The sequence below is a fragment of the Vigna unguiculata genome, chromosome 6 (assembly GCF_037176805.1).
Source record: "Vigna unguiculata cultivar grain cowpea cultivar isolate G323 ecotype 2 chromosome 6, ASM3717680v1, whole genome shotgun sequence".
Lineage (NCBI taxonomy): Eukaryota > Viridiplantae > Streptophyta > Magnoliopsida > Fabales > Fabaceae > Vigna > Vigna unguiculata.
The window spans coordinates 32462723-32534710 of record NC_140797.1 but is presented as its reverse complement, the minus strand read 5'-3'; the positions used below and the strand labels follow the sequence as shown (position 1 = coordinate 32534710).

General features: G+C 28.7%; 4 protein-coding genes across 6 annotated transcripts; 2 read left to right on the top strand and 2 right to left on the bottom strand.

The window, feature by feature from the left end:
* Positions 1 to 9843: 9843 nt before the first annotated feature.
* LOC114188824 (1-acyl-sn-glycerol-3-phosphate acyltransferase-like) lies at positions 9844 to 12551 on the top strand. 2 transcript variants are annotated; one of them, XM_028077471.2, is made up of 6 exons: positions 9844 to 10000; positions 10668 to 11006; positions 11319 to 11468; positions 11757 to 11855; positions 11952 to 12044; positions 12209 to 12551. In XM_028077471.2, exons 2-6 carry the CDS (start codon positions 10683 to 10685, stop codon positions 12455 to 12457), a joined length of 915 nt encoding a protein of 304 aa, XP_027933272.1. In that variant the 5' UTR covers positions 9844 to 10000; positions 10668 to 10682; the 3' UTR covers positions 12458 to 12551. The 2 variants fall into 2 exon arrangements, with proteins under 2 accessions (XP_027933272.1, XP_027933273.1); XM_028077472.2 differs by having other exon boundaries at positions 9844 to 10085.
* A 12280-nt stretch (positions 12552 to 24831) lies between these two features.
* LOC114188111 (AT hook motif-containing protein) lies at positions 24832 to 30075 on the top strand. 2 transcript variants are annotated; one of them, XM_028076639.2, is made up of 4 exons: positions 24832 to 24988; positions 25491 to 25524; positions 28284 to 29506; positions 29633 to 30075. In XM_028076639.2, the coding sequence occupies exons 3-4, from the start codon at positions 28304 to 28306 to the stop codon at positions 29768 to 29770; spliced, it is 1341 nt and encodes a 446-aa protein (XP_027932440.1). In that variant the 5' UTR covers positions 24832 to 24988; positions 25491 to 25524; positions 28284 to 28303; the 3' UTR covers positions 29771 to 30075. The 2 variants fall into 2 exon arrangements, with proteins under 2 accessions (XP_027932440.1, XP_027932441.1); XM_028076640.2 differs by having other exon boundaries at positions 24835 to 24988; positions 25477 to 25524.
* A 9727-nt stretch (positions 30076 to 39802) lies between these two features.
* On the bottom strand, positions 39803 to 47008 carry LOC114189137 (polyadenylate-binding protein interacting protein). The gene is made up of 11 exons (XM_028077843.2): positions 46624 to 47008; positions 45780 to 45901; positions 45538 to 45689; positions 43755 to 43836; positions 43634 to 43670; positions 42397 to 42641; positions 41702 to 41944; positions 41441 to 41542; positions 41254 to 41304; positions 40939 to 41023; positions 39803 to 40317 (listed from the first exon to the last, which is right to left on the bottom strand). The coding sequence occupies exons 1-11, from the start codon at positions 46802 to 46804 to the stop codon at positions 40148 to 40150; spliced, it is 1470 nt and encodes a 489-aa protein (XP_027933644.1). The 5' UTR covers positions 46805 to 47008; the 3' UTR covers positions 39803 to 40147.
* Positions 47009 to 55840: 8832 nt separating this feature from the next.
* LOC114186685 (uncharacterized) lies at positions 55841 to 59246 on the bottom strand. Its single transcript, XM_028074662.2, has 5 exons — positions 59199 to 59246; positions 58284 to 58401; positions 57577 to 57864; positions 56215 to 57480; positions 55841 to 55971 (listed from the first exon to the last, which is right to left on the bottom strand). Exons 1-4 carry the CDS (start codon positions 59216 to 59218, stop codon positions 57343 to 57345), a joined length of 564 nt encoding a protein of 187 aa, XP_027930463.2. The 5' UTR covers positions 59219 to 59246; the 3' UTR covers positions 55841 to 55971; positions 56215 to 57342.
* Between the last annotated feature and the right edge of the window lie 12742 nt (positions 59247 to 71988).

Below are 71988 nucleotides of genomic sequence, written 5' to 3'. Positions count from 1 at the left end.
TTTAAATTAGTTTTTAGAAAATATTTCAGTTTTAGAGATATGTGTCAGTTTTAGAAATTTGTTATTATTTTAGATTAGGAGTGAGATATTATAAATATTTTATACTTGATATTTGTTATATTTTGCTCTATATATAGAGTATATCAATAAAATACAAAAACATGTTCCTCCGTATAACATATCACATATATCTCTTATATCTCTCATATTATCAAAAGCCCTAAAATTCCCAACAACTGGTATCAGAGCCATTGTTCTTACTGCCGATAGAATGGAAGGAAATATGTCGCACGTCGCTATTCCACTCTTTGATGGTGAAAGCTATGATCTATGGGCGGTAAGGATGCAAACATATCTAGAGGGGCTAGATCTATGGGAAGTTGTGGAGGAAGATGATGTTCCCTTGTCTGAAAATCCCACCATGGCTCAAATGAAAGCGCATAAAGAAAAGAAAACGAGAAAGGCAAAGGCAAAATCATGCTTGTTCGCAGGTGTTTCACAAATGATTATGACCAGGATCATGACTTTAAAGTCTCCCAAAGAAATATGGGAATACTTGAAAGCAGAATATGAAGGGAACGAGAAGATTCGAGGCATGAAAGTTTTGAACTTGATAAGGGAGTTTGAGATGCAAAGAATGAAAGAGTCAGAGACGATTAAAGAATACTCAAACAAATTGTTGGGTATTGCCAACAAGATAAAATTGTTGGGAAAGGAGTTTTCAGATTCCAGACTCGTTGAGAAAATTCTGGTGACGGTGCCGGAAAGATATGAGGCATCTATTGCTTCCTTAGAAAACACAAAAGATTTGTCTACAATCACCTTTACAGAGGTGATACATGCCTTGCAAGCACAAGAACAACGAAGATTGATGAGAGAAGATCATGAGGCGGTTGAAGGTGATTTAAATTACACGGAAGATAATGCTCTCATAGTCAAGAAAAATATAAGGAGCAAATACAACAACACACAGGTTTTTCCATCTTGTCCCCATTGCAAGAGAAAAGGTCATCAACCCAATTGGTGTTGGTGGAGGCCAGATGTCAAATGTCACAAATGCGGTCAATTGGGACATGTGGAAAAGGTATGCAAATCTAAAGATTCTGAAGAAGATGTTCAAATTGTGGAGAATAAATCAGATGAGGATAAATCAGAGGAAGATCTACTTTTTACAACATCATGTGTCACAACCAACCAATCTTCAAAAGATTGGATTATAGATAGTGGTTGCACAAACCATATGACTCATGATAGAGAAATTTTCAAGGAGCTGAATAAATCAAATATTTCCAAGGTAAGAATTGGGAATGGAGAACAACTTGCTGTGAAAGGTACAGGAACAGTTTCAATTAAAACTCATTCAGGTATCAAATTAATTTTTGATGTCTTATATGTTCCTGAGATTACCCAGAATTTGTTAAGTGTTGCTCAATTGTTAGAGAAAGGTTATAAGGTCTCCTTTGAAAATAAAGTATGTGTGATCAAAAATGCAAACAACATAGAGGTATTTAAAGTCCACATGAAAGACAAAAGATTTGCGCTGGATTTTATGAAGGAGGAATTTGATACAAAGAAAGTGAACATGAAAGAAGGATCAAAATTAGAAGATAAATATCTTTGGAAGAAAGTAGATGTCCAAGTGAAGAAAGTAGATGGAGGTTCACATTTTAATATTCACAAAAGGTCCAATGCCACTCCAATGAAATCCACACCGAACAAAGAAAAAGAAGATGATGCTGATATAAGAAGAAATATGAAGGATGATGCCAAATTGAAGAAAGATGTGATGCCATGGAAGAAGGAGAAAAACAAATATTGCAAACACAAAAAGAGGAGAAAATCAAGCATCAAAAGATGGAGAATCAAATCTGAAGATATAAAATAAACAGATATTAAGCAAGGAGGAATGTTGAGAATATTACTTAATATCTTTTTTTATTTAAATTAGTTTTTAGAAAATATTTCAGTTTTAGAGATATGTGTCAGTTTTAGAAATTTGTTATTATTTTAGATTAGGAGTGAGATATTATAAATATTTTATACTTGATATTTGTTATATTTTGCTCTATATATAGAGTATATCAATAAAATACAAAAACATGTTCCTCCGTATAACATATCACATATATCTCTTATATCTCTCATATTATCAAAAGCCCTAAAATTCCCAACAATGTACTAATCTTATGTCTCTAACTCGAATTGATTTTAATATTTATTAAATATTTTGTATCTCTTTAATATATTCCAATAAGAGTGTTTAAATTCAAACTAGTCCAAAAATAATTGAAATCCAAAAGCTAAATGTTTTATTAAATACAATTCAACTCGTTTTCTTTGGTTTAATATCCGAACAGAATCAAATAAAAATATACTATTATGATTTGTTACATGCTTTACATAATGTTACCATTTATATCTATACTATTATACAATTATGATTTGTTACATGCTTCACATACTATTATACAATTATACTATTGTGATTTATTACATGTTTTACATAATGATACCATTTATATCTATATTATTATACAATGGATATTTATCTTTAATAATAATTTTTAGATTAAAATAGTTATTTTATCAATTTTATTTTTTAAATGATCGTTTTTATAAAATTTAACTATTACATAAGCAAACTCATATAGCATACAAATTATTGTATTCTGATTTGACACACTCTCTCGTCAACATAATAAATCATTAGGACTTAATGAGAAAAGAAAAATAGAAAGGAAAAGCACAAATATCCCATTATATATTAATCTTCTTTATCAGTGACATTGTTGCAAAGAAAATGATATAGTAATAATAATATAATAAAAATTATGATAATAATGATGGTGGATACACTACTTTTACAAATTTTAATAACCAATGTGAATGTAGAGATAATTGTTAAGATGAGGATGATAATATATTGGATGTCATACATGTTGTAGTATTTCATAAATACCATCATTTCAAAATAAATTCTATACATTTTTATATCCAAGATAAAACTTCACTCTATTGGAATATATTTAAATTAGTGTCGTGTATATGGGATGAAAACTCTCTTAGTCTTCAATTAGAGGATTTATTTTGGCACATATTATAGTTATAGGTCCTTAAGCATCAAAGTCAATAACAATTTAAATACATCATCCACCTTTAATCATTATGAGATGTATTTTAAGGACAAAACAATAACAAAAGTTCCAAACATCAAAGCAAACAAAACTTCGAATGCAATTATTGACCTTAACAATATTATCTTAAAGGACTTAAGTCCAAAGACAATAAATATAAAATCACAAATTAAATCAATATACCCTCCCAATGTCTAGTTTTTATCTAAGTTAAGAAATCACAAAAACTAATCAAATTTCCACACACAAGTTATATGGCGTACACTGTCCATTCATTATACTACTCAAAGTTATTAACACATTATTTCATAATCACATCAATCACCCACATTATTTTCAATATACATAATGATTTTCATAATTTTAATGGTAGTAGAAAATGATAAGTGCACCGGTCGCACATAACAAGTAATAAATATTGTTATTTCCACATGGACTTGTGCAACAGAACACAACTCTCAATCTATATCTCAAATAGACAACGAAGATCGCAAAAACACAAAGAAACTTTTTTGTATTTTTATTAAACAATTGGTGTGCAACAAAAAATAATAAAGATTATTTACGATTGTCAAGACTAAATTTCATTTACTTCAATCTCAGACATATACAAACATCTCAATTCCAATTTCATGTTAAAATCAACTTGTTATAATACTTATCCTATTCCTAGTGACTTTGAGCCTATGATAATTTATCAAGTTCCAATTCCTTGAATCTTGAACAAGCAACCATGCATTAAGTTCAATAGTTTTAAAATTACTAATGAATCATGTTCTATCCTATATACAAGTTTCATTAGGTATTTAGTTTTAGTTATAGGTTCAAAAGACCTTTTCCACACTTCAAGAACTAGCAATCAAGCTATGGGTGGCCAACTAAAACAAGCATTAAGCAAAATGACCAAATGCTAACATATATTTATTAATATTATAAAATACACAATAAATTTGTTCATTATATCTAATATCAACAAATGGGTATAACTCTCAATGGCGAAGAACCTAGGATTTACAAAATAAAAGAGACAAGGAAGAAATTGGAACCAAAGAGAAGTCCTTTTCCAAGGTACTAAGCTTCGAACTCCATTTACGCTCCCTATTTGCATCCATATCTCCTATTCATATGCCATCTTTCTCTCCAACCCCAATAGGAGAAAACCTCCATGGATGAAAGAAATGATCCAAGGAGGAGTGAGAGACTTCTCAACACCCCTAGTACCTCCAAGAAGCTCCCCAAGCACCTAAAGTGTTTCTCTATCATGCAAAATGAGAAATGCCCAAAACTTTCACAGAAAACATGTATAAATACCCTTTTTAGACATGTCAGCACTACTACTGCCTGACGCCATATCAGTATCGCCCAACGCCATATGAGTACCGTCCAACACAACCAAATAAAACATAGAATAATGACATTTGCAAAACCACCACCCAACGCCACTTATGTATCGCTCGACACTGCCAACTTCTCTTGTATGTGGCGCCCGACACCATGTATCCACCGCCCGACACTAGGCTTCCCTGCGATCACTTTAAAGTGAGTTAAAACATGTTTAAAAAAGCATGGCACTTAACAAATATCATCTTGCTTAAGTAATATTTTCCAATAAAGTAAAAATTGTTCTCATGTCTCTCATCGCTTTAGTTGTTGTTCGTCAATCAAGCTATGTGCTCTAACAACTTTTGATTCATGTATCATTTGATTAAAGATATTCTGCTTCAGTAAGAATTGCATAAACAACAAACATAAAAAATTCATAAATGATGCATGAAAGTACTTATATATTTTCTTAATCCCTCTAGCATGTTTTAAATGGGATAAAGAAATAATTTTACACTCATACTAACCATCATATCCACAATATTCACAATGAAATAAACTATTAAAAGTATATAACACCAACCAAAACTAACACTCTCCATTCATAAAAACATTGACCCATATTCGGTCTTAATCGATGCAATCATCCTAACAAGTTTAAATAAAGATTTAGATTCAACAAAAAAAAAACACAATTACTCCATATAAATAATAATACTCATTTTAACCTTTGAAAGTTATTCCCTAATTCAAAAGTCAATATAAATTCTCACACACATAACATTTCTAATTCTACACATTAATAATCAATTCAAAGATAATTCAATTCTACACCTTATTTATGTACTTTTTTTGTATCTTTAAGTCAATGTTTGATTGTTCTTTAATAATCTGAGGGGTTGTAATTTGGTTTGTTGGGTGAAAAATGGAGGTTTCTTAAAAGGTTTACCCTAGACTCCTTTTTACTCAAATGGAGTTTTTTCTTTTTTTATTAAATAAACTAGCATGAGACTCGTGCGTACGCACGGATCGTGTTTTTGTTTTTTAAAATTTTTGTTTAGAAAACAGATTTTAATATTATTATCAATAAATCGATAATTTAATTTAAAAGTTATAGATGTTTTAATTGTGAATTTAAAAATATTCAAACAATAAATTCATCTAACAATGATATAATTATATATTTACGTATAATTAATTATTGGTATGTATTATGTGTTATATGTTATGTATTTTTGAGTAATTTGGAATAATTTATTTGTGATGATATAGATTGTTATTTTGTTTGGATTAAGAAATGTCAGTATCATTTTTTTAGAAGTTTAATTACAAAACATTGTTTGTGATAATAAGTTTAGAGTTTTGGTCAAGATTAAAGAGTAAAAAGCAGATGTTAATTTATTTATTTTGGATTTTCTTGTCAGATTTAAAAGTTATTTTTTATAAACAAATTACTATTTATATTTACATGATTATAAAGAATATGTAATAATTATATTCCTTAAATAAATATAATTTTGATATAATTTCCTAGAATTAATTACAATTATATATTAGTGTTGTTATATTTGTAATATTATTCTCTTATTGATTTATTAATTTGACAATTAATTTGAATTTAAGGTCAATTTTGGTTAATTGTTTTATGTTTTGGTATTTTGGTTTCTTGTTTAACCTAACAGTACATTATTAAAGTGGTATGGTAAACGTTTTTACTACTAATTTAATATCATTAAAATAAATGTAATATTTCTATCAGAATACGAAAAGATGGCGGCAAAATCAACTTATTACATGTCTTGTCGTGGGGATATTTTTTTTGCACGTTGATTGGTTTCGTGGGCAAAATCAACTCATTACATGTTTTGTTCCTTTAAATGGTAAGTTGGATCAGTGTGCTTGTGTTTGGTCAGAACGAAGAAAGAAACCATCATCCCTGTGTTTGGTCAGAAACAAAGAAAGAAACCATTATCCCTGTCGCAGTTGCAGCAACCTCCAAACGTTAAAATGTCTTCATCAAGGGCCATCAGCTTCACAAACTTTTACCAGAACTCAGTGACGGTGATGGAGCCCGCAGAGGTTGGTGCATTATTTTGTTTCGTTTATTTAAAGTTTCATTTTTTGGATAGGAATACCTAGGTTCTGGCGTAAAGTTAATATTTTTTTGTACGATGGTGTTGTGGTTGAAGTGTTTGTACAATTTTGTGTTCAAAGTTTTCATTTTTATGAATGCTTCTGGTTTCGTATATGTTAGGAATGTTTGGAGTTCGAAGTTGGTTTTTATGAGCAATGGGGTAAAATGCTACTGTTTGGGACCAACTTCTTTAGTGATCCGAAAGGAAATACAATAAATATAGAGTTTGAGCACGTTCTTTTGGGTCAGAGACAGTTTCGTGGTGTTCAGAGTATTCGGTCTTTTTATAACCTCAACGATGTTTATTATGTGTGTACTGTTTACTATGGAGACCAGTATTTTCGTATAAGGCTTTTTGATTTGGACTGGACCGAGTTTGAGTACCTTGGTAAAGCAAAAAATTCTCTTGGATGTAACCCTTTGTCTTCAATAAGGTTTTTCTAAGCGTTTACGGTGCAGTTTATCCCAGCCACGGTATGCAATATTAATCCATTTTTATTACATTTACAATTGCATTTGTATGGCATTGATTCTAATATAGTTCATGTCTTGATTGTTGTCCTAGATGTTGATTACTGTCCCAGATTACTTCCAAATATTCTGTCGGGATAAACTTGTGTTTAATTACGCGGTCAAGTTGTATGACCCTCTGTCAAAGATGTTTGAAATATATGTCGATACAGATGAGTCTTTGAGGATGGTTCTGTTTGGTTTTAGTAGGTACATTCCATATTATGGGTTGACTGGTCCGTGTTACTTACATTTAAACTATGTAGGAAACAATGTATTTCTTCATAGGATATTCTCGGTCGAAGAAGTAGAAATGGATTATAACAGAGATTCGGGCAATGCTGCAAACAGCCAAGTTCCAGTTGCTACTCCTGATTTTGAGAAAGTATTAAGCAATTATGATGTTAAAGCATCTTCTTTGGTAAGACTGATATGTATAGTCCCGCTTTTATACTTGAATTCATATCTATGATGCCTTAACATGTTTTTTTCGAATGTAGTATTTGGATTCCAAATTTGCAAAAGAATGCTTGATCAAGGGACGCAAGAGCTACACACTGACGAATGACCAATCTCACACACATAACATTTCTAATTCTACACATTAATAATCAATTCAAAGATAACTCAATTCTACACTTTATTTATGTAATTTTTTTTGTATCTTTAAGTCAATGTTTGATTGTTCTTTAATAATTTGAGGGGTTGTAATTTGGTTTGTTGGGGTGAAAAATGGAGGTTTCTTACAAGGTTTACCCTAGACTCCTTTTTACTCAAATGAAGTTTTTTCTTTTTTTTATTAAATAAAAGAGGTGTTGATATAACCCAAAATGATGCAAATTTTGTTTCAGCAACGAAACTTATGCTCAAACAAAACTAAAGTAAATTACTTTACTCTTAAATCTATTTATGCTCAAAGATAATGTATCCCTCACTAAAGTTAAATAGAAAAAAAAAAAAAAACTGTCCCTAAGTTCCAAAAAAAGGCCATGTAAAGGGTGATAAAAGTCAAAGTATCAGAAGCAAAAGCCAAATCAGAAGACTTGTTGCCAATCCAACGTAGACAAAACAGCATTATTTTATATATATATATATATATATATATATATATATATATATATATATATATATATATATATATATATTAACGTATAGAAATAGTAATTTTAATATACGGTTTCTTTATTTTATTCCTTATATATAAGTTTTAAAGTTTATAATTTTAAACTGTTTGTTAATAATATAGTGAATGGTTTTCCAAAATGTTCTATCTTTTCTTAAATTTTTACACAATCACACATAATTTATATATTCTTTATTTTGAGATATTTTTTAATTTTAAATTAATAAACTATAAATAATATTTTTGATATATTTTGAAATTTTTAGATTAGTTTATTATTAAAAATTATTTATTTAAATAAATAAATATCTATATTTTTAATTTTAATTTACTTATCAAATTATTAAGTAAATATTATTATATGATTTTAATAATATATAAAATTATTCATTAAATTATTAATAAATCTGAAATTAAAATTTATATTATTTAAATTATATAATGATACTTTTTTGATTTAATTTTATTAATATATTAAAACTAAAAATATTTATTCTCCTATGAAAAAAATCTCATAATTACATCTTTCACGTTTAGTTTTATGATAACATCTTATTTTTAAAATTAATTTTAAAAAATAATTTCCCATCAAATAAAAAAATATTTTATCACCAAACTATACTATAAATCAATTTGTACTAAGCATTCAGAAATTAAATTAAATCTAATTTTTCATTCTTCTAAAGACTAAAATTTCATCACATATTTAAGGATTAACTTAATTATTTATTCTGATTTTAATTAATAAAATATAAACAAGTTATATTAAATTTTTCAAAATGAAAAAATATCCAATAAATTTTTAAATATATACTTAGCGGATACAGTGATATAGTTAATTAAGAAATTACAAAAAGTAATAAATATTTATTTTAAGAATTTGATAGTTTACATTATTAAGTAATTGGTATGATCAAAGTTATACCTTTTAACTGCTAACTTTGGTTAAAGAGGCGTTTATAAATATCTCTCTGATTAGCAAGAAAAGTATTAAATGAATAATAATAAAAACAGTTTTTACAAAGAATATACTTTTGGAATTTCTTTTTTATATTTTAGAGCATTTAAAATAATTATTTAATGCCACTTAATAAAAAAATTTAATGACATTTATTAACCCACTTTAATTAACACATTTTTTTATTAGTAATATAAATATGGGTAAATGATAATTTGGTCACTGAAAATATACATCAATATCAAACTTGTATATAAATAAAAAATTATTATTTAATATTTACATATTTTTGACTTTCTAAAAAAATATTATTATTTTAAAATAGTTGTATACTTTTTTATTTTATCAAATTTTCTTTTGATCTAATACAATAACTTTATGTATAAATTACTTAAAAGTTATTGTAAAGATAAGGTTTTAATAAAAAAATGATAAATATATAATTAAATTCTAAAAAGATAATTTTTTTAAAAATTTTGACAAATAAAGAATGAGAGAAAATATATTTTTATAGTTTTTAAGTATTTAAAATAATTATTAAATGTCACTTAATAAAAAAGTTTAATAGATGTGAGGAAAAGTATGTGGTTTTTGTCTGTATTCTGCCTTTTACAATTGTCATGTCTGTTATTCCCAATGACATACTGTCATTCATCAAAATCTTGGCACTGACCATTGTTCTGTCTTCACTCTGCTTCGTCTCTCATTTGCTACAATTCCCTAACATCCAAATCAGTGTTCAACTTTTCACTTCTCTTCCTCAATTTTCTTTCTCTCTGTTGTTTTTCCACACTTTCCCCCACAAAGTCACAAGCTTGGTAAGGATTAAGGAGTGTTTGGTTTGAGGGGTTTCTTGAAAACAAAAAACATGGTTTTGGTTTCTCTGTTTGCTCAGAAAACTGGGTAGGAAAAAGACAACACCTTTGCCTTCACACTGTCATAAATTAAAAAATAAAAATAAAAAAGTTGTAGTTTGAACCGCTTTTGACATTTGTTATTGTTTTTCTACTTCTGGGGATTGAAGATAAAAGTTTAAGGTTACCATCTTCTTCATTTAGTTTCCTGAGAAAAGAGAACATAACTTTATTTGTTTTTTGTGTTCTTTTCTTTCTGTCTCTCTCTCTGACTGTGTCTTTTTCTGTGATCATGGAGCTGATTGGGTGTGTACTTGCTTCCTACTGAGTTGAAAGGGACAAAGTCTTTTTGTATGATTGAACTATGTCGAGGTTGTTCAGGAAACTCAAGAAATAACAATGAAAATAAAAAATGTTTGGATCAAAGGTTATTTGGTTGCTTACAACAATCTAGTAGAACAAAGAAACGGATTTTAGTGTATGAAATGTGAAATAGTTGGTTTTTCTTGACCATGATCGATTATTCTTTTCCTATTGGGTAATTTTTGTCAGTGAGATTTTCCAAACAACCAAACAGAATGTGATACTTGAAGTGAATTTTTATCTGATCTGCTTTCTTTGCACTCTTCAGGGATTTTGAGCACTCATGGAGAATTCCAGGTTTGGTGCTTTTTTGAGGAGTAGAAGAATGGATAGCTTTTTTAGCACAAGTTCTGAGAAGAGGGTGGTAGATAATCCAAACGTTTCAATAAAAGATGAATCTGAAAGAGGGTCTAAGATGGGTGTTTTTGTTGATGATGATGATGGATGGGTTCCTGTGATCATATCTTGGATCAGAATTGTGACTTGTTTTGTTTCTATGATGATCACAACATTTATCTGGGCATTGATCATGCTTGTGCTTATACCATGGCCCTATGAGAGGATTAGGCAAGGAAACATATATGGCCATGTGACTGGCAGAATGCTGGTAAGCTGCATTCATTTTGGAAATTGTTTCAACTTTCTTGATGCTGCTGCATATTTTGGAGTGAATTGATGTTCTAATAATTTTCTTGAGTTTTTTTATGTTTACTTGTTGTTATATATGACTCACAATCACTATATAAAATGATTGAATCTTGTTTAATAATTTGTTTGGTTGTTTAGAATTTTAGGACAGATTGAACATTTGAATCTTCTGCAGCTTGAAAATACTATTTAAGTTAAGAGGTTTTAGTGATACTTCACTAATGTTTTAGGATTGTGCAAGTTGTGAATGATATTCAAAGCATTAATGCAGATGTGGATTCTTGGGAATCCTATAAAAATTGAAGGTGCTGAGTACTCCAACAAGAAGGCCATTTACATCAGCAACCATGCATCTCCAATTGACATATTTCTGATAATGTGGTTGACTCCTACAGGTACTGTAGGTATTGCAAAGAAAGAGGTATGTTGTAGTGCTTTGTGGTTAAGCATAACAATTTTCCTATGCATGACTTAAAACTACTCACATGCATTGGTGTCTTGCATTGCTTTGTGGGAAAATTTTCACCACACACTCAACTTTGTACTTGTTATTGTCAAAGCTTCTAAATAAAGATTTAGAAACTTATTTTTGTTAGAACTCGTATTAAGTATCACCATGTACTATGACATCTCATTTAAGCCGATTTCAGAGTAAACCAATCTTTTGCCATGACAGACTCAGAAAGTTGTTAACAACTCTTTCTTGCAGATCATATGGTATCCTCTATTTGGCCAACTTTATGTTTTGGCCAATCATCTTCGTATAGATCGGTCCAATCCAATGGCAGCAATTGAGTCCATGAAAAAGGTATTTAACATTTTCCCTTCTTCTTCTTCTTCATCATCATCATCATCAATGATGCACTAGTGTAAAATTGTGATCTGTGATGAATGTAATGCTTAGGCAGCTCATGCAGTTGTGAAGAACAATCTGTCACTGATAATTTTCCCAGAGGGCACAAGGTCTAAAAATGGACGACTTCTACCTTTCAAAAAAGTAATTTCCCACCTTCAGTTTCTTCTTTGCATATATATTCTAGTTTGTTTTCTCAATTGCACTTATAAGGATCAAATGTGCCATCAAAAAAACAAGTTAAAAAAATGTTTGTTTTCTCAATTGAAACTAATCTGTGAATCATTATTCCTTGATTTTCTGTGTAGGGTTTTGTTCATTTGGCTCTGCAAACCGGTCTTCCAATTGTTCCAATGGTGCTAACAGGTACTCATCTGGCATGGAGAAAAGGTAGCTTGCATGTCAGACCAGCACCACTTACTGTCAAGTATCTTCCTCCTATAACCACTCAAAATTGGACACTTTCCAACATTGATGACTATGTTAAAATGTTACATAATTTGTATGCACAAAACCTTCCCAAATCTCAGACACCTCTGCCTTCAAAGACTGAGTGATTCCATATTCTTAGTTGAGTTAGTCATGAATCTAGATTCTTTACTGAATTTTTATGTACCGTTCTTCTATTGTATTTTCAGAATACACGAATGATTACTAATTTTAAAATATCAAATAGTATAATTTTAATACTCAATAGAAAAAACAATACCAGTCAAATCTAATAAAAAAATTGAATTCATTAGTTATCCATTATATATATATATATATATATATATATATATATATATATATATATATATATATATATATATATATATATGATAACATAAGCAAAATTAAGAGCTTCAACATTATCAAATCATTTTTCTAGTTTAATAAATACATCATAATTGATGTGCTAGCATTTTAAGTACCATTCTAGATTTGATGTAAAATGTTGATAAAGTTTGTCCAATAATCCAGAAAAAATGTATAATATTAAAATGTAAAGGGTGAGAAATATAGAGGAGACTACATAAATTGTAAATAATTCAAACCTATGTTTTGCATTAGGGACCACCAATGGAATGATTTTGTCATCAACTTTTCATCACTTTTCCATGATTACAACACAACCAGCCTGACCAAGTCTTACTGAAAACTATGTTTAAAAGAAGCTTATCATTGAGAATATTTTATTATACCGTCATAAAGATGCTTTTATAATATGTATTTCGTTTTATTGGAAAAGACCTTTTGGAATAAATATTAAAAAACTAATAAAATTTAATGCAATTTTAGTGTGTAAAAATTGTGAAATTAGTTGTTTCATAAATAAAAAAGGAGATAATGATAACAATGAAAATGTGACATGCTAATGGTTACACACACGTGGACCCACATTAGACATTGCCTTATTATAGTAATCAATTATGTGTGAAGTGTCTAATTATTAGCATCTTAAAAGTTTACTAATAAAGAAAAATGTAGTATCAAGCTTTATTTTGTTGAGAGCAACATTTGTGGGTGAGGATTTTCAAGAAAGTAAATTTATTATTTATATTTTGTGTAATTTTTTATTATTATTTATTATACTTGCATTGTTTTTACATTATATATAAATTTAAGATTAAAAATTATAAAATACATTTTATTATTTTTTACTTTATATAAGGTAAGTTAAATTTTATGCATAATTCGTTTTGATCTATTTCTTACGAGAAATAAGAAAACTAAGGTTGGTCGACCTATTATTTCTCTAATTAGATGAAAGTTAGGATAGTCTCGTTTACTAAAAAAGAAATTATTTTAATAAAATTTTATGGTATATTCAATATTAGTACACTTAATTTATATGCAAAATCTTAAATTACATTGTAATATAAAGAAATAATATTTATTGCATTATAAGATCGCACCCCTTACGATAATTGAGGGGTTAGAGAACATTTTATCTTGTCAAATTTTTAAATAAAGTTCTTATTTATTCTAGAAATTCTTTATTTTCTCTTTTTCTTTTTATAATTTTATCATCAGTTTTGTTGGAATATTGTTTGGTTTTGGAAGTTTCTTTGAGAATAAAAGGTTCCAGGAGATTATTTATAATTTTGATATAACTAATGGATAACTTGGATGAAAAGGTAATTTGATCATTATATTCTGGGTTCTATGTAAGAATTCCGATTTGGTTGATAACTATTTAAACGTTAATATTTGAGTGTTGTTGAGGTTTGTATAACGATGATCGTTTTAAAATGTTTTCAATTAAATATTCTTATTAAAAAATTGATATATTGACTAAGTTACATATATAAGTTGAGGTTTAGAATTCATTTCTATAACTTTCTTTATGTCAGTTTGATGTGAATATAAATATTATACTAGAAATTTGAATGGTCAGAGTTAAATTAATGGATAATAATATTATAATTCTGTAAATTATTTTTATTTTTTATTTTTGACGTGATTTAAGATTATTGATTAATATATTATTATTTTTTATTTAAAAAAAATAAATAATATATATTAAATCGTGTTAAAAAGTAAATGATAAAAATAAAAAAATAGAAGTGAAAATATAATTTTTGTACGTATGGCATTATTTTTTATCGTACGGTGTTTGTATTTTACATTGTGTTTGCATATTACTATCGTCTGATTTTTTTTCTTGTTCATTGTTGTACATGCTTTCAAATGCTTCATTATTTTTACTGCTGTCCTTTACAACTTTTGTTTAATTATTTCTTTAATGCTTTTGTTTACAACTTTCTCTATTGCTTTTGTTTACACATTTCTTTACAACTTTTCTTCTGTTTTTCCTTTTAACGCTTTCATCTACAATTTTCTTTGAGACTTTAACATAGTGTTCCTTTTAACGAATTTTAAGAATCTATTGATTTGCACGAACGAATAATACATATTTTTCATGTTCTTTTTAACGATTTGAGAGTGAATAAATATACGGATTTGCAAATTCTATTAAATTTTTATCTCTCACGAATTGAGATTTGCGATGATATATAAGAATTTTACAAATTTAACCTCATTTGTCTTAAACTTTTACTTTTCTCATTATTATTTTGCTACCGTAACCGGTTAATATATATATATATATATAATATTTATATAATAATTATTAAATTAATAATATATTTATATAATTTTTATTATTAATAATTTATAATAAATGATATATAGTAATTAAATATAATAATAAATAATAAAATTAATATATATGATAATTAATAATAAATATATAAATTAATGATTATAGTTTTAAATTATTATTATTATGAAAATAATAATAATAATTTAATAAAATATAAATTTTATAATTTTTTATTAAATTTTATTAAATAAAAAATTTTAAAATTTAGTATTGTTATCTTATTTATTTCATAATATATATATATATATATATATATATATATGTATAATAATTAAAATATTATTAAATTTTAATGTTTTTATCTCCTTTAATAATTATTTTATTTTTATCATCAAGGTGTTTTGATAATCTTTAAATTTTATCTATTAAAATAATTTTTTTAATCTATCACATTACTCAAATTACTTACTAACTTCTATAAAATTTATCTTCAAATCCATTTATTTATCCTTTAAATCCACTAAAAAAAACACACATATTCATCAACTCAAATCCACACAAATTCATCTTTTCACTCTCTCCCAAATCTATTTTACGAAAGGAACACATCCTTAATTTTTTTTTTTTTTACATAGTCTACTTAACCCTTTTTTCATTATCTACCTTTCCATTATTAGAAATCCTATTTTTTATATTTTTGTGGATAATTATTTAAAATTGAAATTGGATTCTTTATTTTAAGTACTCAATCACAATATATTGTTTTAAAAAATGATATAAAATATGTTTTATTAAAAGTATATATAAATAAATTAAATACATTTTCAAAATATTATTATTTAATTTTGTAAAATATAACACTTATACTAAAATAACTACTTTATTTAAATTTCCTATGAATTGTTTAATTCTCTACCCACTTTAACAACATTAGTATAAAAGGGGTTAAAATCATTTTAATATACAACAAATATATTTTAAATAATGGATAGAGTATATATGAAGAGTTATAATTTATAACAATCAAATGTACCTATTATAAAACGATATACCGATAATACTTTTAAGAATTTGTAACGTTAAAATCATAATTCTAAAATAGTTTAACGGTAATAAAAAGATGTTTCTTTTCAAATTTTTTAAAATTAAAAATCTGTCACAAATCATGAATAAGAATGCATTTGATAATATATATATATATATATATATATATATATATATATATATATTAATATTAATTTGTAAATATTAACTTAAGAAGCATAGGATAATATTATCTGTAATGTTTTGGTGTTGAATTTGTTAATATTCAGATTAATGATAAAGTAGTTTTATTTATTGACGTAATATTTCATGTCAAGTTTCATATAATAATTTATTTAAGGTCAATACTTATAATATTTATAGTATAATTATGAGTTGTCTTGGTGTGACTTCATGTCAATACTTTTAACTTGACGATGGGAGCCATTTTTCTTTTTTTTTAAAAAAAATTCATATATATTTAAATTATTTATTTATATTATTTTTTTAAGTTTTTAAGTTTTTTTAAATATGATACATACTTTCTCTCTTCTTCTTTTTTTGTATTTTCATATCTTCTTTTTATCTTAATTTTTACTTTTAATATTACTTCTTTTTCAAAATAAAATTGTACCACAATAAAATTGATGAGTTAAAGAATATTTTAGATCAATTAATTTATTCTTTTAAATTGGTTTATTTTGTACCTTTTTTTAAGCATATGTTTTCCTTTTGCATGTGATAAATTTGTCTATTGTGTAATGTTAGATGGTGACAAATTCATATTTTTCTAAATAGGTGAGAGGTGGTAAATTTAGATTAGAAAAATTATGATAAAGAGTAAAATAATTGATTTTGTTTTCAGAAGACTTGTGATTCATGTACATTAATTAAACTTAAAAATTTGGGTTAAATATGTTTTTGGTCCCTTAACTTTCAGTGAATTTTGGAATTAGTCCATTTCGAAACGACCAATTTAGTCTATTATCTTTCGAAAAACGTGGATTTAATCCTTTTAATCAAATTTTGTGAAGTTTATTTGACATTTGGAACGTGTTTCATAATAGTATTTAACTTAACATTAAAGCAAATATGTGTTAAACAATATAAACAACTCAAATACAATCTTGAAATGCATACAAAATATCAAATAAACCTAACAAAATTTGATTAAAATGACTAAATCCGACTAAATTGATCTAAAGTTTCAAAATGGACTAATTTCAAAATTCACTTAAAGTTAAGGGAACAAAAACATATTTAACCCTTAAAAATTTCATGAGAATCCAAAAATAAAAAACTACGAAAAACAACTATCTAAAACTCTCAGAGTTACATATAATGAATTTTAAAAAAATCTAATTTGGCATCCCTAAGTTTTTTTTCCAAGTTCTACCATTACTTCATGTGCTGATATTTTTATAAGAAGTAGTGAATATCTGAATAGTTTTTAAGTTTTTTTACATATTTCTATTTATGTTGAGTTTATGATGGTCATTTATGCTCTGAAGCATATGCTTGGAGAGAAAACTTTCATAGGCTCTGGTCGGTAAGTGATTATTCTTTAGTTTGCCATGGTTGTTTAGATCAAAGAGTGGTTCCTTGGGCTCTTAGAGGGATGTGAAATCAGTGCTTGCAATTTTTGTACGCATATCTAGTTCAAAGTTTCTCATGTTTTTCGTGAAAGAAATCATTGGGTTGATAAGTTAGCTTTTATCCGTAGGCAACAATGTAGGTGGTTAAATGTTTTACCTCCATGTATTTATTTAGATTTATTTCATAATATGTATAGTTTGCGTATGTATTGTGAAGTATAATTTTTACAAGGAGTTTGGTCTGCTCCTTCCATGCTATGTATTATTTTATTTTATTTTATTTTTAATAAATTTTGAAGTCATTAGAATTGATTGATTGATTTTGGGATGTCAAGATTACTTTGGTGTAAGAGTGTTGGGAATCCAAGTGTGAGTCTAAGTTTCATCTTGAGTTAAAATGAGAAAGTTGAGTATCATATAATGATATGAAGACCCACAAATTCATTGACTTAACATTTTGGGTTAGAACTTATGTCAATCCATCATGTGTGAGTCCTCTATCAAAAGGGACACTCATGGCTTAAAAGCATCAATGTGAAGAGACTCACACTTAGATTGTTGGGAACCCAAAGTCTAAGTCACTAAAGAGAAAGTAAGATTTTGTGAAATTGATCTCTACTATGCATATATGTCAATTTGTGGTTTTTTTACTATTTTTTTATTTTTTTATATATATATTTAATTTTTTTATCTAAAAAAATTATTCACGTATCAAGTCAACATCATGTATATGATAAATGTAAGTGTGACGTGTCTTGCCTTATATTTAATTTAATTCCTGTATATATTATTTTTCTTCCAGTCATATATATATATAAAACAATTTTGTTCCTTTTTATATTAAAATCATACTTAATTTTTATATAAATATTATACTGATACTTTTATTAAAATTTACAACTTTATTACTTCATACATTATTTTTAAATCAGCTCTAATGACTATAACATGTTATAGTTAATTTAAAAATAATTTCCAAATATTAAAACCACGTGACGTTATTAAATTTGTCTTTTATTTTTAAATGGAAATACAACCGGAAAGTTTGGAAGAAAAACAAAATGAAGTCGCATGTTTTACTAAGTAGAGGTTTTTATTTTTAAGTTAAATTTGTTCTATTTCCTTAAATAGGGATGGTGTATATTAATAAAAGTTTAACCGTGATCGATTATTTTAAATTTACTTATTTATAACTCCATTATTTTCTTCATTTTAAATTTTCTATTATTTCAGTTTATTTTTATCATATTTTAAAACAACTCTAATTATATTATTAAAATATAGAAATTATTATTATTTTAAAAATAATTCAAAAAATACTAATTAATAAAATATAAATACAATATTTATATAAAAATTTAATTTAGTATTAAATAAACAAAATTACTTAATTTAATAAATGAAATAAAATTGAATTGAAAAAAACAATAAATATAAGATCAAAACTGAATATAAAATATTAACATATAACACTGATCATTATTATTATCATATTATTAATTTGATACTTGAACAAATTTTATTAAATAATTTTTTTAAAAACTAAATAAATAATAAAATAAATAATAAAAAATCACAAACTAACAGTAACTTTCACTATTTACATGCAATTAACTATTTGAACCATATTAAAAAAAAATCAACTTAATTAATAAAAATTAGAACTCAATTAATAAAAATAACTATATTGAAAATAAATTAAAGAAAAACTGGGCCACGAGTATTTAAACCTATTTTAATGATTAATCTTAATATATTGTTTTGGAAAATAAACTATATCTTCACACAAATATCTGTAACCATGACTTCATCTAATTCCAGCTTACATCAATAAATTACATGTGCTGAAATCAATCATTTTATTTATAATTTTGTAATGTCCTTAAAATTAATAAAATAGTACACTTTATTATAATATTTAAAATAAATAGTTCAGTATATAAAGTATATTAATACAATCTTAAAAAGATAGAATTATGAAAATATATAATCTATTTAAAGAATATCAACGAATAGAGTACGAGTAGTAATTCCCTCGTACCTTACCCGCTGCATAAATATCCGTCCCTAAGTATATCCATATCCGTACGGGTATCCGTTATACAAATACCCGCATATTTTTTTTTAATATCCACGGATATCAACAAAACATACGGGTATTTACAAAAGAAAATTTTAATATTCAATAAAAAAATTTAACCATAAATTCGAATAAAAATACAATGCATAATCTTTATAAATTTCAAACAAATAACTCATTTAAATAGTGTTGAATGACAGTTTACAAATAAATGAAGATTTTTTAAACTAATTGATAAAAAATAACTCATTCAAAATCAATGTGTTAATGTTTTATTTTATTTTTTAATTTAAATTGGAGTATAACGGGTAAGGGTATCCACGAGCATGGATACTATGATATCCGTATTTGCCCCGTTAACATACATGTATAAAAAATACTCGTACCCGTTACCCGTGGGTATGCATTTTCAATAACCATTTCCTACCCGTTGCGGTTTTATTTGCGAATACCTGCGAGTACAGATTTTTTTGACATGCCTATCTATACACTTAAACTTAAACTAAAAAATCCTATAAGAAACTAATCACTTACTAAAACTCCTCAACACCTTTTACAACTCTAACTGATAGATTCTCATCCTCCAGAGGTGTCTTTCTAAACCTGCAACTTCATCTGCTCCCACCTAATAGGTGATATCGCAAAAGAAGGAAACAAACAATATAAGAAGACACAAAATACACTACAAGGTAAGCTAGTGTACAAAAGAAATACTCATACATATATTTATATTTAAAACATTCCAAAAACCTATAAGCATGGTAGAAAACATATATATGTCTATAATACACAAGCAATTGACACTAAACTCAATTATCTGGATACATGCCTTTGATATAGGGTACACAAGAGGTGTGCACCTGTGAGGGTTGCTAAACTCTGCAGAGTCTAGCCACAAGGAGTCATCACCAAACCACACGCACAGGGTTAGTCCCGTTCAAGCCTATGACCAAAAAACAAGTCTAAAGGCTAGGACCTCTTGTCACTCTCACCACATAACTCATTCTACTCTATATGAGTGGAATGGTTATTAGAGTTCAGGATACTTCCCACCAGTCATTCTCTATATCAAGGCATACACTAACAATACTACCATAACCATCACCACTAGGAACTTCTCCTTAAACATCATAATTTTGCATGCTCACACAACATTTCATACCAATTATCATCTTATATACCACAATAACATTTTTATCCCAATTCATAGCAATAAGGACTATAGAATCCAATTCAAGTATACACAGAACATCCACAGTAACCAAAACAGCAAAAACAGGAAAACAACGCAATTGGCACTATACATGAAATACATCCAAACGATGAAAACCATTTCTCTAACCACAGACTTCAAAACAAAGATCCCACCAGTCAAAATGAAGACTCACGTGTCTAGGATTAGTTATCAAAATTCCAGCTTAATCTGACAGTTAATGAAGCAGGAATCTTCATTTTACAGATAAGACGCAGTGCTAAGAACTGGATAGCGCTCGACGCTAGAAAGTAGTGCTCAACGCTGATCAATTCGCAAAAACGAGCGCTCAACGTCGCCTAGCCAACACTTAACGCCAATCGATTCATAAAAATGAGTGTTAGCCTTGTATCAAATATCAACAATCTCAAATTAAGGTTTTTGGGAAATCAAGACATGTTTCATAGATCAAATTGGTACTCCTCCTTTAGGTATTGGTCTAAAACAATCTTTAAATCATAGGAGTTGGTACCAATTTGATCAATGACTCAAATCTTACTTTTTTGCAAATTCTTTCACAATCAATCAACCAATCATACAAGATTCATTAAGCAATTTACATACCAAAATCACTCATATAATTAATGATAATTACCAGACTTAATCAATCAAAAACATGTCAATATCAATCATCCTACTATATCACAACCATCATACATGCTATATCAGAATTCCTCAATCACAACCAATCTCATTTCTTAACTTAAAAGCAACAACATGTGACCAGAGATGGCAAATAAACCCGTCCCCGTGGGTATTGTCCGAACCCGTCCCCGTTTTAACGAAGAATCCCTGCATTGACTGGGTATAGGTATGGGGTATGGGGAATCCCTGACTTTTTCAGTTGGGTATGGGGTATGGGGAATCCCTGACTTTTTCAGTTGGGTATGGGGATGGTTATGAGGATGTATATATCCCCTCCATAATACTCGTCCCCGTCATATCTCCGTCATCATTTAAATTATTAATTTATTCACAATTAATTAAGTAACCCTATATATATATATATTTTTTCCAATTTTTTATTTCTTTTAATTATTTGGCTTGTCATGAAACTCATTCACATCTCTAATATATTTTTCATCTTATCAAAACATTTATGTAATTATGTTAAAATGATGTATGTCAATTAAATTTTTTTTATGTCTCATATTTGAATATTTCTATTATTTTTTAATATTTTTATTTATTGTATATTTTCCTTTCACATGAGTATGTTTAATACTCTCAATTTAAGTGTTTAATAACATAAACCTTTCATTTACTAATTAATATAAAAAATTTATTTACTTATTTTTATTAATTTTTGTTTCATTTAAAGAACTATTTTGTTTCGCTAAAACAATTATTTCTCGACCACTGAGTATATATGTTGATATTTGAAAGTGTTCTTATATGTCTAAGGTATTTTTCATCTTATCATACTCTTAATTATACATTTGTTTTCCTTTGTACGATTTTTTTCAATAGTTTCTCAAATTGTTTCTAAGACATACATTTGTTAATTTTTTTAATATTTTTATTTGTTGTTTATTTTCATCATGTAGAATACTATTTCAGTATATTTTATGTAATTATTTTCTATTTTCTAACTCATTATATCAATTATAACTTTTATTGACTACAATATCAAAATTTAATGTAATTGTTATGAATATTTTTTTATCACCATCCAACATATATTGGAGTTCAAAAGATATAATATCCATGTTAAATTTTTTTTTATTATGTTTATTATTTGTTATTTGCGTCATTTTGATTAAGTGATGTATTATCATTTTTATTAGTATATAAAAAAATAGATTCATTAGAATTAAAAAAATCGGAGTAAACAAGCATTTAAAATATATTTTAATTTGAATATTTGTTTTTCTTTAAATTTTTTTTAAAATATTTTTAAATTTTATCAACCAGGTTTTATTAATGTTTGCAGTTTGCAAATTTAATAAATGTTTTAGTTCTCATGAAATTTTATTTGGTATTACAATCTAATCTAAAATGTAAACAATTATAATTTATTTCAAATTATTTGATATCGAAGAAACAATCATCTTCCTAATATTGAATATTTGATAATATTATGTTTCCTTTACCGTAATTTTTTATTATTTTATAAAAATTAATTAAAATTTATATTGAAATAGTAAGGAAACGGGTATGGGTACGAGATTATACCCGTTACCCGGTGGGGATGGGGATGGGATAAAACTTTGATATCCGTTGGGTTTGGGTATGAGGATGGGATGAATTTTTTTTACGGGGATGAGTATGGGACAGTGAAACCCGTTCCCGCCCCGCCCCGTTGCCATCCCCACATGTGATGTAACCATCAATATCCGTCAAACTCATGCACACATACAAAAACAAAAACAAGCTTCCCTTACCTGTTGTTCTGCTTAGGCTACTCTATAAACATAAAAACACCTAACTCCATAGAATGTTCTATCTACACATAGAAACATCACAAGAACGATCATGACATATCCTTATGAGCACTAATCAACAAAGACTCATACTAATGATTAAAACGACACATACAAGCGAAGGAGGCATGCAACAAAAAACATAAATAAACCAAGAAGAGGGTGAAAACTCAACTTACGTGAACGGAGAAACTGATTGGTCTAACTTGAAGAGCTCGCCAAGAGGATCAATCTTACAGTCTTAGTTCTTTAATCAGACGACTAAAGAGACAAAACTTCGAAAGAAGAGAGAAGTAAAAAAACTCTAAAAAAATGGTTTATAAAGAGATATTGTGTTTTAAAATAATGAAACTTGTTTATAACGATTCTATTTATATTAAAACATTTTAATATTAAAATAATAGAGTCTCATTATTTTTAAACTTCTGGGTTTCACAAATTTCACTTTCCAAAATTATTCTTTCAAGTTTTAAATATCTTGTTTTTTTTTTATATTCGTAATTCGAGTTTAGTTTTCTTTTAACATAAAAAAGTTTATGTTAAAATTTTAATATAATAAAAATTAAGTTTTTCAGTTACATTTATTCATTTTTAATTAGAATGAATATTATGTATTTAGTTTTTATAACCTACTCTTTATTCAAATCAAGAAAAAAGTTATTCATTTGTCATCTGTTTAAATAGTATATTTTTTGCAATTTATGTTTTTTTCATTTCTTTATTTATTTCTCTATTTTTTTATTTCTAATGTAAACAAAAGTAAAAGAAGTATTTTTAATATTAACGTCATCTGAAAATATTAATATTGTTACATAAACAAGTTTTTCAATTAATTTTAAACTTTTCTATGACTCAATAAATACTTTTTTCATTAAGTAGTTTAATTTTTGTTATCGCATCTACTTAAATAATAATCTGAAATTGGACCTAAATTGAATGTGAATAAATCCATAAATTTGAATAAGTCTTTATGTATATTTTGATTACAAATTTTCAATATTTTTATCATGCTAGTCCTCAACTCGAATTAATTTACTGCTAGTGCTTATTTTTATCATGAATTTAGAAAAAGGAAAAATTTCTTTTTATTCCTTTTTGAATCGATAATTTTAAAAAATCATTAATGACTTATTTTTTATTTGGTAAAATTTTATTAACTTATATATTTACTTATTATTCAAAGAATCTCATTTATTATTTAATACAATTTAAAACAAATTTTGTTTAATAATACAAAAAAGAAAATATTAACGCATATATATATTTTTTGTTTTTTTTATTGTATATGTTTTCATTTATTATTAAAGTATCAAATTTATCACCCGCCGGTGACACCAGACGAGGAAAGTCAGCACCGCATTGGATTAAAGAAATACTCGACATACATGATTCGATACGTGTCATGCTATTACTGTACCGTGATTAGACATTCAATAACAGCCATGTACTTTAGTACCCCGTGTGCGTGCGTTCGTGTGTGACTGTGCACTCTCTTACACTGCACCACCTCGCTCTCTCCGTCTAAATAGCTTCCACTTTCACGTTCTTCTTCTTGTGCGCCTTCTGCATAATTGAATCTCAACTCTCTGAATCTGAATCTCAACGCAACCTTGTTGTTCCCAGCACGGTAATTTCTCTCCCCTTCCCTTTCTGTATCAAAATTTCATCAATTTAGCTCTTGCATGTTGGTTTTTAACTTTTTTTTTTTTTTAATGTTTTGATTCGAATCCATGCGAGGGATTTTTCTCGGGTGTGTTTTTTTACTCTTGATTTTGGAAATTGAAGAAAAATATGAAATGGGGTATGACAAAAAGGATTTTGTTTCCTCGGGGAGAGGTTAAACCCTTGGATTGTGGTGTAACCGTGTAAGGGTAATGGGATTCTTTTTAATTTTTCGTTTTTCGATCAAATTCATGTTTTTGTTTTTTGTTTTATTTTTGTTTTCCTGAGCTGAAGTTTTTACTGGTTTCCGGAAGGAAAAAATGAAGTGGAAAGGAAAAAAAATGTTATTTTTTTGAAAATCCAATTCTTCGGTGTTGTTGCGTTGTTTTTGTATATTTTATTTTTTAATCAGTATGTTTTAGAGTTAACGGGCCTATGTTTCATGGTTATAAGGATTTCATCTGCAGGTGTTCGTTTTTGCTGCCAAGGTTACTGAGAGAGGTTCGGTGCCAGAAACTTTTTTCCCTTGCAATTTGATTTATTTTTCTAATGAATGACTATTTGTGAGCTTTTTGTGGTTTTGGTGATGTTTGTAATCCATATTTTCTTTGTGCTTGAATTACTTATAATTTAATACCTTAACTTTTCTCTTCGTGCTATCATATTGTGTTGATTTTCATATGGGTTATGTTGTATCCCCAATCACTTTTATTGCCAGGCTTGCTCTTGTAGAAATTGCCTGAATAGTCTGTACTGTTCCATTGGTTGAAGCTTGTCTTTTTGTTATGTTTTGTGGGGAAATGAGAGGTGTTTCTCTTTTTGTCTTTTAGTCATATTTTAGCTGCCTGTGCTAAAACCTTATTCAGATACATACTCACAATTGAAATATGGATTCTATCTGCCTTCAATTAAGTATATTATCATGTACGTGATGAAACTTCTTTCCACTTTGTTTGAATGCTCGTTGGAATGGCGAGGAAAAACATAGAATGGAATGAAATAAAGAGGATAGAAATTCAGATGAATTACAGTGAAGTTTTAAAGTTGTTTGGATTGATGGAATTAGGAAGGAATGATACAAAATGTTTTCCTTATGATTATTTGATTAGATTGAAAAGTAAATAAAATTAAAATAATAGCTTGACAATTTGAGCTATTGCACCTAAACACCGTGAGTTCAAAGTTTTCCCTATCTGTATAGTTATCTAAAATTTGTAGCCAGAATATGTTTTTGCACATTCTGTCATTGGGTTTACTGGGAAAAAGGATCAAGAATATTACCATCCTTTGCTGTGGCTCAACTATTATGTATTAGAAATTTCTGCTACAATATTATGATTTAAGAATCAGTTTTAATCATTATGTTCCTGCTAAGTTGCCTTTAGGCTTTGCTGCCATTGACATCTCATGAGAGAGATAATGAGATAATAAATAGGTGAAACTTTTTCTCTTTACATGTGTGGCATCATGACTAACTTCGTTTAGCTATGATGTTTATTTTCAAACTTCATTCGAAAGAAGTAAAATCTCATCGGGAGTTTTTCTATTATTTTTAACCATCTAAAATGGGTATAAAACAATTTTTTTTTCTATTCTACTTCTATATTGGTGTATTGATTATTTTTAATTCTCCCCCATTCCTGCTTTCAAAATAATTTGATTTACTTTGAGATTTCCATGATCTCTTAGTATGCATAAACAACTGCCACTTTCATGTATCTTAATGAATACTATGTTTTTTTTTATCAGCTTTAATGAATTCTATGCTATTATGCAAAAGTAAGAGCTTTTTCTCAATACAATGTTTTATTTACTAAGTAACTGCATAACCTACCTTTGAAGGTTTCAGTTTTATGCGTTATAGAAGAATTTCTTCTATCACTCTTTAGAAACTGTGGGCATACTTCTCTGGCCTATTTGGGTGAGGTAATTGAGAGTAATGAGTATTTGTTTATTTGGGATTGAAGAAATCAAAATATTTTAACATTGCTGAGTTGTATTTTAGGAAGGAATTTTGGAGTATTCAGTTTTGCCATATGTATGAAATGAACAGACAAACCCATTTTGCATTGTACAACCAGTGGCCAGCATGAGGTGGCTCCGTTTCTTTTCCTACTCACTGTCTAGAAACTGCACAAAATATCTTTAAAAGGAGGAACTAGTTTGGTGCACTATCTTATATTTCTTATTCTAGGGCTTCATTTTCTTTTGTACATCATGGATTTTTTTTTAAAACTTTATATGAGGCGTGAATTTTCCTTAATTTAGGTATAGCCTGTTGCTAATGTCAGGTGATTAGGGTGCATATAAATTATTAACTAGGAATTCACTTAAATTAATACAAATGAAATGTCCACTTAATACCATGTAACCAAAGTTCAAAATGAATTTAATGTTATAATCGTCATCGTTGGAAATATAGGATTTGAGAGGGATAATACAAGAAAAGAGTGGGAGTAAAAGAAATAGTATGCTAAGATGAATGTGTTGCTCCACAGGATCGGACAAGAAAAGAAATAATTATTAATGAATAGATATTGGTGTCATATCTACTGAGGAAAAGATTGTTGAAAATTGATTATGATAGTTGGAACAACCAAGGTTATCAAATTTAGATTCAAATCATGAATCGCCATAATTTTTGAATCGTCAATCATAATGTGTATTGATCCATAAGATTTAGAGACAAGGAAAAAATAACTTAAATTGCCAGCGTATTATTAATTTTAAACTAGAAATTGATAAAACAACTTGACCATAAATAATTCTTCAAATAAAACTATAAGTTATATCTAGTATTATCAGATGGAAGTGCCATGGTAGATGACAAGAATTTAGCCGACCACCATGGTGGTGTGGTGGATTTAAAAAGGTGGCCATCATACGTGACCTACTGGTGGCCATGGTGTGCTGATGGAGGAAATAAGAGAAAATTAATAAATATAAAAGAGAAAAGGACTTGGGCAATGCGGCTTGACACAATAAAAATTTGAACACAATTTGAATGGAAACTCTATTTTGATGTCGTGTCTGGTATTCATGTTTGTGTTTGTGCTTCATAGGTCATACTAGTTTTACGATGTAGTGTTTTGAGGAGGAGGTTAATCACTGTAGAAGCAGACGTCAAAACTTTTTACTTACTGAGAAAATTACAATCCTATCATGGTGACATTAATTATGCTCCAAGTGGTCTATAAACTGTTTCTGCTTTTTTTTTTGGTAGCTTATACAAATTTTTGTAATCTTTGCATGAACACCAGAGTAACAGAAATTACCAAAGATGGATCAACAAAACCAAAATAACACTCCAGATGGTTCAGGAGACGTGCCTTTGAAGCGGAAGCGTGGTCGTCCAAGGAAATACCCAAAGCCAGATTCAGAAGAGAGTTCCTATATCCTAGTTAGTCAAAATAAAAGGCAGAATCCTGTTCGTGCAGAACAAACGCCTGTGCCTCCTGGCTTTGAAACAGTTAATGGAAGTCAACAATTTCAAAGGGGTCAAGAGAGTCATTTAAATAATGCAATGGTGGGTCAACTAGTTTCTGGTGTAATTGAGGCAGTATTTGATGCTGGATATTTGCTCAGTGTTAGAGTTGGTGATTCTGATACTACTTTGAGGGGGTTGGTCTTCAAGCCCGGACGATACGTTCCTATCTCGCCTGAAAACGATGTTGCTCCGAGTGTTCCAATGATCCAAAGAAATGAGGTTTCCTTCCCTTCAAGAGCTGCACAGTTTCAAACTCCTCTCCCAAAGGAGAGGAATGAACAGGCAGTGAATGTTCATAGAGTAGAAACTCTTGCAATGAATGGCTCACCGTCTGTCCCTCAGATACCTAGAGGAGCTGTTAGTTCAAGTAACTTGGTTGCCTCTTCTGGAAAGAATGTGCCTTCTGTGCCTTCTGTGCCAGGCCAGATCACTCATCAACTACCCAGAGGTAATGTGGTGCCTGTATTGCTCCAACCTAATAATTTTACAAACGGGGTGCCAGTTTCTAATCAAGCTTCACAAGTCAACACCCAAGTTTCTCTAGGGAGTGGAGTGATTTCTTCCAAAGAAATTCCTGTAGATGGAAACCCTTCACTTGTATCTCACACTCAAACTATCTCACACTCAACCGGCATGCAAAGTGAAGATGCTCGTCCACCACATAATCAATCTTCATCTCATGTGGTGAATGAAGATGAAGCCAAATCTATGAGAATGCCTGGCATGCCTTTTGAGCATCTGGTTACTGAAGTTGTCAAGAGGATCCAAGATCCTTCAGATGCCATGGATAATGAGACTACTGACAACTGCAAATCAGGTGATAATATGGTAGAGAAGGATCCAAGTGGTACTCAGGAAGACAAAGTTAATGACGTAGATCAACCCATCTTGATTAAGCCACTGCAAGCTGTACAGTCTTGTCCTCAGGAAAGCTCTGCATCTGCTCCCAAACCTTCGGACTACACCGAAACTGGTAGAATGACTGAGCTTTTGCAGGTAAAACAAAGGATTTAACCTATTTGTATTTCTTAGGGGTGATGGAAGAAACCGACACTTTGTTACCCTTTAGTTGCTATGTACCTAAATTGTGACATATGTATTAATGAGCTATAATTTAACAAGGTTTTTCAACATAACAATACGGAGAACCAGGCATCCAAAGCAGCAGAGTTAGAATCTGGAAACAAGTTGGATGATATAAGAAATTTAGGAACTGGACTTGAAGATGGTGGAACTATTCAATCAACAAAGCCTTTCTGAGCATTGAGTCTGGTTTATAATTGTTATCATTAGTGGCTACTGTGCCACCTTGTTTATCTGTCATGAGTAGGTAACATATCTGTGATGGTGAAATATTTAGCTTTTAGTTCTAATCTTAATGATGTTAAACATTTTCAAACGTGCAAGCCTCATTGAATTTGGTGAAGATAGCTTGTTATAGCTATAATTAATTGTTTTATATTAGAGACCAGTCCTTCAAGTCGGATGTTAATTACTTTCTTAGGAAATCAAATATTGTCCAAAACTTCAATTAAATGTTTCAAGCCATTTTATGAGGCAGTCAATTGTACCGTGTGCTTTTGTTATTCACTGTTGTCTTTGTTGCGCATCTGGTTTTTTCTTTGAAACAGCATTGGCGTATTCTGTGATAGTTTTGTTCCTTGAAAAAAAAAAACTGTTGTTTTCACTGTGATGTTCATTTGGTTGATGAATTAAGTGGTGGATGTATAGATTCCAGTTGGGGAAGCTCAAAAGTAATTTTACTCCTAAAGTAATAAATTTTTACTCCTTTTTCTTTGGAATAGGAGAATTTGCATTACAATTTCCAGAATCACATTTTCAACTTTTGTCCAAACATAGCCTAAAGGAGATTCTCATTATGTCTTGGGTTAGAGAGAGGCTTTGGTGATGCATACATAGTATATGCACTATTGATATTAGAGTCTTCTCTTTTTAAACCATTGAGTTTTACATTGATATATATATATATATATATATATATATATATATTCACGTATATCCCAATCTAAAATGAGAAAAATGGTAATAATTGTTCCAATACATTTGATTAAGGATTCACAAGTAACAATGTAATATCCTTTCTTCTATGATTTCTAATGCAACTTCAATAATAATTTTATCAATTCCTTATTAAGTGTTTTAAAGGGAGTGGTAAGTAAGAATTTTTAAATATTATATGTACAACCCATTTAAAAAGGCATTTAAACAAATAAAAAAAAGTCTAATAAATCCAAATCAACCAGTCACTAAACAGAAAATCAGATTTGGTGAAGTTAATCTCTACTTTGTATATTCCCTAAATCTTAATATTTGTTTTAAGGAATAATTTCAATCTAATTGTTTTGGAAAATAAACCACAACTTCACACAAATAATTGTAACCATAATTTCATTTGATTCCATCTTACATCAATAAATTACAGGTGTGAAATGGTGAAATCAATCATTTTATTATTTAATTCCACTTTCCAAAGTTATTCTTTCAAGTTTCAAATAACTTGTTCTCTATTCATAATCCGAATCTAGTTTTTTAACATAAAAAATTTTACGTTAAAATTTTGATATAATAAAAATTAAGTTTTTCAGTTACAATTACTTTTAATTAGAATGAATATTATGTATTTAATTTTTATAGCCTACAATTTCTGTTTTTATTTATTTATTTATTTATTTCTAATGTAAACAAAAGTAAAAAAAAGTATTTGTTATATACATTTTTAAATATATTAATAAGCATATCATCTTAAAATATTACTATTAATACTATATATTAATACTGTTACATAAACAAGTTTCAGTTAAATTTAAACTTTTCTTCAATGACTCAGTAAATATCTTTTTCTCATTAAGTAGTTTAATCTGAAATATCAACAAGTAATTAAATAAATACAAAATATTGTGTTAGAGCCACTTGACGTATTAGAAAATTCTGCTACACTTTTATGATTTAAAAATTAGTTTTACTATTCATGTTTACCTGATTTTCATCTCTTGCTCACGTATTTAGTCTTCTAATTTTATAATTGTGTGAATTTAGTCAATTTAATCACATTTTATTACATTTATTTAATATTTCAAACATATTTCAGGCTAACATTTGAGTTGTTTACCGTGTTTGACATATTTTTATTTCAAGTTTAACTAAGAAACTATCATAAAACACATTTGAAACAAATAAACTTAACTAAATTTGATTAGAAAGACTAAATTCACGCCGTTCTAAAATTTAGGGACTAAATTAGGTCAAAATTTTAAAAAGAATCTAATTTCAACTTTTACTTGAAAGTTAAGAAATCGAAAACATATTTAACCCATTAAATTTATATTGATTTTTTTGTTCACGTATATCCCAATCTAAAATAAGAAAAAATGGTAATAATTGTTCCAACACACTTGATTAAGGTGATATCTTATTTATTTGATCTGCACATTTTAGATGCTTTCTCCGGATTTAATCATTAAAATCAAATTGTACTACGGCAAGATTGAGGAGTTAAGGAACATTTTGGACCGAACAATTTCTTCTTTTGAGTAAGTTCATTTTTTTATCCTTTTTTTTTCGAAGCAATATATTTTCTTCTTATATGAGACTTTTCTATGCTCTAGGCACAACGGCCACCGGCAGAACTATGATATGACAGGGGGGAGCCACGGCTCCCCCATTTTTTTTTTGAATTTTTTTATATATATTTATATATTTTTTAAAATTATATTATATATTATTTATATTAAGATTATATTATGGAAAATTATAATAAAAGATAAAATAAAAAAATTTAACAGAGACATTAATTTATAAAAGATATTAGGTTTTTTTTTTTCTAACTATAAGATCTTTCCACCATGTAAATTATCATGAAAGTGTGTGAAGAGAGATAAATACAAAGAGATAGATTGGGAAATAGAGGTTGAAAACACATAGATTGAGATTCATGTATACATTCTTGCACGATCTCTCACAAATGAAGGTTAGTATCTTATTATGATTTATGTATGTTAATTAGTTTATGATACTTTTTAGGATGTTTCTTCCAAATTAAGTTTATTCCAAATTAATATAAACCCTAATTATGATTTTAGGGATTCTTTTATGAAATTGGTATGAACCCTAATTATAATTTTTTCCTAAATTATTATAACTCTTAATTATGAAATTTAGGGATTTTGTGTTTTTCACCACCTATGGTAATTTTTTTTAAGTTTTGAATTTATACAATATTTCTTATTTAATTAAAGTAGTATGAGTTTTGTTATGTTTTGCAGTGTGATAATTGTGATTTGTGAATATAAATTTTATTTTTTCTAAATAGGTGAGAGGTGATAAATTTATATTAGAAAGATTATGATAAAAAGTAAAAAAAATGATTCCTTTTTTTTCAAAGAGGAAGGTTTGTGATGAAGATGAAAAAGAGATGCATTTACGTTAACTAAACCAGAAATTTAATAAGAACCAAGAATTTAAGACAATATAAAACAAATCTCTAAAGTTCTCAGAGTTACATATAATGAATTTAAAAATTCATTAGAACGTGATTTGAAAAAACGACATCAAATTTTACAATATCACCAAATCAAATTGATGAGATACGAATGACTTATCTAAAATAGTATTCATGAATTGGTATCATGATATAATAGCATGATATAATAGCGAATGATAGTAATATTTTTTTGAATTCTACTATTATGTGTGTTTGTTTTAAGGAGAGGAAATGAAGAGAAAAAAATGAATAGTTTTTTTTCTAAAGAAAAATTATATATAACAAATCTAATTTGGCCCCCCTACAATTTTAATCCTAGTTCCGTCACTGACAACGGCGGACCTACTTAGGGACTAGGAGGAGCCGTGGCTCCTCCAAACTTTTAATTTTATTATATATATATATATATATATATTTAAATATTTAAAATTAATATTATTATATTATTTTTAGTGTTTAAAAATAAAATAAAAATTAATTTGATGGATTAATAACTGGATTAAAGAGATTAAAGTTCTATATCTAGTTATAAAGTTTTTCAGAACAAGTCATCAAAAAAGTGTGAAATAAAATAAAGACAAATTAGGAAAAAGAAATTGGAGAACATAGAGGATAAATAATGCATACTCACACGATCTCATGAATAAGTATCCTAGTATGATTTATGTATGTTAGATTATGATTCTTCTATTACAATATTTCTTCCAACTTAAGTTATTTTAGACTTTGAAGTTGTGTAATAGAGAGCAAGATTACTACTCTACTATAAGGTAAGGGAAGCTAATCAATTATTAGTTTTCTTAAAATATTAAGTCTTGCTTTTAAGATTTAATTTGGGATATTCATAATTTGATCTTTTTGTAAATAGATGAGAGGTGACAAATTTATATTAAAAAAATTATGACAAAGAGTAGAAGAATTGATTCTTTTTTTTCAAGAGAAAGAGTTGTGATGAAGATGATAAAAATGCATCTACGTTATCTAAAATTGAGAAACTTTATGAGAATCCAAAACTTAAAAAAAACGAAAAACAACTCTCTAAGGTTCCTAAAGTTACATATAAAGAATTTGATAAATTTTTATGTTACTCTTTCATATATATTTATTGTCATATTGTTTGGATTCTATTGTCATGAGTGTTTGTTTTGAATAAAAAAAATATCTAAAAAACTGAAATTTTTTAATTAAAAAAAATAATTTAGATATAACAAATATAATTTGGTCCCCTAAAATTTATGTTCTAGTTTCGCCACTATATATATATATTAAAATGTCGGATTATTCAAATATTCAATTGACATTTGGAGTTCTTATAAGAGATTTTCCAGTTAGAGCAATAATACTCCATAATTTCTTAAACTATGGAACACAAGGTTATAAAAAAAAAAGGTAGCCTAAATATGTCACATTCTATAAATAGTTTTTTCTTCATTGATTTCTACAATTTCACACACCCCCTAATTATCAAAATGGTTATTTTACTCTAAATTATTGATATTTTGATCTACATTTTTTTGACCTATTTTTAATCTATTACTTTAATTATTATTTAATTATTTATTTTAATTTTTTTAATGATATGATGTGATGATTTAAGGATGATTAGAATAATAAATTAAAAATAAATAAATAAATAAAATCAAAAAATCATTATTTTTTTTAAATGGTAATTTTACTCTACATAAAAGTGACTTTTAGATAATTTGTTTTAAAAATTTATCCGAACAGCTTTTCAAAATTTCTGAAATATGATTTTTGAAATAAAACTTTCAAAATACGATTTTTAGGAATAAGATTTTCAGAACGTATATAATACTTTTCAGAATAAATTTTTCAAAATAAATTTCCAAGAATAAATTTTTATAGAGATATATGAAATATGTTTTGAAAAAATTCAGAACAAACGTTTTTTTCACTAGTCTTTTTTTTAATGTTCTCTCTTTCTTCTACTTTATGGTGTGACAAGAATAATGACAGTGACGACGACATAAATAATGTGATGTAATAAGAAAAAGGTATTTTTTTAGTCTTTTTCTATTAATGAAACCAAGAAGCCAAAACGATGCAAATTTCTCACATTGAGCGTTGAATTTTCTTTCTCGTGTTTATATGTCATGCCTTTTTCTTGCATTTCTGCTGTTATTTATTTCAATGTCTTTATAATTCTATAATTTTTTATCAAGTTCTACTAAATTGAGGAATAACAAGCTTACATTATATTCCATAATATATTGCATTAAGAAATAAAATTCTAAATATCATGATAAATATTAAATTCTTTATATTTTCTGTTATCAGGAGACGAGTCCGAGTTTCGTTATCCCATATCTATCATTGTAAAAAAAATTCATCCCAATCTCTATCCCACCAGGTAACATGTATAATTTTATATTGATACCCGCACTCGTTTTCTTACTACTTCAATATTAATTTTAATTAATTTTTATAAAATAATAAAAAAATTACGGTAAAGGAAACACAATATTATTAAATATTCAATATTAGCAGGATGGTTGTTTCTTCGATATAAAATACTTTGAAATAAATTATAATTATTTATATTTTAGATTAGAATACCAAATAAAATTTCATGAGAACCAAAACATTTATTAAATTTGTAAACATTAATGAAACCTAGTTGATAAAATTTAAAAATATTTTTAAAAAAATATAAAAGGAAAACAAATATTCAAATTAAAATATATTTTAAATGTTTGTTTACTTCAATTTTTAAATTCTAATGAATCTTTTCTTTATACACTAATAAAAATTATAACACATCACTTGATCAAAATGACACAAAGAACAAATAATAAACATAATAATAAAATTTTAATATAAATCTTGTAACTTTTGAACTTCAATATATATTGGATGGTGATAAAAAAATATTTATGACAATTACATTAAATTTTTATATTGTAGTAAATAAAAGTTATTTACAATTATAGTGAAAAAATTACAGTATGATTGATATAATTGATAATGAGTTAGAAAATAAAAAATAATTAGATAAAATATATCAAAATAGTATTCTACATAATTAAAATAAATAAAAAATAAAAAAATTAACAAATTAACAAATGTGTGTCTTATAAACAATTTGAGAGACTATTGAAAGAAATCGCACAAAGAAAAACAAATGTATAATTAAGGGTATGATAAGATGAAAAATACCTTAGAGATATGAAAACTTTTCAAATATCAACAATATATACTCGATGGTTAAAAATTAAAAAAAAAACATTTTTAGTGAAACAAAATAGTTCTTCAAATGAAACAAAAATTAATAATAATAAGTAAATAATTTTTTTATATTACCTAGTAAATGAGAGAGATTTATGCTATTAAACACTTAAATTTAGAGTATTAAACATTCTCATATGAAGGAAAATATAAAGTAAATAAAATATTAAAAAATAATAGAAATATTCAAACGTGAGACATATATATTTTTTTAATTAACATACATCATTTTAACACAATTACATAAATGTTATGATAAAATGAAAAAATATATTAAAGATGCGAATGAATTTCATGAAAAACTATATAATTAGAAGAAATAAAAAATAAAAAGTATATATATATATATATATATATATATATATATATATATATATATATATATATATATATATATAGGGTTACTAATTGTGATAATGTTTTAATAATTTAAACAGGAATGAAGATATGACGATGACAAGTATTATGGTGGGGATATAAACATCTCCATATCCAGTGAAGATTTTCCGTCAAAACGGGAACGAGTTCGGATAATACCCACGTGAACATATTTATTTGCTATCTCTAATTATCGATATATTTTACATTTCTATGTGAACTGACATTACAAGTCCTTTATACTATTATTCTCATCATCATCATCATCACAAATGATATAAATTTGGTAATAATTATTTTGGAAGTATATGAACAATTATTTAGATTAATTTGTCTAAACTCTTCCTATATCATGAAATTGTCACATTGTCTAATTTCATTTTAGTCATTAGAAGAAAAAAAAAAATCATTCTAACCCTGATAATCAACGGCGGACCATTTGAGGGACAGGGGAGCCACGGCTCCCCCAAAATTTTTTGGATTTTTTTAATATATATTTACATATATTTTTTAAATTATAATTATATATTATATTAAGTTTATATTATGAAAAATAATAATAATAAATAAAATAATAAATGTTATGGAAATATTGATTTATAAAAAGATTAAGATTTTGTTTTTGTTATAAAATTTTTTTACCATGTAAGTTATTATGAAAATGTGTGAAGGCGAAAAAAATATGAAGAGATAGATTGGAAACAGAGGTTGGAGAACACATAGATTGAAATTGAAATATACATTTATGTATGATCTCTCAGATATCAAGCTTAATATCTTATAATGATTTATGTATGTTAGATTTATGATTCTTCTTAGGATGTTTATCCCAAATTAGTATAAACCCTAATTATGATTTTAGGGATTCTTTTATAAAATTTGTATGAACCCTACTTATAATTTTTTCCAAATTAGTATAATTTTTAATTATGAAATTTAGGGATTGTGTGCCTATGGTAAATTTGGTAAAGTTTTGAATTTATACAGGAGAGATGATAAATTTATATTAGAAATATTGTAATAAAGAGTAAAAGAATTATTGTTTTTAAGGAGGAAAGTTTTTGATAAAGGTGAAAAAAAATTGCATCTACGTTAATTAAACTTGAGAAATTTCATGAGAACCAAAAATTCAAGACAATTAAAAATAAATATCTCAAGTTCCTAGAGTTACATATAATGAATTTAAAAATTCATTAGAACACAAACCGGGAAAAGTATCTTCAAATTTCACAATACTCACCAAATAAAATTGATGAGGTACGAAGGGCTTATCTAAAATGGTATTCATTGTTTGGTATTATGATATAATAATGAATGATAGTCATATTTTTCTGAATTTTTTTACTATATGTACTTGTTTTAAGTAGAAGAAATGAGAAAAAAAATGAAGATATTTTTTTAACTATATATATATATATATATAATATAATTTGGCACCCTCAAATTTTTTGTCCAAGTTCCGTCACTGCTGATAATATTTTTAAAATTTAAATGAGTTGAGTATGAAAGATTCACATGCATGACTATCTAAGATTCACATAACATTTATAAATATAGTTGGAGCTTATTAATCAATGAAGTCGTTTATGTCAACAAGAAGAACTTAAGTATTTGTAGATTACCAGTTTGATCCTTAACAATTAGATCAATCTTATTAGTTTGCAGATTATTTCTCCTTTTATTTCTTATTTCTTGTAATTCCTTTGCCTCCACCCAACCAAAAGAACTAATTATGTGCTTACTACATTCTTGGTCTAAAATCCAAAAAATCTTGCAAATTTGTGATTTCTTTTTTTTTTTAATCATAGTTGCGGGAACTTAATTAATTTATTTTAAAAATTCAAATTTTATCATATAAAGGATGATTAATTGGGCTCAGTGACAAATAACTTGTGTTGTGAGATTTTGGAGATCACCTAACTGCTTATTTATAAAGTTTTCAAAGGCTTTTGTTATAATTTCACTTTAGTTTAAGGGGTTGAAGACTATTTTAACCTAGTTTCATGAAAATTCTAAATATGCTGCCACGTAGGTCTATGTTTGTTTTTTCATAGTTGGATTTTAATTTAGGTTAGTTTAATCGGACCCATCTTAGTTTGTTATTATTTTCAGTTTGTTTCTAGTTTATTTATTTTATTTCTAAACTTATTTTACGTATGTTTTAGATAAAATGCATTAATTATTTTCATTTTCACCACATGCATTGCACATAAGAGACTATGATGATCTTAGTATAAAAACATATACTCTAATCAAATATATTGATCAATCTTTTTCTTAAAACTGAAAACCAAATTCACAAATATTATTTTTGTACTAAAAAAAATGTAGAAGTGTTTCTAAAATTTAACAATCATTTCAGTCTCATTCCTATTGAATACAATTAATTTAATTAATTACATATAAAAATAAAAAGAAAGGCTCAGAATGTCCCCAAACTTTTATTTAATTTTTTATTTATTTTTAAATAATCAAATTCCAAAATATACATTCCAAACTCCAACCATAAATGTATTTTTTTTTCATCTTATATAATATAATTTTACAAAATCGTACTTATTAATAAATTTCAAAAAATTAAATTATTAAAGAATCAAACAGATCACACAAATAAAAGAAAAACAATACCAAAAAATTTAACCACATAACTTAGAACAATTAAAATATATTAATACACTAATTCTACTACATGAAAAATTATCTTATATTTATCTTAGCTTCCTTCTATAATTATTACTTTTTAAATCAAAAATCGAAATTAAAAAAAAATTATAAAAACACCAATAAAATCATACCAAAAAAATAATTATATGCAAAATTATCTTATATTTTATTTTTCCATTATTAATTTTTTAAAATTTTGAACAAAATAATAATAAACTTAAGTTATTTAAAACCTTAAATATAATTTTACAAATTCCAACTTAAATATAAATATTATTTCATCTTAAATTTTTTTATCTTCATATTTTTTTTATTAATTTAAAAAAAAATCAGTTCGGTTCTCAGATAACCGAATTCCGACTGCTATTTCGTTCCACTTACGCACATATGAGGTTCAAAATTCAGGATATTGGGATTGAATTCTGAACTTAAGTAAAACCGTGCTACGGGGGTAATTCTTAAAAATAGTGTGCTACATGTGTCAATAAAAGCATAAAGTATGGTATATCAGAACAAAAATCTGCATTCAATATGATTAATTTTATAATGAATTTTTCAAGATCAATTGGCAAACATATAAAATCAACCTTTAAAGGAAGAAATCTTCCCCAACTCCAATGATACAATAGAAGCATGAGGACTTCCAAAACTTCTCAAACGTATACTGCTAAAATATCAGGAAATTGTCCAGCTGAAAGTCACTGTACACTCAGTTCTCACAAATAAGAGAGGACAAAATTTTTATAACATAACAATCTATTAGGGAAAAACAAAGAAAAAGAAAAAGGAAAATGAGCCTCGATTCATTGAAAGGGATATTAACACCAGAAAAGTGAATGAAAAATTCACTAAAATTTAGTACCATAGAAACCATTTGGTCCTGGGACTGAAATAGGTCGTGTGACAGGAAAGCCAGATTGCAGAAGTGGGATGTGGCTTTGAAATGCAAAGGGCTGATGTCCACTGGTTAGGACAGGAGGGGGCACACAAACTGGCATTGCTGGACCAATTGTCCCTCCTGCTTTTGCAAAACAGAACCATTATCACAAGGGAAATGCATGTCCTTCTGTCCAAATTCTTCTATTTCAATGCCAAAATCAAAGGAAACTATTGTCTGGTTTGGACAAATTTTTTAATAAACGCTTACAAGAGTACAAAATAAATGAACTGTAAATTCAGTTTATGAGCTTCAGTTTTTGGAAGAGTTGAATGACAGCTTCTACGGAAATACTTATGAGTTTATAATAGGTGTTTATAGAGAGATGTATACAAAAATGATTATATACAGTTCTAGCATAAGCATAGTTTCAATTACTACTATGGTGTCAGAAAGGAAATGTCAAGGAGTGTCCTACACTTGTTAAAGATTCAAAAAATGAAAAGTACCGAGTTTCCAATATATTAAATGTTGTACATTTCATTGAATGTTTCTTTTAGGTATAATGCATAATAAGTGCCCTTTTAGAATCTTATTAGTAAAACCCAACAGAAAAGTTAAGATATTATTGAGTTGATGTCAAAATGTGTTAGTTATTCATTCACCGTGTAACTAACGAGTTCATTAAGATGACAGAAATAGCAACAAGATAATGCAATAAACAACCTTTCTTTTTTTTTTTATAAAAAAATAAGATTTTACCTTGCTGCTTTGGAAATGGTACATGATGATTCAACAGAGGGCGAGCTGAGACTGGTGCAACGGTCGGTGTTCCATGAATTAAATCCTTCAATCATAAGCAAAAATGTAAAATGACTAAGCTAATGAAGGTCAAAACTGTAATAAACATTTCTAGAGGGAAAAAAATACTTACAATTTGATTTGACTGACCATGTAAATATTAAATCCTTAGTGTTTTTTAACATCTCCAATGTAATTAATTTATTCCAATTTTGGATCAAATTTCCTTAACTTAGACAAATTGAATTCCAAAAGTTACAGAGCATGCTATCTTACGTGGGAAAGTGGCTGAACATATACTAACTGGGGTGAACGTCCAATCATTACCTGCATTCAGAAAAAAGATAAACATGTGGTTGATTCTTCAGCATATAAATACTGATTAACTTCTAAACCAATTAGAAGAATTTACAAAAGAAAACTCAAATTAGATACATTGAACATAAGATCTTTTCGTACTTACAGCAGGAGAGCTTGGTTGCATATAAGCAGGTTCAGACAAAACAGGAGTGTAATGTGTAGGATACCGGAGTGGTTGATTTCTATGCGGCACATGTCCAATAATCTGTTGCCAAAGAAATTGTCAAATTAACTAGAATGTGTAATGAATAATATATAGTTTTAGATTACTCCTACATTTATGACATTTGGCATCAAATAGACATGCTCATTCAGGCACAGATGCAGATGAGATAAAATATCAGAAAATTTTATTTATACATACAGGTTGTGAAAACTGAGAGCCACTTCCACCATTTCCCACTGGCAAATTACTATATTGTGCAACCTTTACAGGCACCGAAGGCCGAGAAGCAAAAGTGTTGAATCCAGCTTCTGGTTGAATACTACCAACAGGTACCACAGGAGAGCTATTTTGTACGTATAACAAATTTGCCACAGAAGCTGATGATATAGGATTCACAAAAGATGGAGAGAAGGTTTTGGCGGCTGGATTGAGCTTAAACTCCTAATTGATTGTCAAGAAAAGAAGAAGTTAAAAGCATACCAACACCGATTGCAAGAAATTTCCATTATCTTAAACTTGGCACTAGCAATCCTATTATGCTGTTTGCAAAAGAAACTACACTGAAAATTTAAATAAATATACTCTAAGGATTTTAAAATGGTGGATGCTATTAACTAAGGATCAAACCATGAAAAAATAATGGATCACTAATCAAAATGTTTAGAAATAATGTAACTAACAGAGGACTTGCGAGATGAATTATATGATTTGTGAAAGGTTCGGAGGATGATCCATGTCAACAGATAATGAAGCCCACTTAAAAAAAATTCATCTAATAAGAAACAAAAATGCATTTGATATGATTTACAATGATGTATAAATCCCAACCTATTTCTTTTTATACGGAGCAGTTTGGCCAAAGCTTCTAATGTAGGTTAAACTGATTTATTCACCTTAGCATTTATGGTAGAACCTGTACTCCTTGGAACAGATATTTCAATGGGCCTTGCTGGATGTGACTCTTTGATGAGATCCGCACCTTGGGTTGAATTTGTAGAGATAGACTCTGGTGAAACAGACCTTTCACCAAACCAATCATTGGCTTTAACAGATGCAGGAGCACTGCTGCAGAATAATCCACCATTAGAAGGATTTGATGTTCTATCTGTGCCTCCATGCTTAACAGCTACCTGTTGGCCTATACATGTATCATATCAGCTGTAATGTAAGTATAAGAGAATTGAATAAGAAAACAGAATCATGTAAGCAATCTCCTAATCTTTTTCCGGGAAGAGGGGACTTAAGAAATTCAGGATGGGCAACCATAGTCCATACTAAATCCCAAATCAAATTAGATTTAGCAGGAGTTGGTTAACTAAAAAGGTATTGGTAATATTACGTAAAAAAATCTTGGAAGAAAAATAGACAGGGAAAATGTTTTCTCCTTTTTCTGTAATCAGAGCTTTACTGATACCAAGATAGCAAGATGCCAATGCACAAAAAGTTCAAATTGAGAACAAAGGTGGCTTTTTCAGCAGCAGGTGTTTATATGGTTGAGGCACATGCTATCAACATTGCAGCCCAAATAAATAGGGCACCAGGAGGCCTTCACATTTGAGTGACTAGGTCTAGAATGTTCTCATAGCATCAGACTAGCACTAATTTGTTACAACTGTGATGCAGTTGCATTCATTCCTTTTGCTATATTCCTTTTTAGTTGCCTACAAGTGCAGAGAGTCAATGATTGTATTGTACTGAACCTATTCTGACATGGTTGAATGAAAAAGGCATGGAAGAACCAATCTATTACAATACGTATGGTGGTTGTAGCTCTTCCTCTAAGCCCATACATAAATCTTGATATCAGGGTCAAGGTTTCAAATTGCAGTTGCCATGTGGTTTTGTCATAATTCTTGACATTGAGGAAAATTATGGGCAAATGCAGCCACAATTACCGTTGCAATGTGTCTGCACTAAGCCCAAAATTTTGAAGTTGAGTGAAATCTCAGAATTGGAATGCCTTTTAAACCATAATCAGGATAACAAATTTGGTTATCGTGCACGTCATTACATGCAAAATTAGCTAAAGTGCACAATACAAATATCCAAAACCATTATACTTAAGCCATCTCAATATACACTGCTAAGGATAATTTTCAATACAGTAGATTTTGGAGAAATCTAACTCACTTTCATGCCTTGAATTGGGACTTTGAATCCTTTCCTCCTGTGGAAAATCAGAGCTTTAGAACTAAAAAATTCAAACCATCAAAATTTATGGAAATCCTGCTCAATATGCATGTCTACATACATTTTTTTCATTAAAAACCTCAGACTTCTGCATGTGGTCATCGGCTTTCCCATCTAAGTTTGACCTTTCATCTCCGACTTGTCTGTATAATAAAATTTGGCAGAAACACAAGAATGAAATAAAGTAATTGCATAAATTTGTAATTTTACAATACCTTTTCTAACAAATCCAAATTCACTAGTTAAAAAAACCGGAATCAATTAGTCGCAAGAAGATAATTTTACACCAGAAAGAAAAATCTTAACAGTTACATCACATTTTATATAACACAAATACGTTTGCAAAAATGTATATTAGCCTATCATAGTTTAAGTTTTTATCATTGAAAGTAGAGTTATCCCCACTCTGTCATAAGTTAAGTTTTTAGCTCTAAATAAGTAGTGTTATCCCCATATTTATGTAATTAAAAGTCCATTTACTTTTCTTTGTTCTCCTTAAAAGGGACTCAGTTGCAGGGGAACATTAAAGAGCATGAAAGGATGGACTCTAGACCATTACTGAAATAAGTCAAGCAAAATCATATTCACAAAACTGCATATCTAGCTTGTGTAAATAAGGACTAGTTCAATGTCCATTTCCAAATGAAAACAACAAAGCATAATGCTCCAAATGGGTATACAATGTGGAAATGCCATTGGCCTATGTAAGATTATAAATTTAGTTTCTACTAAGAAGGGTTTTCCACGCAGTAAATTATTGATTCAAGTATGATGCCGCCAAATGTGGAAACCAGTTTTAATGTGACTAGTTTAAACTTGTTTCATAAATAAATTTTTAAAATAAAAAACTGAAATATATTATTTAACGAAGTGTTTTTATGTTAGTATAATTTCCTTTGATCTTATCATGAAATACATTATTTAGTAAACTTTCGTCAGAAACAAAAGTGGATGACCAACTTAATGCCTCTTCCTCTCACGAAAGTGAAATTTGAAACACAACACTTTTCATATTGTCCTCAATGCTTTTAACCCACATTTCATGATAAAATATATCCAATACCATTTGGTAGCACTTCAACTACTAGTTAAGAAGGTAGCTTTAACATGGCCAAATCAAAGGCCTAGGAACCATAAGCCCCCACTACAGGTAAGCATATCTTGATCATGTTATGTATGCATGACCAAAGGTGATGAGCAACACATATAATCCTGTTGGACACAGGTCACACCACCTGACACCTGTATTCCTTTTGTAGCCTTTTCCTATATTACTGTTTTTCTAAGATAAGCTGTGAACCCTAAGCTTTCATAATAAAAAATCTAACCATAACTTTAAATGGGCAAAGCTTCATGATCAACATTTTCATAATAAAGAGGTTACTTGAAGAGAACAAATTTACACAAGAGCCAAAGGAGAAATAGAGAAATTGGTGTTGAACAAAAATTCTAGTTATACATATTTTGCTCGATAAATAAGAACATGGATCCTTGAGCAACCAGAAAATTGAAGTTGTGAGAGCATTTAACCACATTAACTTCGGTTTCAGCCATGGGAAATTAGAAAATGGCAGTAAGAGCACCCACTTATTCAAATGGAAACTTTTGTAGAGAAGACTACTCAACAATGGCATGTCAGGATGTGTGTATAAGGTGTTTGAGGGGATATTTTTTGCCATAGAAAAAGTGTAAACCAAAAGATAAGAAGGCAACAGGCAAACAAGGAACATAAGATGAATGCTTCCATTGGATGTTGGTTATAAAACAGTAAAAACTAACTCAAGTATACATAAAACACATCTCTCCATGCATGTGAACAAATTTGAATGGAGATACCATAGTACCTTGATTGATTAACTTGATTTGCATCCATTAAGGGCTTTGTATGATTCTCTGCCTCACGCGTTAGGCTCTCAGAAGATACATTATCGGCAACTTCTTCTTCATTATCAACAGTTATGTTTTCACCAACACCATCTGCCGAAAGCATTACTTCCTATGCACAAAACATGTACATTAGTTAATTACACTCCAGTTCGATATGTTTGAATTCATGTGGATATATTGCAAACCGTGTGTGTCTTACCTTAGCAACAACTTGCACAAGATCACTGGATAAAATCACCAATGTATCCACAAGGCCCTCATTTCCAACATTGCTGATGCCTTTTCCCATCTTGGTCATCCTTGCTTTCTTTAAAACAATACCTGGTTATGGCATAAAGCAAAGGAATGATGAGTTTTAGTCATATAAAAGATGTTCACTAAAACTCAAACGAGGCTTTATGCCAAAACTTAATAATTAAAACATTAAAAACAAGATCTGCCTTTGCTGATAACCCATTTTGATCTGTCTATATAATCATAAACAAGATGATTTAATGCTCTTCTTACCCCAAAAGCTAATTAAACCTCTCATGCAAACGACTTCATTCAGTAATCCTAGATCCAATACTAAAACAGCAGTTATATTATTCATTTTGTCTCAGTAGTTGTCTCATATTACATTTCAGTTCTTATATTAGAAAGTAACAAGTTCTTAATTTTGCAAAGTTTTTTATCTTGTAGAGAATGATTACAACCATAAAAGTTTTTATAACTGTTTTATATCATTAGAGTTTTATCTATTACTATTGATAGCAACAAAATTTACCTTCTTATGCATCATAAGGACTACCGATTTCTCATCAGGGACTAAAACTTAAAGTGTAAAGCAAATAAATGAATAGTTTAACCTAAAACAATGCTTGAACTAAAAGAAATAAATTCGATGACAGAATTTATTCCATATCAATTTGTCATATTTTGTCGGGTAACAACAAAACAATTGAAGCTAAAAAGAATCCAGAGTTTCAGGATCTATGATTAATGCTTCAGCAGAAAGAAATGAAAGTGTGAAGGGAGGAATGCGAGAGGAAGAAGAAGTGGACCATAATCGGCATGAGCAGAAGTAGTGTGGAAGATTCCAGAATACACAGAGCCATCCTTGACATGAACATCCACTGGGAGACCTACGATGCATACGGTGGTCAAAAGCAGGGCCTCGCCGAGCGAATCACAAGAAGGTGAAGAATGATTATCTGGGAAGGAGTCCCTGTTTCTGCAACCCATTTCAGATTTCTTCTTCTTCTTCTCTCTCTCTCTCTCTAGAATATTCTGCTCTTCTGCTGTTGCAATTGGATGAAGAGATCTGACAATTGCGAAAAATGAGTTTGGTTACGAGCAAGAACAAGCACGATGCACACACACGTTGGTATTGTGGTTCCTTATATTATTCGTGCCATGTTTTCCTTCTCTCTTTTCTCTAACCTAAAACTAAGTACAAGGATTGTTGTATACTTTGCAACATTGGCACTGTTTTCTACAGTAATTCCATTTATTTCCGAGTAACAATTCTTCTATCGGTTTATTTACTTTATTATTATTATTATTATTATTATTATTATTTATATATATATATATATATAAACTTAAATTTATTAAATTTTAATTTGTTATTTAGATAAAGTATTTTAATTAATATTATGATTTTTGCCTCTTTCATTTTTCTCCTTTCTTTACTCTTTCAACAATGTTTTTTTTTATCTTTTATCTAATTTTCTTTCTTCAATCATTATTTTTTTCATAATCTCATTATGCTCTTTACTGGGTGAAAAGTTAAAGATAATTTGTAATTTGATTATATTTTCAAATTCTTGTATACTTTAAAGATTATGTATTTTTTTTGTCATCAATCTTGGTATTTTTTGAGAAAAGTATTATTCTCAATTTAGTTAAGCTCATATTGAAATTTGGTTCTATTTAGATACTTTGTTTTATGTTTTTAAATGTTGAGTAGTTCTCTTGCTTGAGCTGGAAATTTATTTGGAATAAGAAATTTCATGTAAGAACAACTACTTATTTTTTTGATAAAAGTTTAGGATAGATGATTTCGATCTGAAAGTGACTTATGATCACAAAATTTTGGCTTTAATGGAGGATGATGTTTTGTTTGGAATTTGTGTGTTTGAAACAGAGTGTTATTTGTGTTTTATTTAATAGATGAATTGGTTCAGAATGTTTTGAATTGAACACCATCAAATTGACTACTAAACTTTGACAATTTTTTCTTATAATCTTAAATGACATCTTTTAAGTAGTTTTTTATTTTTTTATTTTCCAATTCCTTTTGAATATGGTTTTTGGATAAGTAAAGGTAACTCCTATATACAAACAACAAATGAAAGCAATTGACCAAATGAAGCTAGCTAGAAAAGGCATTAATAGTTGCATGAGAAGATCTAGATGAGGAGGAAGAAAAAACAATTGATGAATGTTTGAAGAACTTGGATTCAACAAAATAAATCTCATAAATGAAGTAGAAGTTGAAAAGTTGGAAGAGAAGGGTAAAGTTGAAGACAAGTACCGGAGTTAAAGGTATTATTTACCTCCACATTTTAAATACGGTTTTCTTGCAAATGGAGGACACAAATTAGTGGTGATCAACCTTGCTCTAACTTCTTTAAAGGAAGAAAATTTATCTCAATGCTCAAAGCCACTGAGTGTGCAATTATTGGAATCTTACATGTAGGGGTGGGCATGGATTGAATTTTTAATGATCCAATTCACATCTATTTTAGATCCAAATAATTAGATTAAATTTTTGACCCAAATCCATTCTTTTAAAAAAAGTAGTTTGGATTTTTAAAAATTCAGATCCAAATATTTGGATCAAGATTTAAATCCAATCCAAATATTTGGATCAAGTTCAAAATCCATAATCCATTTTTTATAAAAAAAATTTAAATTGAATTTTTTAAGACTTGTGTCATTAAGGCCAACATGCCTTATTTCGTACAGGTCGCCAAGCACGGCCCGTATGAGTCGTCAAGCCGACCCATCCTAGTCCATCTGAGTCTTTGGGTCCGTCGTGCCCGTTCGGATCATCGAGCCCACCGTGCCCGTTCGGTTTTTCGGGCCCGCTTGGCCCATTCGGTTCTTTGGGCCTGCCTGGCCCGTTCGGGTCATCGGACACGTTTGACCAGTTCGGGTCTTTGGGCCTACCTAACCCATTCGGGTCTTTGGGGTCGCCTGACCTGTTTTGGTCATCGGGCCCGCCTTATCCGTTTGATTCTTCGAGCTCGCCTGACTCATTTGGTTCATCGGGCCCGCCTGGCCTGTTCAGGTCTTCGGGCCCGCCTGACCCGTTCGGGTCATCGGGCCCGCCTGACCCGTTCGGGTCATCGGGCCCGCCTGGTAGTTCGGGTCATCGGGCCCGCCTGGTAGTTCGGGTCATCGAGCTCACCCAAATTTTCTGGATTGTTAGGCTCGATCGACTCGTCCGGTTTGTCGGGTCCGCCTAGCTCGTTCATATCTTTAGGTCCGCCCAACCTCTTATAGTCGTCGGGCCTGCCTGATTCGTATAGGTCGTCGAGCAAGGTCCATTTGAGTCTGAATTTAGCCTAGTCCATCTTAACCTTTAGCCTAACCCAAGTAAAAATTTAAATTGAAAATTTGGATTGGATTTTTTGGATTATCCATATTTGAAAATCTTGATTTATAAAATGGATATCCAATCCATAAAATATATAAAATGTAGATTAGATTGAAATCCAGATCCATTAAATGGATTTTAAATGGATTTGATTTTTAATAAAATGGATTTTTAATGGATTGGATCAGAGCAAAAGTGGATTGGATCAAGAAAATTAGATTTTTTGTCCACCCCTATATGATATTCTTATTGTATGAATAAAATTCACATGAAGCAAAATTATAAGATTGTAGCTCAACCTCAAAAGTGATTGAACTCTACAATGAAATAAGTAGTCAATGCATGAATGATCTATCCAATTTGTAACAATGTCTAGGTTAATATGATTCAGGTAGTTTCTAAATGGAGGTATGATTGTTATGAATAATGATAAAAATTAGTTAATCTCTACTAAAATAAATCACTAGTTGTGAATGTGTCTAATGTTAGAAAGGTTAGAACAATAAACATTCTATTGTTTCATGGATTGTTACTCCAATCATAATTAGATCGTTGTAGATCTAAAAGATAAAAAGAAAGCAACTTTTACTTATCCTTTTGGTGTGTTTGCTTATAAGAAAATGACATATGGGTTATGTAATGCATGCACAACATTCTAATCTTGTATACTAGCAATCTTTTTAGATATTGTAGAAAAATATATTGAAGTATTCATGGATAATTTTTCTATCTTTGATGCTTCATTTGATCACTATTTGGAAAACTTGAACACTATGTTGAAGTGATGTGTTGATGCCAACCTTGTGCTAAATTTGGAAAATGCCATTTTATGAAAGCTTAAGGTGTGGTTTTGGGACACAAAATTTGTGCAAAAGACATTAAGGTTGATAAAGTTAAAGTGGAGATTATTGAAAAGCTTAAAACTAAGCATAAAAGTGCAAGAGGAATTTCCAGATGAAAAACTATGAATGGTGTAGGAAAGACCATGTATTGTTGACATGGCAATTTTCAAAGCAGTAGGTGCCACTCCTCATAATTTTAACCTGCACCAAAAGAATAATTTTTTTATAGATGCATAACTCCATGTGCCTCACCTTTTTAAAATAGGAACCAATCAATTACTAAGAAGAAATGTTACAAGTGAGGGGTGTAAGAGCATTCCATTACACTATCACAAATCTCCTTATGGTGGGCATTTCAATAAAGAGAGGATTGTCGCAAAATCCGAAACAATCAAAAATAGGAAAAAAAAAATAAAAACAAAGAAAATCCCAACAAAACCCCAACGAAACGCGAAACAACAATCCAAATTGCAAAAAACAAGTATACAAAACGTGAAATGAAAAAAAAGGAGAATTGCGTAATTTTTTAATTTCAACTAACCACCACATGCAAGGAGAACATGGCGGAGCGCGATGGTGACTTGTCGGAACAAGAGCAACGGTGGCTTTGTTTGGAAAAAACGAAGAGCTGCTGCTAATGTAGGTTGGCACGACGAAGGTTCGCGCAGTGGGACAAACCAACGTGTGACGAACTAGTGGATGCGTGGGACGAACCAACGATTGTTGTGGAATCCAAATGACCGCAACAGCGTGGAAGGAGGCTCGACTGTGGCTGACGGCGCGAATGGAGGCTGGATGACGACAACTGTGGACGGAGGAGGCTCGATCAGAGGACAACAAACGCGAATGTTGCGTTGTTGATAAGTGTCTAGAATGCGTAAAGTTTCCATATAAACATGACACTTATCATGCTTTAATTGATCATATTTTGTAAGTAAACAACCAATTTTATCTTATAATTATAGAATGAGATATTAAAAAGAAGAAAAATAAGAAATTGATAAATTTTTGATGATTTTAAGTTGAGAAACTGGTCTCAAATCGTGGTCCAATCAAATCATCATACATGTATTGGATGTTTCATGGCATACCAAAGTGGGAGGAGAGAGTCTTGCACATTAAAGCAAGGACTCATTCTATTAGGAGTTGAGAGATCACACTGGGTTTGGAGTCCTTAGGTTCTAGTGTATCAGAGATGAACCTAGATCTACATAGAAAGAGTACTCCCAAGACATTGAATGATTTGCAAAGTAAGTAAACAAGATGATAATATTGTAGTAGAAGAAGATGAGATGAAATCAATTCATAACCCTTACTCCGCTCAATCTATCTAATAACTACTATTTTTATTTACTTGCACTATCAACAAAAAATCCAAAAGTCAAACTACCAATATACTTGTTAAGTCCCTTGGATACGACACTTGTTGATATTACTACGTACCAATACACTTACTGGGAAATGGTTGTTGTAAAATAATCATCAGTTGTGGAAGACAAAAAACAGTGCATTCGCGTTTTGAATCCCTAACTTGGTATATGGATTTAGTTTAATTTTTAATCAAGGTAAAATAGTGATTTTTTGCCTCAGTGCAATTTTAACCGAGGTAAAATAGTGATTTTTGGCCTTGGTTCAATTTTAACTGAGGCCAACTGCCCCCTTTTCCAATTAATTTTTTTACTTCGGGTCAAGGAAACTGAAGCTTAAAAGGCTTTATGGCAACGAGTGTACGACAACCGAGGCAGAAAAGTATATTCTTCTTCGGATATTGAGGGAAATGAGACAAAAAGGCTTATAGGAATTGGAAAATTTCTACCGCTCCATTAATGCTTCAGTTTCCTAATAACCGAGGCCTATAACATGAGTTTAATCAAAACTGCACTAGTGATATATATATATATATATATATATATATATATATATATATATATATATATAAGCTTACTTAATTGATTATGAATATTTTAATAATTTAAACAAAAGTATGGCGGGAATGAGTATCATGACGGATATGGGGACGAAGATGAGATAGATATGTATATCTTCATTTTCTTTAATTGTTATAATTACTAAGTGCTGGTGCGTTCGATAAGAAGACCTCATTTTCTTTGATTTCTTTGATTTCGAACCTCCGTAGAAAGATAAAAAGATAGATGAAAAAAAAAATGAAAATTTATTTATTTGTCCAGTTAAAAACGAATTAGTGTACTCTTTTCTTTATCCCTCTCATTTTAAAAAGTAAGATTCTCACACTTTTCCCGAATTCTTTCCTAAAATTCTAAGTTTCAGTAATTCCTTACTTAAATTTAAGACCAGAATAAGAATAATACAAACAAGAACTCAGAAAAACGTAATGTCATAGGGCTTTTTTTCTCAATACTTTTCTTGTTACACAATGCAGTACAAATACTACTGCAAAAGTTAATAATCTCTCCCTTATATATGCATATCCACACCTATTATGCTTTTACCACCTTTAAATACTTTATTTTTGAGCAAGTAAAGATTAACCGACATTAGACGAATATAAAACCCTATGGTATAGATAAACCAAAATGGTTGCTTCAATTGATATATGATATTTTCATTTTTACAGAGCATAAAATATCTTCTTAGATCTACAATAACTTCATTTCAAAATTCTTCCCATTCCGGTTAAAATTAATAAATATATTTATCATTGGAGGAGAAAATCAAAGAAAGAAGGGTTAAAACGAATTCAATCAATACTTTATGAATAAATGGGTATCTATGTTTTTTAGGTATTTCTTTGAAATGCGATATCTTAACGAAATTGATATCTTCAAATTTAATAATCATATGTCATTACCTGAATATGCCACGAAGAAAAATATGGGAAGAGCAAGTCAAATCAATATCTAAACATATTAGACATATGTTTTTTTTTTTCGATGTTTAAAGAAATATATATTGACTTCTGTTTGTTAGGTAAAAGATATATAGAAATGAATTATGTTATGACATACTCAATGTAGAAAGTAAGTTTTTATTTATTATGAAAAATATTTAGATTCTTGTTTTGATTCCAAGTTTGCTGAGTAACATTATTAGAATCAATCATCATACATCTGAAGTATGTTCTATTTTGAAGTGTGAAGTTTCGTCACAATCAATGCCTGAGGAAAATAACAAACCATCCTTAATGGAGGGCTTAAAGGACTGAGGGTTCACATGTAAAACCTCGTTATCGACCACCATGGACGTCAATGTTCCGGTCTCAAGATCCATCCCTAATGGAGGGTTTAAAAGACTGATGGTTCACATGTAGAACCTTGTTATCGCTCCCACGATGGACGTCAATGTTTCGACATCAAGTCTGATGATAGAATCGTTCTCAATCACTATGCATCCGAAATATTGTCCATTTTGAAATATGTGTGTTTCGTCCCAGCTTTGTCCTTGAAAGGCGTCTAAGATAATAGAAGGAGGAAGAAATATTTAAATCGCCTTTAAGTTTCGACTCCTAAATGATGTGAAATTATTGAACGTGGTAAGAACAACTCTGAAATGTAATTTAGGCGCACAAATAATTTTGGAGAAAAGAATCATTGTGCTAATAGAATAGTTTAAATTCATCAATGCCATCCAAAATTATATTTACTATTTTTTCATAATAAATACCAATTACTTATGTTTAGAATAGTTTGATTTCTTTGAAAGGTTATTATATATATATATATATATATATATATATATATATATATATGTGTGTGTGTGTGTGTGTGTGTGTTAGGTTCACCCCTCCTCCCTATTTTTATGTTTTCTCTTTTAAAAAACTTATCTAGGTGAAGGCGTCAAGTGTAACATTTTATCAATTTTAAAATTTGCAAGTCTATATACACAATTATTTGGTTCACAAAAAAGTGTACGCAACTTTAAGTTTCATAATATTACAATTCTTCATGTATATACATCGGTTCAAGATATCTCAGTAGTCAAAATAACACTCATAAATTCAACGTATAAAGAATTTTGAATTTTCATATAAAAATAATTGATATATATTATAATTTGAAGAGACTGTTGCAAAACAGGAAACACATGAAAGGATTATGTACAAACAAGGAAATGGTAATTTGTCAAAGAATTGAGAAGGTTGGTTGTTCAATTTTAATTAAGATGTCACAAAGAATGCAGTGCAGTTGAAATTGTTTATTGCACATATTTTTCCATAGTAAACGACAAGTGGGTTTCTGCAATACATAGTTTAGATTTCATGCAATTAAAAAATAACTAAATTATAGTCTCAATAAATCTATATGTAGTTTCTCGTTTTGTATTGTTTTGGTCAAAACTTAATTATTAAATGGTGAGATTAATCATAATTCAAGTTTAAGTGTGAGAATATATGATTTATTATTTTGAATGGACAAACAAATTGACAACAAAATCAACCTCGTAAAGACAAATCAGGAACTTAGTCTCATTCATAATATTTCAAGCATTTTCGTTTTAATGTTAATGAAAAAAAATGTTTAAAATATCAATTAAACTTAATAAATTTAATTAAAAAAAATTAAATTTATGTATTTTTAAAATTGGAAGACTAAATAAAATTTTTGAAGATAAACTAATTTTATTATCCACTTAAAATTAAACATGTATAAAAATATATTTAACTTTATTAAATTAATATAAAATGGTTGCTTTGAAAATCAACTCCACCTCACTTCCATGGAGATAAGCCAGAAAAAGGTTTAAACTGCGATCAATTTTTATCCATTCATTTAACCCGCAACAATGGACTTAACCCAAGTTAGTTCATAAGCTTATGACCTACCTGTTTTTAAAATAACTGTTATAAATTCTTTTTAAAAATTCAATCATTCGCATGTTTATACCAACTTCAAAACAAATATATGGAATGTGGTCCGTATGTGATTTGATTGATTTTTAGTTGATTTAGCAATATAAATAACATAAAAAATATAAAATGTATTCACAGTAATTCATTCTTGATGTCATTGAAGTTATTAAAATTTGATAAAAAATACATCATAAGTGTAACATAAAGTAGTAAGTTACCTGAGAAATTATATTTAAAAAATCTTGAGATTTGAGTTTAACTGCAAAACATATCTTCAAAGGAAAAATATAAATACTATCAAATTTATTTAAACATGTTGTATAATTATTACATTATAATATTTAAATGTATTTGTACAATAGAAATATTTAGTACCTGGGTTGTCATGCATATAGGATACGGTGTTGTTCAAGCTTCCAAACCAGATTTTTTTAACAAATGTTGCATAAATTGATGTTAAAAGTGATGCGACGAGTATGCCTCTAGAAAATGATTTCATTTTTGGAAGATTACTCATCCTCACTATTTTCAACTTAGGCAAAGATAAAATTGAACTTTGGTTGTCGAAACAAGCCAATATTGGAAGATCCTTCATTACAAGACATTCTAGTTTGGGAAAAATGATGGACACATTTTCAGCTTCAGATATATCACTAGATATGACCTCTTCCATTTTATCACATTTGCACAATCTGAATATTTTGAGTTTCCCAAGATTTTTTATTGAAGTAAGTGAGAATGAACTTTGGAGGTTGTCACAACCAAAAATGTAAATTGGCACCAAATTTGAGAAAAATGAAACTTGAGGTTCCTTGTTCCAAACATACTTCAATTTGATTAGGTTAATCAATGCTAACACCTCCAGTTGAGGAAGTATTTCGTGAATTTTATGATCAAGATTGTCTTCTTCAAAATCAAATACCTCTGTCAATAATTCACATTTGTCCAAAGTTAATTTTCTCAAATTCTTGAATCTCGTGATCATGCTTGAGGAGATGGCATTCAAAAATTTGTTGTTGTTGGCCAAAATTAGATTTTCCAGTTCACAAAATGATTTGGACGGATAATTCCAGTGCCAAAGCTTCTCTACATTCATATTGATCACATAAAGTATCTTCAATTTTTCCACCAACAACTGCAAGAAACAAGTGGTAATTTCAGCTTGTAGGCCTATGCATGAATTCAAAACTAAGTAGAATGATAGTTTTTCATAATACCATGTTATGCACTAATATTATTGAATCCCATACTTTTATTCCATCATCAATACAATAAGTAATTAAAATAAATACTAGTTACGTATATCAAATGACAAGAAAGAAAACATGTGATTTCCATGCAAAATACACTTGATAAATAGTTTGTAATGGAAACTTACTGAACTTGGGAAGAAGCAATTTGTTGTAGATGATTCTTCAAGAGCTTTGGAATCTTCAATAAAAGAAATCATAGTACAACAATTTGCTATTTTTAATGTTTGTAGGGAAGGAAATTCAGATATAGAAGGAAAGACAACAAAGAGACTTGGTAGATTTTCAAGAGAAACTTCCTTCAATTCATGAAAGGTGAGTTTCCCTCTCATGCCCTCCGCTTCTTCTTCTTCTTTGGAGATAATAATTGTATCCAACACATCACAATCATAAATTTCCAGATTTTGTTAGTTTTAGAGGAACATGAAGCATATTAAGAGACTTACATTGCTTCACCTGTAAGAGTTTTAGGTTTTGATAGAACCTGGAAATATCTTTGTTAGCAACACAAGTTAACCTTGGAAGATCAATCAAAGTTAGGTCACACAGTTGTTGTAAAAGGTGTGTGGAACAAGATATTTGTTGAAGAATATTAAATATTATTTTAAATTCCTTACAGTGACTCACAACAAGTTTCTTCAAGTTCTTCAACTCTTGTAGTGTCTCAGAGGAAATGACACAAACCAAGTTGTCATAACTGTCAAACATAATCTCATTCAATTCAAAGAAAGATTTCCCATCAGTCGTTAGGGTTTCATGTGGATCTGCAAATGGATTGGACATTTTGCAATCATCAAAGATTTTAGACTTGGGAATTCTAAATGACCATCGTAGATTTGTCTCAACTTTTGGAGAGACTTCAACTCCAATTTGCTGAGTGATGGAAAGTTAGTTGTTGGACCACCTTTATTTAAATGATCCAAAAAAACGGTAAATAAGGCTTCACATTTTTCTATAATTAATTCCTTAAGTCGGTGAAGCTTCTTTGGTGGATACAGTTCAAATATATATTGGAGACAGGAAACATCTATGATGTGTAAAATTTGTAGGTTTCCAAGGTCAATATAGTCTGGATGATCAAAGAACCACATATAACGTAAGTTGGTTTTTATTAATTTTAGTTCCTTTAGCTGTGTGAAAATTTTGTCATCTTCGTACCTCTCATCATTAAAACAAAAATGATATAGTGAGCACTCTTCAATGTTAATAACTTTGAGTTTGTGAGACCTGTATGCTAACATTATTAGAAAATCGTCCTACATTATTCCATTACAGTTATTTACCCGAAGAATTTGAAGGTTGGTGAAATGTGAACTTTGAAGATTATAGAATATCTTATCCAACTCTTCATTGTTACATACACTGTACTCAGTAATGAGTGAGAATTTGTCATCCTGCATTAATTTTTTTGAGAATTCATCATCAAAGACTAAAAATATGTTGTATATATATGTCTTATTCTGATAAATAATGTTTGAGAGAGAACTAACCAATAACTCAAAAAGATATGCAAGGTTGGTGTGAGGGTGAATTTGCACTTCATCATTTTGTGTTATTAGTATCGATTTTAACTGTGACTGTTTTATCATTCCCAAACCAAACTTCTTGATGTCGGGAAAATGATCCAACACCACATTCTCTAAGGATGACCATTTAAGAATGTCTCCCGAGGAAAAGCTTCTTAGATTAGGTAAGTCTTCAAGATGCACTTTCTTCGTTTCACAATATTCAACTGCAATTCTGGCTTTTCTGACGTTATCAATATCTTTTTCTATTTTCTGTTCATAAATAAAATCTTTATCAGGATTTTGGATTGTAAACAAAAATACATAAAAGAAAACAAGGGTCTTCAGATATCCACCAAGGAACACAATATTTTTATTAAAAAATTGAATGTATTTTTATAACTATCCAAATGATTCATCAACATATACCTACTTTACTTGAAATTCACCAACATTTATTTTATTATGTGTACTTCTTCAATTTCAATATTCAAACTTTATTTTACTTTTGTGTTTGTGTGAAACAATATAATATTATAGTGTTTAAGTAAGTACTGCAGTAGTTATTTTTAAATAACTAATACAATAATATAAATAGATTATGGTTAAATTAAATGAAGTTGGAGTTGTTAACATATTATTTTCTCTTTAAATGTATGTCTCATAATGTTTAGGAAATCATAAATTCTCACCTTTAAATAAACACTCGTCTTCTGGTCGAAGCCAATAATTTGAAGTCTACGATGCATATAATAACTGTTATATATCTCTTCTCGAATCTTTTGGACAAATGTTGATAGTCCTGCCTCTCTTCAAATGAAACAAAAGTAATGAGAAAGATTGTGTCTTCGTTTAGTTTCTTTAATGCGATACATTTAATATGAAATAATCTTTTGACACCTTCTTCAGCCACTCTTTTATTGCAAATAATCTTTTATGCACATTTTTAATGTTTTTCAACTTTATAATAAGTTTTGACCGTTGACAAAAATAATCAAATTATAAACATAAAGTACTTATTCCTTCCCGCGGATAAGTATTATTATATATTAATATTTTAAATTAAAACAGTAAAAAAAGATTATCAAAAATATTATTTTATGAAACTGTCAAGTGGATGTATTTTTTATTGATGGTGTTAATAATATTAGTTATATTAAAATGTTTGCACAAAACTAGCGTAATGTATACATATTTTTTAAATATATATATATATATATATATATATATATTATTAGTAGATGATAATATTATAATATCATTAAGTTAATATATAAAGTAAATTTATATTTAAAGTCGAATAAATAAAGAAAATAATAGAAAATAAATAAATATTTATATTGTAAAGGATAAATTAGGAATAAGTAATTATCCACGAAGGAATTAATTATCTACGAAGGAATTACTTGCCAATTAAAATTCTTAGAAAAAATAGCAGAAAAAAGTCTTTTCTTGTAAATTTTTTTAACAAATTTACAAGAAAATTCCCATGTAATATGAGAATTTGTAGTAGTGTTTGGTGTTAGGGGAAGTATAATAAAAAATGAATTATGTCACATGATAATTTTAAAATTGAAAAGTTTTAACATATTAAAGATTATAATTACCTTACTGATGTTCGTGACATTTTCTTTGTTTTCGAACTTCAGACGAACCATAAATAATAGATACATACAAAAGAAAAATGAAGATTTATTTATATATATCCACTTAAAGATGAATGGTTGTATTCTTTTCTTGATCCCTTCAGAATGCTTTGAATGTTACATACTCTCCCTCTCATTCTTTCCTAAAACTCTAGGTTTCGATAATTCCTTACTTAAATCTAACACCAGAATAAGAATATCACAAACTATAACACATAGAAAGGGTTATCAACACCAAAAAGACAGTTATTTGCCAAAAAATCTAGAAGGAGTTTGGTTGTTCATTTTTAATTTAGGAAGATGCTCTTAAGAATGTGGAGAAGTTGAAACTACTTCTAGATTTTTGTATTCTAAACTTGAATCTCTTAAATTTTAATCAGCTAAATTTAATTATGTTTCAGTTAAATAAAAATTACACAAATCTTTTGTCTTGCTAACCATCTAGTTAGTTGTTGCAAAATGTTTCTGATTTGAAAGTTTTTAAGGTATGTTGCACTTCGATGTTTACTTCTGAAAATACATGGCAGTGGTGTTTAGTCACACAATTATTTAATTTATATATTATTCAAAACTAGTTATTTAATTTACTTCTGAAAACACCTCTAATTAAGGAAGAATTTCATGAATTTTATGATGAATATTGTTATATTTAAGACTAAATGCCTCTATCAATAATTTACATTTGATCATAGTTAATTTTCTCAAACCATTGACTATGATGGTCACACTTAAGAGGACAACACTCTACAATTTGTTGTTGGTAAAACTTAGATTTTCACAGTTCACAAGAACAATTTAGATATTATGATGATCCTATTTCATAATATCATGGTATGTACTTTTTTTTATGAGCAAAGAAAATATATTAATGGGGGCAATTGAGTTGCCTCAACCCGTAAACAAGATCAACAATATATAAAAGAAAAATCATAATACAGTAAGACACTCTTTGATTATCCTCCTACAACAAAGAAAACTCAACACATGACAAATGTTATTTTTAGGTTATGTTACTCTTGACAAGATGCTCAATATACGATTAATCAATACAATAATTAATTAAAATAAATACTAGTAAGCTATATCAAATGACAAAAAGAGGAAAACATGTGATTTTCATGCAAAGAACACTTGATAAATAGTTTGTAATTGAAACTTATTGAACTTGGGAAAAAATAATTTGTTGTACATGATTCTATGAAAGACCTCACGACGGTTACTTTTAATGTTTTCGATGATGGAAATTCAGATATAGAAGGAAAATCAAGAGTTTTGATACATTTTCAAGAGAAACCTCCTTCAATTCCCAAAAGGTGAGTTTCTCCCTTCTTTCCTCTATTTTTTTTTCTTCTTCTTCAATGATAACAATTTCATCGATGTTTCACAATCATAGATCATTAAATTTGTTAGTTTTTGAGACACGTATAACATATTATTTAAAAGATTTACATTGCTTTACTAGTAGGATTTTACGTTTTGATATAACATAAATGTCATACTTATTTTACGAAAGGGTAAATTTTTTAGTGTGAGATTATTATTGTCATTTCATCTTCCAAAATATATTGAAAAATAAAAATGATATTTTGACATACAAATTAGACATAGTTTTGACACGGCTTATGTGTCATTTTACTTTTTATTTAAAAATTGGTATTATTAAGTTGGGGAGGAGTGTGGCACGTGTGTGAGTTTTTGAAGGGTAGATGAAGAGTTTTTCATCAAACAAACAGAGTGAAGAGCAAAACTTTGGCAAAGAGAGAGAAGAGAGGGAAAATCTTTCATCACACAGAAACTCGAGTGGATGACCTACGGGAGAGGTTGACAGCGCCATAGAAGTGTCATTACAGAGAGAAGCAGAACCAATGCCGCGACTGTTGCGAAAACATTTTAGGGCTTGCGGTTGTCGACGACCATCTTTCGTTTATCATTGTGCCGGTGAGTCCGTCCCCCGATTGAAGGATAGTTTTTTTGTGGTTTATGTTTTTCTTATTTTAGAAACTGTTAAGACATTGGGTTTGTCAACACCCAATTTTATCTGGGTGAATAAATTTATTTTCAAAAAAAAGATAAAAAAAAAAGTTTTTTAGTTAATGGAAAATAAAAAAAATGTGAAACAAAATTTTCTTCAAAGATTTTTAAACTTTAATTTTAGAAAAATAGAGAGATGATAAAAAAGGAATAAAGAAGAAAAAGCCCAATTTGTTATTAATTATCACACTCCTTTTCATGAACCCAACAACTCAAATATCTTCCTTTGTTCCTGACGGAGAACTTAGTGATATGATTCTAATAATTAGAAGCAATATTTCTTCAAATGGTAAAGAATCAATATTACTAATTAGGATTGATTTTGTGCTCTGATTTGCTCTGATTTGATCTCCATAATGTGTTGATATCGTCGATCTCTTTACATCAAGACCCTTTGCAAGACAATTTCTTACGTCACATCGAGGCACTTTGCGAGTCAATGGTCATCGATCTCTTCACATCAAGACCCTCTGCGAGGCAATGGTAATTGATTTCTTATGTGAGGCCCTTTGCGAGGCAATGGTCATCGATCTCTTTACATCAAGACCCTCTGCGCGACAATGGTTATTGATTTCTTTGTCATGTCGAGGCCCTATGCGATGCAATGGTCATCGATTTATTTACATCAAGGCCTTCTATATAGACCCTCTCCTCGGGATTGGTCTAATATGTTTTTTCAAAAAGTCAGAAAAGAAAATAATAAAACAAAATGATTAGTCAGATTGTGACCCTCTACATGGTAATGGTCACTGAATCTTTTGGATATAGGCCCTCTCCTTGGGATTGATCTAATCTTTTCTCAAAAAGTCACAAAAAGAACAATTTCGAATCGGAACCTCTACATGGTAATGGTCACCGAATCTTTTGAACAGACCCTCTCCACGGGATTGGTCTAATTTGGTTTTTCAAAAAGCAAAAAAAATAAAAAATAAAAAGAATTAGTGTGTCAAATCGAGACCCTCTACTTGGTAATGACCACCTAGTTCTTTTCTTTCATATACAGACCATCTCCTCTGGAATGATCAAGTTTGTCTTCAAATTTGTCTTCTTTTGAAACTTGAACAAAATTAGTGTTTTTATCTTTACTTATCTTTTATTATGATAATATGAAAAAGTCAAATTTTCATATTATTTAATAAAATCTAAGTAAAGAGAGGCAACTGTCAATACTCAATTTCGTCCGGATGAATAAATTTATTTTCAAAAAAAAAAGTTTTTTAGTTAATTGAAAACAAAAAAACAATGTGAAACAAAATTTTCTTCAAAGATTTTTAAACTTTAATTTTAGAAAAAAAATGAGAGATGTTAAAAAAAAAGAATAAAGAAGGAAGAGCCCAATCTGTTATTAATTACCACACTCATTTTCATAAGCCCAGCAACTCAAATATTTCCCTTTGTTCTTGATGGAAAACTTAGTGATATGATTCTAATAATTAGAAGGAATGTCTCTTCAAATGGTAAAGAATCAATATTACTAATTATGATTGATTTTGTGCTCTGATTTGTTAATGATTAGAATCAATATTTTTTATCTTGATTGATTTTGTGTCCTGATTTGCTATGATTTGATCTCATAATGTGCTGCTATCATGACCAATTCTTTCCTTATATTGTTCATTACGATTAAGGCTAGGATTGCATCGAGATTGCAATATGTGAAAATAAATACACAATCGTCATATGAAAAAGGAACTGAAAAAAAGTATTTTCTGCACTTTTCTAACTCTTTCTCATCACCACTCCCACATACACACATCCTTTTTTATATCTCTTTAAAAAAAAACATATTGAAGAAGGTAGAAATAAAAGAGAGAAGAAAACATTCTCTACACTCTTTCTCTCATTACCACCCACATAGACACCTCTCATTTTTATCTCTATTGGAAAAACAAACAAAAATATTAGAAAAGGAAGCAAGAAAAAAAAAAGAGAAAAGGTGAGGAGATATTGAAAATTTTGGAAGGTACATCACTATTAGTTCTTTCATCTTTTGATTTAGTTTTTCCAATTTTCATTTTTCTTTAATCATAAAAACATATTTTTCCCTTTCTTTAGTGTCTGCCCGACCGCTCGCGTTGCATGACATCGATTTAACTTTTGTTTTTTTTCTAAAAATATATATATATATATATATATATATATATATATATATATAGATGCTCTAAAAATAAAAAAATAGCTTTCTTTGTTTACTTTTTATATCTATCTTGTTGCTCACGACATCCACATCCACTCTTAAATAACTTTAAAAAATATAAAAAATTTATAAATGATTAAAAAAATTAAAAAATAAAAAAATTAAAAAAAAAGAATTTATTTCAAGTGTTTGTTCGACCGCTCGCGTCTCGTGACACCAATTTTAAAATAATTCTAAAATTTAAATAAAAAAGGTTTTCAAAATTACAAAAAAAATTAAATCATTTTTCAAATAGTTTTTCATAAAGAACTACGTAATCTTGATTCTCCATTATAAATGGAGATACGTAGGAGCAAAGATTAATCTTTGTCAAGCCTAAAAAATAAAAGTAAAAAAAATTTGTTTCTTTTGTACATCCTTTTATATTATTTTTTGGAAAAAATAAATATTTTGAAAAACCACCTAACTTTTGCACATTTAATTAAAAGTACCGTCTTAGAACAGACGTTGTGAGGTGCTAATACATTCTCCACGTGTAATCGACTCCTGGACCCAAAATCTATTTTTTTTACAGACATTGTCTTCTCTTTTTGGTTTTTCCGTAGTTTTTCAGAATAAAATATGATGGCGACTCCAAACTCTGTTTTTACAAATTTAATTTTAAGTAATACATTTTATTAATTTACTACCATGGTTTCGCATATGCATACATACTTTACATTACAAGAAAACTCTTTAATAATAATCAATTTTAGTGATAAATAATTGTTAATCACTAAAGTAATCAATTTAAATATAAATTTAAAATATTATTGGTTACTAAAATAGTCATTATTATAAATAAAAAATTATAATTGATAGTTAAATTGGTCACTAATTAATTACAGACTAACTTAAAAACTAATTCCTTTGCTAGTCAAAATCTTAGTAACTAATGTTTAGTGGCCAATTTATGAACTAATTCCTTTGGTAGCCAAAACTTGGTTAGCTAAATTTTAAAGACCAATTATAATTTTTTATTCACAATAGTGATTATTTTAGTAACCAATACTTTTTTATTATTTAAATTAGTATCTAAAATGATCACCGTAGTGACTAACAATTTTTTACAACTAAAATTGATTGTTAACGGAGGATTTTCTTATAATGTTTTATACTAAAAATAATATAATTTTAAAAATATATATACTTTTACTAAAATAATATTACAAACTACATGGGAAAATTTTAGTAGAAAAATTAATTATTGATTTTGAAATAAAGAAAATTTATTCAATTAAATAAATATATTATTTTTTATTTATTGCAAATGTAAAATTATCCAGTTAAAAAATAACAATGTTTCTCTTTACTTTTACTTTTATTGAAAAATATTAGTCGTTAATTTGAACCCACGACCTTTTACTATAATCTCTTTATCTATACTAGTATAATATGTATGCGTCATATATATATATATATATATATATATATATATATATATATATATATATATATTATTAATAGGTGATGATATTATAATATTATTGAGTTAATATACAAAGTAAATTAGTATTTATTAAAAACAAAATAGAATAAATAAAGAAAATAAATATAAATATTTATATTGTAAAAAGTAAATTAGGAATAAAATATTAAGGACAAAAAAGAGAGAATAGTTATAGATTACTTTATATATTAATGATATAGATTTATTATAATAATTATGAAAATAAAAATATTATTAAATTTATAAAAATAATGTTAATAAATAATTTTTTGAATTGTAAAGAGGAGAGGGTAATAAAGAAATAAAAAAGGTTATCCCATAATTATTTGGTGTTTTAAACATTGTTTTTAGGGATAATCAGCTTCGTAAAGAGCATGGAGGAAATAAAAAAGGTTATTTCATACTTATCTGGTGTTAGGGGAAGTATAATACAAAATGAATTATTATGGCATTTTAAAATTGAAAAGTTTTAACATATTAACGATTATAATTACCCGACTGATGTTTCTGCTGATGTTTGTGACATTTTCTTTGTTTTCGAACTTCTGAAGAACGATAAATAATAGATACATACAAAAGAAAAATGAAGATTTATTTATATATCCACTTAAGGATGAATGGTTGTATTCTTTTCGTTATCCCTTTGGAATGCTTTGAATGTTACGTACTCTCCCTTTCATTCTTTCCTAAAACTCTAGGTTTCAGTAATTCCTTACTTAAATCTAACACCAGAATATGAATATCACAAACTATAACACATAGAGAGGGTTATCAACACCAGAAAGACAATTATTTGTTTGATTGTTTTTATAAAATATACAAGTTAGTTAGTTTAAATATGTTAAATTATACTTATTATGTATAATTGGCCATTTTGTAAATAGTTAGAATATTAAGCATTTCTACATACATTGGCTATCTTGTACCTTTATGTAATAGATTTTGAGCATTTTATTGGGTGAATGCACTAACCTGTGTATGGAAATGTAGCTTTGGACTCTTTTCTTATTATCCATACCATGCTTTTAGTTGAGTTTCACACATTACACCCTCCTAGTAACTTTACAATTGCTATCATATATAAAAATATTAAATATATAAATTATCATTAAACAATATTACTAATGTGAATTATAAAACCAGATTGAAAAACATGAGTGGAAATCCATTTTGGTTCCAAAACTATAACTGCTATGTGTTAGTATTGGTTCAATAATGGATGGATTCTTTTATTTTTCCCTCACTTGCATTCAACATTATTGAAACTAGTTCTTTGACAACCCATAAAACTCATTGTTTTGTGGGCAAACAAAGAGCTAAAGTGGGATGTGGTGATAAGTGTTAAGAATAAATAAATTTTTCATATAAAGTTGACACTTATCATGTACCAAATGGTGCTATGTGTATATAGAACAAACCTCTTTAATCTTAAAATATAAAATTAGATATTGAGAAATAGAGTTTTATGAATTATAATGACATTTTGCTATTTTGCAGTAAAAATAAAAGAAAATATCAAGTATGCAGTTGAGTCACATTACTGAAGTTGAGCCATGGAGGTAGAAAAGACAAGACAACATATTTGGACTTTCTGGCTGAACACAACAAATGGAATTGAGCCTCGTTAGAAAACCTTCTTTGCAAGGAAACATGGAGCACAAATCCATGGGGCTGAGCAGCCAAGAAAATCCTCCCAAGAGGGAAAGGTCACGTGCTAAGCACAAGAACAAGGGACTGAGCTGAGAAGGAAACCCACTTGTGAAGAAACCCCTGCGGCTAAACACCAAAAGTTGGGTAGAGTACCGCCAAAAAATTCCTATAAATAAAGAACTCATGTCTTCATTCTAGGCACTGGGTGGAGGCTAAAAAATGTAGTAGTAGGATAGAATAGAGTATTTGAGGCACGAGGGATATGCTCTTAATGTAGATCTTATGCGTAGATGCTGCTGGAATTGCATTGTAATATTTTATGAGTAGCTAAACTCCCTCGTCTCCAAGTTTGATGTAATTAATTCTGGTTCTATATACTTATACTTATTGGGTATTTATCTTTGCTTTCATTCAATTTTTTGTGGTTTGATTTATACTTAATAATTACTTGATCATTCATCTTATTTCACCGATTTGATTTGAGTTGGAAGATTGGTTTCAACTTGTGTGGATAAATTGAGGACTCATCCTATTTCATTGGTTTGGATTGAGTTGAAAGACTGATCTCAAACTAAGGTCGAATCAATCATCATACATGTACTAGTGCTTATTTAGTAGCCAGAGGGGATGCTAAATGAGAGAGTCATGCACACTAAAGCAAAGATTCATTCTACCAGGAGTTGAGGAATCACATTGGATTTGAAGTCCTTAGGTTCAAATGTATTAGGGATGAACCTAAATCTACATAGAAAGAGTACTCCCAGGACATTGAATGATTTTCATAGTAAGTAAACAAGATGGTAGTGGTGTAGTAGAAGAAGATGAGATGAAATCAATTCATAGTCCCTACTCCACTCTATTTATATAATTACTACTATCTATCTTTACTTGCATTCTTTATCCAAATCAGAAAAACCCAAAAATCAAACTACTAATATACTTGCTAAATCTCTGTGGATACGACACTTGTTGATACTACTACATACCAATACACTTGCTGGAAAATGGTTATTGAGAAACAGTATTATGCAAACCAATTGCTCGAGAGTTATTTGATTATTAAGTTAATGTCATACTTATTTTACAAAATGGTAAAATTGTTAGTGTGAGATTATTATTGCCATTTCAACATCCAAAATATATTGAAAAAGGAAGTGTTGGGAATCCAAGTGTAAGTTTAAGTCCCTCACATTGAGTAAAAATGAGAAAGTTGAGCACCATATAAGGATGAAGACCCATAAGCTCATCGCCTTAAGGTTTTGGGTTAAGAGTGGTGTCTATCCCTTATGTCTCATTGGTGTTGTACCTTCCCAATGATCCTCTCTCGAAAGACCCTACAGTGGTATCAGAGTTAGGTTCGTGTGGTGACTGAATTAGATAAGGCCATGTATTTAAAGTCTTCTTGACGGTGGGTCTGGTAAATGTGTCCCGTTAAGATGAATGGTGGTACAAGTTGTTAGAAATAGGAGAAATAGGTTTGAGATTTTGAAATAAAGATTTAAAAGGACAAATATGTAGCACCACTATCTAAAATCCAAGAAGAAAAAGGAAAAACAAAACCTGTGGGTTTGGTAGTACATTGATGAACAACAGTAGCTGTGGAAGAAGAATCATTGGGAGACCGTTGAATCAAGGCAAGAAGAGCTTCATACTGCTCTCTAGAGAAACCAAAATGAGCTTCAACTTTGTCATCCTTCTCGGCACGAAGATCGGCAGTAGAGGAGACGATATCAACCATACTAGCATGAGCAGAGGGCTTCGAAGGAGGAGGTTGGACTTTAGTGTGTAGGTTAGAGTCTTGAGGCACACGATGCTTAATCCAACAAGAATCAGATGTATGATTGGTTCAGTGACAATGGTCACAATATCTAGGATTGCGGCCACCAGACCGAGGAAAGCGGCCTCGTCCACGATTGCTAGATAAACCACCGTGAAAATTTTTACCATGAGTATTGGCCATGGCAGGAAATTAACAACAAAGGAAAAAAAATGCGGAAGACGATTTAAATCCGATACCATGTTAGAAATGTATAAGCCGTGAGAGAAAGATGAAAGGATGCGTACAAAAAACGCACAAGAAAAGTTTGGTAAAAACCAACTCAAGAGAGTTTGCTTGCTCATTGGTTTATTAGAACCTTTGTTCAATATATAGAGTACAATGTCCCATCATATAGAGGGAAAAGTAAAAAACAAAATAAAAAAGAATATTTGATAATAATAAAAGAGAATCAAATATATGATATCTCTATCAATATAAATAAAAGCAGGAGATATATAATATCTTTATCACAAGTAAGGGGTACTCGTGGCTAAAATACTTTCGCACGAGGGGGAAGTACCAATGTGAAGGACTCACACTTGAGGGAGAGATTATTGGAAATCCAAGTGAGTCTAAGTCTCACACTACATAAAAATGAGAAAGTTGAGAGTGGTCTTAATCCTTTATGGGTAGATTTGACTCATTTATTATTGATATTGTATATCTCCATTCATCTCTCATCCCTCTAAAATCTTAGTAGATGTGTAGGGGCTTGTTTTTTAGTTGCAACTTTTTCTGCTCTTTTTAGTATCCAAGTCAGTTTACTGCCAACTATTTCTCTACTTTATTTGCATCTTCTCTTTGCATCTTTGTAAAATTTGTGTGTGACCCTTTCCTTTTTTAATATATTTTGGATGATCAAAAGACAATAATAATCTCATACTAGGAATTTTACCATTTTGTAAAATAACACTAACTTAATAATTGAACAATTCCCGAGCAATGAGCTTGCATAATGCTTCCCTGTATATAACTCTGCACTCAAACAGTGTTGAAGTTATCTTTAGAGAATGTGGTGTATTGTCCCAAAATCAAAAAAACTTTGTTTTGGGAAAGATAAAAGAATATAAGTTAAATTCGATAATAATAATAATAATGGAAGATGAATTGCAAATTGACACGGACGTTCGGCATGTTTTTTATTTATTGGTTATTTATTTCTGTCTCAAACATTATTTATCATAATAGATATAAAATATTTAACCTCCATTACTTTTTTGCCGTTTATATATTGAATCATGTATAATTATAATTGTTATTTCATTCAATCTATTTTATAGTTAAGCAAATTTTGTCACAATAGTGAAAATCCTTTTCTACAAAAAATAAATCATCAAATTCTCATTTTTTACACTTAAAATAATTATAAATTACGTTAACTAAATTATTTTCAACAATTTCTCCCAAACTCTCTCTTATGAGAACTTTGAATTTTTTGATTTGAATTTCTTTTGATATTATGACAATTTGTTTTGTGTCATATCTTTGAGAGTATAACAGTTGAGGATATAAAGAACTTCTCTGAGTTAATTGAAAAAAATTGAAGAAAAAAATTAGAAAAGGAAAAAAAAATATATATTCTCTACACTTCTGTCTTTCTTTCTCATTACTAACTACGCAGACACATTCATCTTTATCTTTCTTGGGAAAAAAAAGAAAAATCTTAGAAAAAGATGTAAGGAAAGAGAAGAGAAAAGGTAGATGTAATATACAAAATGAAAGGGCAAGATTGATATAGAAGAAGAAATATTGAAAATTGTTTGAAGGTATGTCTTTTTTTCGATTTATTTTTTTCAATTTTTATTATTTTTTTAAAATCATAAAAAGAATATTTCTCACCATTTCTTTAGTGTATGTTCGACCGCTTTCGTCGTGTGACATCAATTTTAAAATAATACTAAAAATTTAAATAAAAAGGTTTCCAAAATTATCAAATCATTTTCCAAATAGTTTTTTCATTAAAGAACTACGTAACAATGATTCTCCATTGTAAATTATTTTTGTTTCTTTTGTAAATTCATTTATTATTATTTTTGGAAAAAATAAATATTTTGAAAAACCACATCCTTATGCACATTTAATTAAATGTACGTATGAGGATGGGTGCTATGGGGTGTTATAATTTTCCAAAATAAATGTGACTTTCAAATCTTATTTTTTATTCGTCATCCCGTCACGATTTCGGTTGCGATATATATATATATATATATATATATATATATATATATATATATATATATGTGTGTGTGTGTGTGTGTGTGTGTAATTAAATAAGACTAGTGCATAACTGGAGATGAATATAATTAAATAAATAAAGAGGAACGAGAACTAATATAAATTAGAATGGGGTTAGGGACACCTCACTTAAAGGTAAATATAAAAAAATAATTATGAGGAGATAAGAAAAATAAAAGTCAAAAGATAGAATGATAAATGTCTCCTTCCTTTACCTTAGAGATTGAAAAATGTCTGAATAAATGCACGATTCAACTCTTATTTCTCCTTTGAGTCTCACTATTTCGTTTCCCTTTTTCTGATGTGCCTCTCTAACTCTCAGATCTCTCTCTTTTTTTTCTCTTGTTGCTTTTCTTAGTATGGCTTTCAGTGCACCATCTCTTTATATAGAGGCTTGAAGATTCACTCATTAAATTCATCTAATCTTTTCTTTATATTTGCAGTACAGGAATGGAATATTATTAATTGAAACTCTATCTCTTTCTGAATGTTGTACTTGCACCATTTATTCTAAAGATAAACTTGTATTATACTTGTAAAGGTAATCTATTATTATAGAATGTGATATATAATATTTATAACATTATGATATTAAATAATATATATATATATATATATATATATATATATACTTAAATATTTCTTACATATATTTAAATATTACGTACAGTCATATATATATATATATATATATATATATATATATATATATATATATATATATATATATATATATATTTATAACTGAAAACATTATGATATAAATTTTGAGATGTTACATTTTCATCCCTAGATACAGAAATTTCGTCCTCGAAATTTAGCTTTTTATTTACTAAAACAAATGAGGATAAATTCCTCTTATTTTTTTCTTCCAATTCCCATGTGGTATCTCCAGCAGTTTCATTCCAAATTACTTTTACTAGAGGAATTTGTCTGCCTCTGAGTTCCTTGACCTTCTTGTCCAAAATCTGTATAGGCATTGCGTCAAATGTATGGTTATTCTTTAATTGTACTGTATCAGGTCTTATCACATGAGACTGATCAGAAATATATTTTCTTAATTGAGACACAGGAAAGACATTATGAAGGTTGGAAAGGAAAGGAGGTAAGCAAATTTGATAAGCAACAGGACCTATCATTCTAAGAATTTGGTAAGGGCCAATGAATCGTGGAGTGAGTTTCTTTGATTTCATCACTCTACCAATTCCAGTGGTTGGTGTTACTTTCAAGAATACATGATCACCTTCTTGAAATTCAAGAGGTTGTCTTTTCTTGTCAGCATAATTTTTCTGTCTATTTTGAGTTGCTCTCAATTTATCCTTGATCATTTTGATTTTTTCTGTTGTCTGTTGAGTCATGTTAGGACCTAATACTAAATTTTCACCAGTCT

Excerpts from the sequence above, each read along its gene's own strand:
- LOC114188824 (XM_028077471.2), top strand. The coding sequence starts at position 10,683 with ATGGAGAATTCCAGGTTTGGTGCTTTTTTGAGGAGTAGAAGAATGGAT. Across the intron at positions 11,856-11,951 it reads CAATTGAGTCCATGAAAAAG|GCAGCTCATGCAGTTGTGAA; the intron begins GTATTTAACATT and ends TGTAATGCTTAG. Across the intron at positions 12,045-12,208 it reads GACTTCTACCTTTCAAAAAA|GGTTTTGTTCATTTGGCTCT; the intron begins GTAATTTCCCAC and ends TTTTCTGTGTAG.
- LOC114188111 (XM_028076639.2), top strand. The coding sequence starts at position 28,304 with ATGGATCAACAAAACCAAAATAACACTCCAGATGGTTCAGGAGACGTG. Across the intron at positions 29,507-29,632 it reads GAATGACTGAGCTTTTGCAG|GTTTTTCAACATAACAATAC; the intron begins GTAAAACAAAGG and ends TAATTTAACAAG.
- LOC114189137 (XM_028077843.2), bottom strand. The coding sequence starts at position 46,804 with ATGGGTTGCAGAAACAGGGACTCCTTCCCAGATAATCATTCTTCACCT. Across the intron at positions 41,945-42,396 it reads GTTCTACCATAAATGCTAAG|GAGTTTAAGCTCAATCCAGC; the intron begins GTGAATAAATCA and ends ACAATCAATTAG. Across the intron at positions 41,543-41,701 it reads GCTCTCAGTTTTCACAACCT|ATTATTGGACATGTGCCGCA; the intron begins GTATGTATAAAT and ends CTTTGGCAACAG.
- LOC114186685 (XM_028074662.2), bottom strand. The coding sequence starts at position 59,218 with ATGTCACGAACATCAGTAAG. Across the intron at positions 58,402-59,198 it reads ATGTCACGAACATCAGTAAG|AGAGGCAGGACTATCAACAT; the intron begins GTAATTATAATC and ends TTTCATTTGAAG. Across the intron at positions 57,481-57,576 it reads CATATCTTTTTGAGTTATTG|GATGACAAATTCTCACTCAT; the intron begins GTTAGTTCTCTC and ends AAATTAATGCAG.